The sequence below is a fragment of the Triturus cristatus genome, chromosome 1_1, assembly GCF_964204655.1.
Source record: "Triturus cristatus chromosome 1_1, aTriCri1.1, whole genome shotgun sequence".
Classification (NCBI taxonomy): Eukaryota; Metazoa; Chordata; class Amphibia; order Caudata; family Salamandridae; genus Triturus; species Triturus cristatus.
This window is the reverse complement of record NC_140579.1, coordinates 1,173,427,541-1,173,499,629: the sequence shown is the minus strand read 5'-3', so window position 1 is coordinate 1,173,499,629 and position 72,089 is coordinate 1,173,427,541.

Below are 72,089 nucleotides of genomic sequence, written 5' to 3'. Positions count from 1 at the left end.
ATTTAACCGCGAGGTTCATAATGCACTTAAGAGTATATGGTATGACGATATCTGGAAACAGTAGAAGGAAGTTGTTCCGACCACTGCAGACAGGCTCAGCTCATGCTAGAGCACCATCTCACATGGAACCAAGCACTCTGCCTTCAGGATTGTTAAGGCCTGCCATAGGAGTGACTTATAGGTTACCAGGTGTCCCATTTAAGGTTAGGTATAGGTATACTACACCTAAGTAAGAGGTGATTACACCAACTTACCCCAGCTGAGTGATCAGCCAGTTGTGTCAGATTGTTAGGCCAAGCCTGGGGTGGCATAATACATGCTTCAGCCCCTGGCAGGCCTTGGGTACACCAATGCCCTGGGTACCTAGTGTACACTGGTACAGGGGCTGACAGGGTGATCCACTTCCAATTGGTTATGCACCTAGGGTGCATAGTTTTAATTTAGTAGAGAGAACAGCAGGCTGGGGGTCTGATTGGCAGGCCCACAGCCTCAATATGTCAAAAACCAGTGAAGCAAAAAGCAAAAATTTGGGGTGACCATAGGATAGCAGACCCTACTCTCCTACAGTTATGGTGGCCAAACCACTTTCTGACTCGCAAATGGAACTGTATACATTTCAAAATAAATTGGGTGTTCGCACATTTTATGATTTTGTGAACTGATCATTTTGTGAATGTAAAATTATTGCTAGATGGAACTCAAGTGTGTCTCAAATTCTACATGAAACTGGATCAGTCCTAGCAGCCATTGTAGTCAAGCTGCATATGATCAGGGCATCTCGATCTCTCATCTGCTTTTGATACAGTCATGTGGTTTGGGTCTCCTGGCTTGCAGCATTGGGGCTGCAAAATGTTGCTTCCTTTTTGAAAGACTACACCTAAGTAGTAGTGCTATCTGGTTTCGATCAGTGGATTCTTGTGTCTCTCCGAGGGAGTGTCAGTGTGTCAACCTCCCCGATTCTTTCTAACCTTTATTTTTTACCTTTGTGAGAGATGGACAGATCCTTTGAGTTCAGACAATGCTGATCATACCCAGTCTAGCATCAGATTTGATTCCCACTGTGAGAGCACTTAAGGGAGCCATCCATAGTTCGATCTCCTAATCTTTGGTCTTTTTTGTTACGAGCTCAGCTCACTGCCCTATTCTCAAAGTAAAGGATTTGCAGTTTACCATAGATTATGACCACTGGCTGGATGCATAAATTCAAGCGGCCATATTGGAATGCTTTGATCAGTTATGCCTACTCCACAAAATCCCCACTTTCTTCCTCTGGATTTCCAAGTTCCCCAAACTGGAACACAAGCAAGCAACGACACTGGTCCTGGGTTGCTTGTGTTCTGGTTCAGGTAGGACCTGGCTTGGCAGTTCGGGCTGGGCGGTTCCCATGAGGAGCAGGGTCAAGACTGATTTGCATATGGATGGGTCCAAACTGCGGTGGCATGGTGAGTAAAAGAACGATGGGTTGGAGTTCTACCCCGAGCCATTGTCATTGGTTAGACTTCTTGCAAGCAGCCTCCCATCACCTTTTGCGTGTAAATGACAAAGCTTCCCATTTTGAAGAACACCGCACACCAGTGTCTTGGGAAAAGGTTGAGAACCGGGCCCCAAATCCATGGCTGCCGTTCGTTTCCCAGGGATAATGGCATTGATGGTGTCAAATGCTACCAATAGATTTATAAGAATCTTCTGATTGCTCAGGTTAACGAAACTAGCAGAGGGACAAGACATTCTTTGGGCTAGCATAGTAGTGCTGAGGATGGTCCCATTGACTCACTAACAGGATCGAAATGTCAACTTTTCCATTATTGATTGTACTTGTCCAGAAAGATTTAGGTAAAGCAACTTCACTTTGAGAGGAGGTGCACAATTGGTATAACCATGCTTGTAATATATGTACTATGGGTGTATAGATGCCATTCGTTTTGTTCTTCATACGGGTAGTCTATTCATCACTTGTTTTTTCGAAAATGTGTGTTTCTTGGGAAAAGTGTTTGGAATTCGAGAAAATCATGCAATAAATGTATGTGTTTTCTAGATGTTATGCCCCCTTAGTTTATTTTGAGTTTGAAAGGTAAGAAAACAAGTTACTTACCTACAGTTATCCAGTATTGGTATCTTTCATAGATTCACATGCCTGAATTACTCCCCGTCGCCGAGGCGGGAGTCCCACGGTAAAATACAAAAGTAGTGCCATAAGTAAATAACAGTGGTAGTCTAAAAGAAAAAGCATAAGGCCTAAATCTTAGTAGCCTATCTACATCATTATAGTAAAAAGAACCAAAAGACAGCTCCAACCAATCAGCTACCCACACCCTCTAGAACACTCTCAGCAGAGGCCGTTCTCCTCAGATTTTCTTAGCACAAGTGGGAAATAAGTATCCCAGAACATAGAAAACTGACTCGCCAGGGAGGAGGGTGGTTGCATGTGAATCTATGAAAGATAACAATACTGGATAACTGTATTTACAGGTAAGTAACTTGTTTTCTTATCCAGTTTTGGGGTATCTTTCATAGATTCACATGCTTGAATCAGAGTAGCAAGCAGTTTCCCAAATGTACTGTCGTTTGTGGATGGTGGGAGACAAGTGTTCATAAACTCCCAAACTGTATCCACAATAGTTGAAAATTTTTAAAATAACCAAGCCTTTAACAATTCAAAAGGTATGTTAAAAGTCATTAGCAAAATAACACATGAATACATAAATATTAATAAGCTGATTATCTACTGGCGGTCGCCAGTAGATAGTTATAGTTAGGACCGTGTTTCCATAGGAAATCCGCAGCATTCTATTTGGAATAACTTTGGCGCCGGTTGACGAATCCTCGCAAAATTGTCAAAATAGGTGGGGCGCTCCGCTCCGCTCCTACCCTGAAAGTCTCGGGGTAATTCGTCAAGCGGGGGCTGAGAAAAAAGGGGGGTCCCAAAACGCGTTTTCCCCATGCATTTTTCCTTAGGACCTTTAGTCGAAGGTACAGCCCGAACGGCTGAACAGAACTACTTGAAATTTGGCAGAGAGGTAGTCCTCAGGTCAGGGAAGTGCCTTTTGCAGGTCTGGTGTCAATCTGTTCAGTAGTTCCTGAGAAAATCAAAAGTAAAATCATATATATATGTGGGCGGAGCCTAACCACACATCTCATCCTGAGATCTGATTGGCTGTCAGTACTTCATCAAAGAAGTGTTGGCAGCCATCTTGGGACCAATATACATGATAGCACCTCATTAAAAAGCATTGCAGTTAATAGAAGGTTTTAAGACTTTAGTTACATTATAAATCATTTGTTGATGGTACCATACTCATTTTAGGAATTGTGGTATGTTCTAAGGTGATTTTACCATGTGAAAAAGCCTTCTGCTAGGATATCATGATTGAGAGATAAATATTTTCTCATGCTTTTCCCACAGAGGTTTGGAAGGTGATCTATAAGCTAAACTGAGAGCTTATTTTCTGTAAATTCACATTATCTTTCTCAGTCATGTGAGAATGAAGTCTGACATTCTCAGTAAAACATGTACATCCAACAAGGGCAGAGACTGTCAGTTGATTCCTTTGTGTTCTACTGCAGCTTCCCAGAGTGTTCCAAAGAACAACTAGAGCGCTAACAGTCCTACTTATGATAAACGTATGGCACACCTGAAGCCATCTTGCTTGGATTAAAGAGTTAACTCTTAAAACATTTAATTTAAAAAGGAACAAAATGAGGGGGTTCATTTTTCCATAAAAAGTATGATTAGTGCTGCAGAAAGAAAAATTAGGGCACATTTTGAGTGACTTCTCAAATCCTCTTCTATTTCATTAAAAAATTCTGACATACAAACTGAAACATGCACTTTCAATACCAGCAGCAGTTTTCCCTGGTGAGCAGTAGCTTTACTACAGTGATCTAATGAGCAAAAAGAGTGCTAACATTCTGAATTTATGGCAAATGTGTGACACATCTGAATGCCTTCTTGATGGAATCAAAGTAAAAAACTGAAAGTATTTCCTACTGAGGAGACTGCAGTAAATGAGGAAATTAGGAAACTTCATAACAAATAAGTCTCCCAAGATGGCCACTAGAGACAAAAGAGCCCAAATGTAGCCCAAAAATCACCCAGATGTAGCCCAAGTATAGCCCAATGACAGAATGTCCCAGAGTGTTCTTAAAAACAACTAGAGCGCTAACAGTCTTACTTATGACAAAAGTATGGCACACCTGAAGCCATCTTGATTGGAATAAACTGGTAACACTTAAAACATTTAATTTAAAAAGGAACACAATGAGGGGGTTCATTTTGCCATAGAAATTATGATTAATGCTGAAGAAAGAAAATGAGGGCACATTTTGAGTGACTTCTCAAATCCTCTTATATTTCATTAAAGAATTCTGACATGCAGACTGAAACATGCACTTTCAATACCAGCAGCAGACTTCCCTGGTGAGCAGTAGCTTTACTACAGTGATCTAATGAGCAACTAGAGTGCTAACATTCTGAATTTATGGCAAATGTGTGACACATCTGAATGCCTTCTTCATTGAATCAAAGTAAAAAACTGACAGTATGCCTACTGAGGAGACTGCAGTAAATGAGGAAATTAGGAAATTTCATAACAAGTCTCCCAAGATGGCCACCAGAGACAAAAGAGCCCAAATGTAGCACAAATATCACCGAGATGTAGCCCAAGTATAGCCCAATGACAGAAATCCCAGAGTGTTTTAAAGAACAACTAGAGCGCTAACAATATCACTTATGACAAAGGTATGGCACACCTGAAGCCACCTTGATTGGAATAAAGTGGTAACATTTAAAACATTTAATTTGCAAAGGAACAAAATGAGGGGGTTCATTTTGCCATAGAAATTATGATTAGTGCTGCAGAAAGAAAACTTAGGGCACATTTTGTCTTCTCAAATCCTCTTCTATTTCATTAAAAAGTTCTGACATGCAGACTGAAACATGCACTTTGAATACCAGCAGCAGACTTCCCTGGTGAGCAGTAGCTTTGCTACAGTGATCTAATGAGGAACTAGAGTGCTACCATTCAGAACTTATGGCAAATGTGTCACATCTGAATGCCTTCTTGATGGAACCAAAGTAAACAAGCATTGAAAATGCAATAGGTCTCGCCCTCGTTTAAGTTAAAGCAATTCTGTTTGTATTTAGGTGGCTTTCTAGCCTTGCCTTTATTAGTGTTTTTCAAAATTTCATGTACATAACATGCATATATGTATATGTATGCATGCATATATATTTGTATTTATATAGATATGCAGATTATATATATGTTTATATATGTATGTATATATTATCTACTCGCCAGTAGATAGTTATAGTTAGGACCGTGTTTCCATAGGAAATCTGAAAATTCTATTTTGAATAACTTTGGCGCCGGTTGACGAATCCTCGCGAATGCTTCAAAATAGGTGGGGCGCTCCGCTCCGCTCCTACCCTGAAAGTCTCGGGGTGATTTGTCAAGCGGGGGCCGAGAAAAAAGGGGGGTCCCAAAACGCGTTTTTCCCATGCATTTTTCCATAGGGACCTTTAGTCCAAGATACAGCCCGAACGGCAGAACAGAATTACTTGAAATTTGGCAAAGAGAAAGTCCTCAGATCAGGGATGTGCCTTTTGAATATCTGGAGTCAATCTGTTCAGTAGTTCCTGAGAAAATTGCAGTTAAATGTACATATATATCTATAAGCGCGCACCGTGCGCGTACGGTAAGCATACCGTACGCACACGCTGACGTGCGCGACCGTAATTCTGATTGGTGGTTACATGACAGTAAACATTCCAGTCGGTCGAAATCAGGAAGTGTCGGCCGCCATTTTGTCTCTCGCACTCTGAGGCAGTGAAAAACAAAGGTGGAGAATGTGAAAAGGGGGCAGGGTGGACAGTTCATGACCCCCTAGCCTTTGTCAGGGGGTCACTGAAGGACCCCCAAGGATGAAAAAAACATTTTTTATTTTTTCGAAAAAACACGGGGTGCGCGCACTGTGCGCACACGGTACGCACAACACATCGTGGGTGCTCGGTGCACGTAGCACACCATGCGCCCACAGCGCGCGCACGGTGCGCGCACAGTGAAGAACCTGAAAAGAAAAAATATTAATAAATACATAACTTAGCATTTAAAAAAACGTACAAATTCACTTAAAAAACCATAGGTTTCACACACGTTATAGTTAGGAATTAGCATTTAAAAAACCTTGCAAATTCACTTAAAAAACCATAGGTTTCACACATGTTATAGTTAGCTGGACATTTCCCTCGTAAAAAACCAATGAAATTCCCCGTTATAGTTAGTGCAGATAACTATAACTCGCGCGACCGCCACTCTATCACAAGGATGATGTCATCAGTGATGCCACTGATCATGTCATGAGTGATGTAATATGTGACGTCATGAGCAGTGGATTGCGGGCGCGCGAGTTATAGTTATCTGCACTAACTATAACGGGGGAATTTCATTGGTTTTTTACGAGGGAAATGTCCAGCTAACTATAACATGTGTGAAACCTATGGTTTTTTAAGTGAATATATATATATATATATATATATATATATATATATATATATATATATATATATATATTACCTACTGGCGGTCGCCAGTAGGTAGTTATAGTTAGGACCCTGTTTCCATAGGAAAATCGCAACATTCTATTTTGAATAACTTTGGCGCCGGTCGATGAATCCTCGCGAAATTTTCAAAACTAATGGGGCGCTACGCTCCGCTCCTACCCTGAAAGTCTTGGGGGGATTCGTCAAGCGGGGGCTGAGAAAAAAGGGGGTCCCAAAACGCATTTTCCCCATGCATTTTTCCATAGGACCTTTAGACACAGCTACAGCCCGAACGGCTGAACAGAATTACTTGAAATTTGCACGGCACTAACTGCGTAAAGTGGGCGCGCGGTGCGCGAAGCGCACCGTGCGCGCACGGAACGAACTGCGTAAAGTGGGCACGCACGCCACGAACGGCGTAAGGTAACTTAGCCTTTAAAAAAACGTACAAATTCACTGAAAAAACCATAGGTTTCACACACGTTATAGTTAGGAATTAGCATTTAAAAAACCTTGCAAATTCACTGAAAAAACTATAGGTTTCACACAAGTTATAGTTAGCGGACATTTTACTGATAAAAAACCATTGAAATTCCCCCGTTATAGTTAGTGCAGGCAACTATAACTCACGCGACCGCAATCCTCTGCTGATGACATATGTGTCTTTATGAAAAAAAAATATTTGTAATATATCTATAGCTAAAAATTTATGGAAGAAGACATGGGTAAATAAGTGTCTAAATACAGTATTAGCATCAGCAGAGGATTGCGGTCGCGTGAGTTATAGTTGCCTGCACTAACTATAACGGGGGAATTTCAATGGTTTTTTATCAGTAAAATGTCCGCTAACTATAACTTGTGTGAAACCTATGGTTTTTTCAGTGATATATACATATATATACATATATATAGATGTATATATATATACATATATATATATATGTATATATATATTCACTGAAAAAACCATAGGTTTCACACACGTTATAGTTAGGAATTAGCATTTAAAAAACCTTGCAAATTCACTTAAAAAACCATAGGTTTCACACAAGTTATAGTTAGCTGTACATTTCACTCGTAAAAAACCAATGAAATTCCACGTTATAGTTAGATCAGGTAACTATAACTTGCGCACCCGCAATGCACTGCTGATGACGTCACATATTACATCACTTATGACATGGTCAGTGACATCACTCATGACATCAATGATGACATCTGAAATGACACATTGTGCATTGCGGTCGCGCAAGTTATAGTTACCTGATCTAACTATAAAGTGGAATTTCATTGGTTTTTTACGAGTGAAATGTACAGCTAACTATAACTTGTGTGAAACCTATGTTTTTTTAAGTGACTTTGCAAGGTTTTTTAAATGCTAATTCCTAACTATAACGTGTGTGAAACCTATGGTTTTTTCAGTGAATATATATATATATATATATATATATATATATATATATTTTCACTGAAAAAACCATAGGTTTCAGGGGTGTTATAGTTAGCTGGACTTTTCACTTGTACAAAACCATTGAAATTCCCCCGTTATAGTTACTTCAGCTAACTATAACTCGCGCGCCCGCAATGCACTGCTGAGGACGTCACATATTACATCACTCATGACATGGTCAGTGACATCACTCATGACATCACTGATGACATCTCAAATGACATCACTGATGACATCACTGATGACATCATCCAGTGAATGTCTGTTCTTCTGAAACTTAAATATGTTTTATATATGTATATCTCAAGGTCGATGGAAGAATAAATGGGTATATAAGTGTCTAAATGGATCATTTGTTTTTGAAAAATTGATTGTGTAACTGACTGATTAAGTGTATCATAGTGAATACATGGCTTAGTGAGTAATGTTTAAATATGTAAATATCTGTATCAGTCTCTCACTTTGTGTATAAGTGGCTGCATGGGTTGGTGAGTAGCTACATGGGTGTCTATATATGTTATTAGTTGGTTTTTTGAGTATCAGTCTGAGTGTCTGCATGGTTCGGTGGGGGGTATTACGTAGTGCATAGGTGCATGAATGAGTGACTCACTGTTTGCATGTGTTGAAGACAGCATGTGTGCAGGACTGTATGGGTGGATGAGTGTGTGTATGGGTGTGTTAGTGAGTGAATGACTGCCTCAATAGTGTCTTTATGAGTAACTACATATGTTTTAAACTAGTATATGTGACTATTGGTGTATATAAGTGAGTATATGTAAGAGTGAGAGATTGAAAGAGTTCCTGTATGAATAAGTATGTGTTTCTATAAGTGATTGTTTAAAAGACTAAGTATGTGTAAGTTTCCGTAGAAGTAAGTGTGGTGGTGTGTGTATAACTGTATATGCAAGTAAATGTATGTTTGATTCTTTATTAGCATGAGTGACTATGTGTGTGAGTAACTCTATGGATGAGTGGCATTGTGTAACAGGATGTATAGGTGTATGAGTACATATGATGAGTGAGTACATGTATGAGTGACTGTATAGGACTGTTGGTGAATGAGTGGATGTGTATGTGGATCTTAGAATTACTGAAGAGGTTGTTGTAACTGGTATTGGTATGTCCATTGTTTTGAAAATGTTAGTCTCTATTTTTGAATGTGTGTATCAAAGTTTATATTAGGGTGAGAGGAGGTCTGCCACTCTATCACAAGGATGATGTCATCAGTGATGTCATCAATGATGTCATTTGAGATGTCATCAGTGATGTCATGAGTGATGTCACTGACCATGTCATGAGTGATGTAATATGTGACGTCATCAGCAGTGCATTGCGGGCGCGCGAGTTATAGTTAGCTGAACTAACTATAACGGGGGAATTTCAATGGTTTTGTACAAGTGAAAAGTCCAGCTAACTATAACACCCCTGAAACCTATGGTTTTTTCAGTGAATTTCTGAGGTTTTTTAAATGCTAATTCCTAACTATAACGTGCCTGAAACCTATGTTTTTTTCTGTGAATTTCAAAGGTTTTTTAAATGCTAATTTCTAACTATGCCTATGGAGATAGGACATGTGAAGAAAGAAGAAAAAATGCACAGAAAGAAAAAAAGAAGTGCAGAAAGAAGCAACAGAAGTCCTCAAAGACGAAGAAAAGTGCAGGAAGAAGGATGACGTGCAGAAAGAACAAAAAGAAGAGCAGAAAGAATCCTTGTTGCAAAATCATCCTGTACCCTCAACTTTTTCAGACGGATACTGGTGGTAACTGATTCTGACTAACCAGTCCTAGAGCCAGTGCTATGTTAAAAGACACTTAGAATACAGTGAAAAGACCTACATACACTAGGGAACATTATGCGTTGGGGTCCCCCTGTGATTAGCATGACCTCCTCTGTAAGCCCCTAGTATATAATAGGGCAGGGGGATTAAAACTACCTCTTAAAACAGGCCACAGGGTGTTTTTAAACACGTTAACTCAGGCCCCGTCCCCTCCCTTCACCACTGTGTAAACACGCCCTGTGTCCGTTTTTAGTTGGGAGATTAAGTTCATTTGAATCCTGAGGGTCCCTAGGGTCCAACTAGCCCACTAGGTACCTCCAGTAAGTGCCACAGAGCTGCGTTGCAGAGAGGTGTAAAAAGTAGCACGGCCTGGACCACCGCTCTGCAATGCAGCTCAGTGGCACTTACTGGAAGCACTTGGTGGGCTAGTTAGCCCCCAGGGGCCCTCAGTATTGAAGGGAGATTATATCCCCAATTTAAAACGTGTCATAGTGCGTGTTTGCACACGTCACCTCAGGCCCCGTCCCCTCCCTTCACCACTGTGTAAACGCGCCCTGTGGCTGTTCTAAGTTGAGAGATTAAGTCCCCTTGAATCCTAAGGATCCCTAGGGTCAAACTAGACCACTAGGTACCTCCAGTAAGCGCCACAGAGCTGCGTTGCAGAGAGGTGTAAAAAGGGGTTTGGCCTCAGAACACCTGTCTGCAGCGCAGCTCCCTGGCGCATACTGGAGATGCCTGTTGGGCTAGTTGTCCCTCAGGGACCCTCAGTATTGAAGAGGAATTATTTCCCCAACTTACAACTCGCCAGGGGGCGCGTTTGCAGAGTGCTGCAAGGAGGGGGCGTGGCCTCCGGCACGATGCCAGTCTTTTATTTATTTTAATTTTTTAAGAAGGGGGGCTGTGTGGTTCCCCTTCTTATTCTAATTTATTGGCCCTGATGACCCCATCCCCCAGGGCCTGTCTCCTAATTAGATTTTTTTGACCCCAATCCCCAGGGCCGGCCACTGTTTTTTATTATTTTTAAAAAATATATATTTATAGACACACCTAGGACATGCTGGACAACCCGTACGTACCTATCACCATTTGAGTGATATTCATTAAAAGGCGACTATGCATACAATGAATCCACGTGGAATGTATTTACACCACTAGTAAAGCTCTGACATGTCTGATGCCCTACCGTGCCTAATCCCGGTAGACACCCTTGTCGTTTATTTATACAAACATGGGTAGCTATTGACGGGCACATTTAATACACATGCACACCAAGCCATTCAAAGGGGATTCGACAAAAATTCGACCAAAACTATGTAAGAAACCCCCCTCACGGTTAATAAAACACACATCCACTGCCGGATGTGTAATACTTTTTATTTTACTCTCTGGAAAGGGGACGAACATCACTTGAGAGTCACAGCGCGCTCCTGGCAGAGCCCAATGCTGTGTTACACCCACCATTGCCTGCCGAGTGCCACACAACTCTGTGTTGTATTCCACCAGCTAGTGCATATGCTATGACACTCTCTAGCCCATGTGCACTGTAACACCACCCCGTGAATATGTCATGCCACACTTGTCTTCGCACGGGTTATATTGACCCATCTAACGTGCCTTCCTCGATGCCTATGTTATAACGCAAAGTGCTATGCCATACATATTACAATCTGGGATCCATATCTTTGTCACCGTGCATATGCAACGTTACACTCCCCAGCACATATTTTATATTACAACTTTAGAGACTAGTTAAGTTACACAACACTGCCCTGTGCATATTACACTCCAAGGCGCACATCGCATAGCACGCGCTAGTGCCTGTGCTATCTCGCGCTCTCCAATGAATCTGTCATTGCGCACAATGTATTGCATATTATATTTCACGCCCGGTTCATCTTATATCACACTTTTTGGTGCATAGTTTATACCATACACTATATCTAGTTTTCATTTTCAATCGTGCTCTCAGGACTATGTTCTATATAACACTGTGTTCACCTACCCTTTTAACGGGCATTACATTTTGCGATAGGGGGTGGAGGGTCAGGGGGTGTTTCTGCCAAGTGAGCCCGGAGTCACAGTCACAAACGTCCTCTTCTTCCTGAATAAAAGTGAGATTATGCTGCATACTTGTTCATATTTTAAGTAGTTCGCACAGACACACGTTTTAAAAACAATAAAGTTCCTAATACCCGCCTTCTCTGAACAGTTAGCTTGCTGCCCCATCCCCCTCCTCCCTATCCTCTGTTGTGTGAATCCATGGAGTAGCTTCCTCCCTCCTGCCATGCATGGTCTGATGTGCTGCCACTGCCCTCAATAAGTATGATGTACCAGTCCCCTCCTCCTGCCCTCCATTGCCCAATTATATGCCCCATCATTGACCTCCTGCTTAAACTCTGTGCTTAGCTTGCTGCCCCTATTCTCCTTCCCCCTGCCCTCCGATGTCTTTGTGCATGCCCCTGCTCCATCCTTTTTGCCCACCATGTTCCATGGACCTGCCACTCCTATCTACTCTGAGTGTTCTGTTGAGCTGCCACTCCCCTCCCACCTGCCTAGCATTGTCAGATGACTGTAATCTGTCCCTGCCACCTCCACCCTGCCTGTCAACATGCCATGCCCCTATCCTCTTCCTCCTGTCCTACATGGTCCATTGTACTGCCACACCCTTCTGCCCTCCCTGGTCTGTTGTGCTGCAACTGCTCCTCCTGCCTGCCCCATGCGGTCTGTTGTGAGGCCCCTTCCCCTGAACTTTCTTGTCTGTGCACAGGTCCTGACCCTCCCTTCTATCCTCCATCGTCCTTTGTGCATGCCCCTGCACCCTCCGTCTTGCCCATCATAGCCATTGTGCTGCCACTAACCCTCCCACTTGCCATGCATGGTCTTCTGTGCTGCCATGGCCCCTCCCACCTTCCCTGTGTGGTCAGTTAGCTGCCCCTGACCCCCTCCCACCTTCCCTCCATGGTCTGTGTGTATGCCATCACAGTCTCACTGTTGCTCTTCATGGTGTGTCTTGCTTCTAGTGCCCATCCTGCCTGACCTCCATGGCTATCTTGCTGCTCCTGCCCTGCCCCCTTGCCCCCAGCCCTCTGTTTACATGTGCAGACCCCTACTCCCTCCCTCCTGGCTTGTCTGTTCCATTGTAATGTCCCTGATCCGTCCCTCCTGCCCTTTATGGTCTGTTATGCTGCAGCTTTCTCTCCTGTCTGTCCATTATGGTCACCTAGCTACCATTGCCTCTTGCCCCTCTGTTCTCTGTTGTCCATGTGCATGGTCCTGTCCCCTCCCTCTTGCTTTCTATGGATTGTTGTGCTGCACTCCCGTCCCGCATGCCCTGTGTGGTGTATTGTGCTGCTGCAAACCCTGATGCCTGCCCTGCAGGGTCAGTTTGGTGCACCTCTCCATGTCCCTCCTGTCCTCTGTTATCCAAGTCCATGTCCCTACCCCATTTCCTTCCATGATCCAATGTACCATACTTGCGAACATTTTGAACTTGGTAAGAGGGAGATTTTGAAAAAAAACTGGGGTATTGATTTTCCCCTTTGAGTTACATTGAAAAAGAGGAGATTGTAGACAGGAGACAGATCACATAAAGCCCATTTGAGCTTAAAAACATTGGACGTTTCCTGGCTGAATCGGGTCTGTTGGCATGTATGGTTGTACTACCATTGCCTCTTCCTTCTGCCCACAATGCTCTATTACATTGCCACAGCCTCTCTTGCAAGTCCTGTATTGTTGGTTTGTTGCCCCTGCCCCCCTTTCCACTGCCCTCCATAGTCTGTTGTGCTGCCACGGCCCTTCCTGCCTGCTCAGTGTGGTTAAATTGTTGCCTTTGCACCCTCCTACCTGCCTTCAATTTTCAGAGTCCGTGCCCCTGGCCTCTGCTTCTCAACAGTATCCTAATGAACAACTAGATTGCTAACATTCTATATTTATTACAAAAGTGTGGAACGCCTGACGTCATCTTGATGTAATCAAAACTGTAATACCTAGAGCATTTCCTTTAGAATTTACATATATGAGAGGGTCTTATTGGCATCAAAATTATGGTTAGTGCTCTAAAAGACTAAAATAAGGACATACTTTCTGAGTTTTCAAATAGCGACAAAGCACTTTTAAATTATTTGTTATCTTTATGTTTTTTTATCCAGTTGACCACTTGATTAAATGTTGCACTTAGGGGAGAGGATGTGGTGTTACTTCCAGAACTGCAGACTTTGCAACTGGGGAACCAGGTTGGAGTTTCTGCTTCAGCTCGACATTCTGTGATTCTGGTCAAATCACTTAGTCTCCCCATGTCTAAAACACAAAATAATAAGTGTTTTGCACACTTCTGTCATTGGGCTATATTTGGGCTACATCTGGGTGATTTTGGGCTACATTTGGGCTCTTTTGTCTCCGGTGGCCATCTTGGGAGATTTATTTGTTATGAAGTTTCCTAATTTCCTCATGTACTGCAGTCTCCTCAGTAGGAAATGCTTTCAGTTTTTTACTTTGATTCCATCATGAAGGTATTCAGATATGTCACACATTTGCCATAAATTCTGAAAGTTAGCACTCTAGTTGCTCAGTAGATCACTGTAGTAAAACTACTGTTCACCATGGAAGTCTGCTCCTGGTATTAAAAGTGCTTGTTTCAGTCTGCATGTCAGAATTTTTTAATGAAATAGAAGAGGATTTGAGAAGTCACTCAAAATGTGCCCTCATTTTCTTTCTGCAGCATTAATCATAATTTCTATGGCAAAATGAACCCCCTCATTGTGTTCCTTTTTAAATTAAATGTTTTAAGTGTTACCAGTTTATTCCAATCAAGATGGCTTCAGGTGTGTCATACTTTTGTCATAATGAAGACAGTAAGCGCTCTAGTTGTTTTTAAGAACACTCTGGGACATTCTGTCATTGGGCTATACTTGGGCTACATCTGGGTGATATTTGGGCTACATTTGGGCTCTTTTGTCTCTGGTGGCCATCTTGGGAGACTTATTTGTTATGAAGTTTCCTAATTTCCTCATTTACTGCAGTCTCCTGAGTAGGAAATACTTTCAGCTTTTTACTTTGATTCCATCAAGAAGGCATTCAGATGTGTCACACATTTGCCATAAATTCAGAATGTTAGCACTCTTTTTGCTCATTAGATCACTGTAGTAAAGCTACTGCTCACCAGGGAAAACTGCTGCTGGTATTGAAAGTGCATGTTTCAGTCTGCATGTCAGAATTTTTTTATGAAATAAAAGAGGATTTCAGAAGTCAAAATGTGCCCTAGTTTTTCTTTCTGCAACACTAATCATACTTGTTATGGAAAAATGAACCCCCTCATTTTGTTCCTTTTTAAATTAAATGTTTTAAGAGTTACCACTTTAATCCAAGCAAGATGGCTTCAGGTGTGCCATACGTTTATCATAAGTAGGACTGTTAGCGCTCTAGTTGTTCTTTGGAACACTCTGGGAAGCTGCAGTAGAACACAAAGGAATCAACTGACAGTCTCTGCCCTTGTTGGATGTACATGTTTTACTGAGAATCTCAGACTTCATTCTCACATGACTGAGAAAGATAATGTGAATTTACAGAAAATAAGCTCTCAGTTTAGCTTATAGATCACCTTCCAAACCTCTGTGGGAAAAGCATGAGAAAATATTTTTCTCTCAATCATGATATCCCCGCAGAAGGCTTTTTCACATGGTGAAATCACCTTAGAACATACCACAATTCCTAAAATGAGTATGGTACCATCAACAAATGATTTATAATGTAACTAAAGTCTTAAAACCTTCTATTAACTGCAATGCTTTTTAATGAGGTGCTATCATGTATATTGGTCCCAAGATGGCTGCCAACACTTCTTGGATAAAGTGCTGACAGCCAATCAGATCTCAGGATGAGATGTGTGGTTAGGCTCCGCCCACATATATATATGATTTTACTTTTGATTTTCTCAGAAACTACTGAACAGATTGACACCAGACCTGCAAAAGGCACTTTCCTGAGCTGAGGACTACCTCTCTGCCAAATTTCAAGTAATTCTGTTCAGCCGTTCGGGCTGTACCTTGGACTAAAGATCCCTATGGAAAATTGCATGGGGAAAACTCGTTTTGGGACCCCCTTTTTTTCTCAGCCCCCGCTTGACGAATCCCCCCGAGACTTTCAGGGTAGGAGCGGAGCGGAGCGCCCCACCTATTTTGAAAATTTTGCAAGGATTCGTCAACCGGCGCCAAAGTTATTCCAAATAGAATGTTGCGGATTTCCTATGGAAACACGGTCCTAACTATAACTATCTACTGGCGACCGCCAGTAGATAATATATATGTATATATGGTTGTATAATATGCTTGTAAAATAACAGAAACGATGAACCTTAGTGAACTTCATTTTGGAGAGAAAAAAATGTTAAAAGAAAAAGAATATATAAAGAGAAAGCTCTCGTCACATACACTATAACTATTCAAATTCACAGGAAATGTTCTTGCTTGAAAGTTCTGAAATCTTCAGGACTGGTTTGTCAGGCACCAGTTCATGATTTCCATTTGGTAGTTCCTCAGCCCTTTTTCATCTGTTGAAGCAGCCTTCCCCTGGTTGGAATACAAGCTGCAGTTTTGAAGGGTAAAACGAGCAGGGATTGGTGATGGCCCCTGAGTGAATAGGCCTAATATGCCCAAGTTTCCCCCGCTCACATTTTTCAGTAGTTTTATCATTCCTGTCATAGGCATGTGCTTTCAAGTAATAAGCTATGTTGTAGCCTCTTTCACAACATAAACCAAGAATGGTGGGTGCTTATCTCCCTTAGACAGAGCCCTCCCAGTTTCCTAAATCCACTCAAAGTCCTGTGACTCCTAAAAAGCATTGGTGACATTCCTACTGCCAAACCTCCATATGTCTTGGCCTTTATGGGGAATTAGACAGGAGTGCTACAAGAGTGACCTTGAAGAGCTGGAGAGTACCACCCCTCCCAGTCTTGGCCCTTGTTTAGATTCCTTTTGTCTTGCCAGCTACTGGCCTCTGGCAGTCATAGGCATGACGTAGGGAAAACTAGCAGGTGACAAAGATGTAAATGCCCTTTGTTATCCACTGTTGTGCACTTAGACAGATTACAATTCATATTACCAATTGGATTACCTTGAGGGATATATTACTAGAATATTGGGAGTAAAATATTGCTCTACACAACTATTGTGGAAAAAATATTGACTACCAAAATATTGTGAATGAAAGTCTATAAAAGTACATGTATGTTTACTATACTTAGCTCCATATTCATGTAGTTTGCTGATATGTATGATATCTATATCGTTGCAAGAAATGCATTAAGGATATTTCAATGAAGATGTAGGTACTGTCAATATTAGAGTAATTCAAACACATTCCAAATAAAGGATGAAATAGCTAAACTAGTAAATTCAAAACTTTAAATTAATTTACCAAAAGCAAGCAAGTGTATAAAACTGGAAGGGAGGGGACAATTAATGCATATTGCAGATGTTTGTTGTATTTAATATGATTGTGTTTTATTAACGATGTAGAGAATAGTAATCAATGCACACATTTACATGTGTACATCTATATGGATACTATTGGTTTAGAAAAGATTTTGATATGACCTTTTAAAGTGTGTTTTCTTGAATTATGATAACAAGGTGCATTAGGCCTCGAAGCTGTCTTGTTCAAATGGATATCTCAGTGTGCTCAATCACTGTTTAATATTTCTGCTGTACATATTCAAGCAAGTCATGTTCCGCAATGTCTCATTTTCTCAAGGTTTCATCTGCCTGTTCACAGTATTGCATTCATTCACAATAGTTTACTGTTGATTTGTAACTACATTGTTCTGACATCTCCAAATGACTTTAGCATAGAGGGGGTTGAATCAATAATAATGTAGTGCGATACCTCTTTAATGAAATGTTCTGATTTGTTGAGAATATGCTTGAGTTCATGCCATGGTGAATCTCCACTTTCCATTATGTTCAGTGAGAAGATTTCCCACATTCCCCAAATTTGGGGGTGAGACAGGACTCCTATGAGACCTTTCCAATGATACTAGGGATGCTGTCTGGTTTCTTACTGATTTTGCTGCTTACCTGGAACTTAATATATGATTTTGCTCATTATTCTGTATTCCCTATTACTGAGAGCCTTCATGGCACCAAGGTGTGCATCTGTACTTTACAATTTCTGCTTTGTGCCGTTACATTTTTGTAATAGATACTTTTCATTTTCTAATTCTGCCCTACAACTCACTTATTGACTTGAGTCTATTCTTTCTCATTTAACTGTATTTTTGATGTGCCGGTTTGCACCTTATCTTGGGACGCATTGCCTAATGAAATTGTGGATTAACACTGTCCTAGATCCACCCTACCATGTGCATGCTATTGAGGTGACTTTTGGGGTGTAAGATTTTAGGGGTAACCCGCACCCACACTATCTTTGAAGGAAACCCTGAAAATGGCAGGTAATTCCCGCAAAAATCTAAATAGTTTCATAAAAGTTTGTTGTTCAGTACCTTCATCGTCTGTATAAGATGGGACCAAGAGTTAAAGGTTGCTGGTTGCTGCGGCACCATCAATTCTTAAGATGGCACTAGATAGTTTTCAGGGTGCATGGCCTTTTCAAAGTGAGCTATTATAGATCTGTCACAATTTATTTGGGACTCTGGAGTATACCTCATATGCAGGCCGGCTCTAGGGCAGTTTCACAGGTGTCACTGCACCGGGTGCTGCCTTCAGGGGGCACCGTGTTTGAAAGTTTATTTGGGTTTAAAAACACCTGCTGCTGCGTTACTTGCCTCCAGCAATTTCAAGGCAACAATAAAAATGTCAGGATAACTCCGGTGATCAATGTTCTTCCTGGAGAGAGATGGAGTTTTGTCTAGTTGATTATAAAATAGCACAGAGGATTAATATGCCTGCTGCAAAGTATGTGTACCATGCAGATCACAAAGTGCATATCATGTAAATAGGTCAGTGGGTTACCACTTTTCTAAAAGACATCCTTTTGTTACTTGCAGTTCATAAGTTAAAATACTAATATAGCACAGTGAATTATTAGCTATCATGAAAGAACTGCATGCACACTGCAAACGATAGACTAGAACATAGATTAGTGTTGTAAAAATGGTTCATTTGGGTAGAAATCTATTCTTATTATTAAAGAGAACTCCCAACTATGGTTTTCCGTTTTCAATTCTGAGTTTGTGCTTCTCCAGACCAAGCACTCTTAAACTATACTGCCTACCAGTATGAATGGCATATCACTCCTACATCTTATAGCCCTCTGGCTTATGTAACATTTCCTATAAGCTGATTTGAGTGATTGTCTCTGTGTAATGTGTGTGTGATGCAAAGTGTTTGGACACTCTACACTGCTTTGAGTGGGGCTATATAACTAATTAAATGCCTCTGAAAGTGGTTATGGAGACTGAGTGGCACTTTTAAAAGGTGGTGGTGAGGGAATCCCTGATGGAGGGGGTCACCACCTCCACCATGGATGGGGGGGTGACAGCAAACATTGCTGCACCGGGCGCCACCAGCACTAAAACCGGCCCTGCTCAGATGGCATCAACTGCACAATTATTATTCATGGGTTATGATCACTCACATGGTACCCCAGGCCAGGGTACCCAACAAGTTACAGCTCACACCACCTTTTTTGTACTGACGCGAAGACCGCGCCTACACTGAGAGTAAAGAGGATTGTGATGAATAAAAGGCAATGGAATATCACACCTATTATATTCCAGTTCAGTAATGAATTGCTGCTCAGTTCTGAAATACTTGCTGTTGTTCTTACCTAACTCATTGGTGCTCATAATGTCGCCATCAAAAGTATGTAAGGTTGCATCGACCCTGCAGAACCTGCAAAGTAATCATATTTTTATGCAACAGGCCCTTAACCCAGTGGTTCCCAAACTTTTTTGACCTGTGGCTCCCTTGACCTAATTGGCAGTTGGCCGTGGCTCCCCATCATGTCACTTTTTTTTTTACTGGTGGAAGAATGTAAGCACGAGCTCTGGAGTACTTCCAGTTTTCTCCCTGAAATTAATTGGGATGAAGCCGATGAAGTAGATTTAAAAATGTGTCTTTTTCTCTCCTACAAAAGCCCTTTCCCTTCTTCTAGCTGTGGTTCTCTGTTCCACTCAAAGATGCCCATAAGAAAGTGGGGGCATGGAAACCATGAAAGAAAAATAATGATGCAAATTAAAATTGCAAACAAGTTTAAAACAAAATACATAGAGACGTGATATTACATTTATTTCTATGTGCCACATACAAAGCCCAGGCGCATCAGAGCACTTCACATAACTTGGGAAATAAAAACATACAAGAGAGAGCAAGAAGTAATAATACATAAGGCAGAATCAAATCCAGAATGTGTAAGAATACAAATAAACACTGTTATGACAAATTATATACAACTCAACTCATATAGACGACAAAGAAGAATGTAACAGTGTTTCTCTCAGGGGAGATAAAACCATTACAAACCAGAAGGTGGGGCTGGGCGTGTCGATCGGAGGAGCGCTTCCTAATCTAGTTACTGTTCCCTGGTGGACATTCTGGCTACTAGAGCTGCTCTATTCAAATAAATCGAAAATCAGACTTGGTTTTCTGTGAGGTGGGTGGGCAGGGTGTGGCATGCTGTGCAGCAACGCATTGAGAAGGGTGACTCCTGTGCATGGTACAGATATACTTTTAATGAGCTGATTTCATTGAGGTCTGTGGATTGTGATGGGAGGGCGGAAAGAGAGGTGAAGGGGAAGAGGAAATAGTGAGAGAGAAGTGTGCGTGAGAGAGATGGGGACGAACAAGGGGGTACAGAAGGAGTGCACACATGTTCATAGCTACTGTACAAATCACAGATCTGTGAATCTTTCAAATCAGTGTGAGATTTTTTTAATGGGTGTGACACATTACTTTAGGATTGTGTGCAGTGTATGCTTGATTTGTGCATGTATCATTAAGAGATAAAAGGATATTAAATTGAAATGCAAATACAATCCAACAGAACTATGGTTATAATAGTCCCAATGGAATTGTCTATGATAAGACCACGATGAATTAAGTGAGACACCATGGACATATCAACAGCAAGAACATGCCGGTCTGTTGATTAAATGCGCGACAAATAAGCCTTGACATCTATCTTCAGCTTTAGATAACTAAGAGATAAGGGTTTAGTGCGTACTTAAAGTGGATAATTTAAACTGGTAGAAATAATATCTAATACACTGATCCCCATCACTCATAGAGACCACCCGGGAGACGATAAAACAGAGACTCGCCCCGAGACAAAACAAGGATACGCGAAAATCGCACCATTGTAACCACTGAGAGGATTCGCGCTTTCAGACAAGATAAGGTGAGCTCTTTGTGAGATAAAGAGTTTAGTTATCAATGAAATGGAATGACTTAAATGGATAGATAAAATCCAATACACTGTTTCTTATCATTCGAACAGACTATCCGGGAGACGATAAAATACAGATCTGCCCCGGTATAAAACAAGGACACGCGATATACGGATTTATATCCTCTGGGAGTATTCGCACCTTCAGACAAGATAAGGTGAGACTTATGTTATGAAATCACCCCCCACATCATCAGGAGATGTTATAATAGTGCTCCTCATCTAATTTGATGATACTTATACAATATATATGTCTTGTAGGGACCGTGATTATATCCGGATAATAACATATACATGGATTCAAGGCTATCGTGCCAAAATGTATAGCGACAAATAGTAAGTAGCTGTCATAAGCCTTCAGCCATCTACGAAGGACTCTAGAGGTACTCCCTCAGGGAGAAGACACCTTTGACAGCACACTTTTGTATCGGTGAGTGTCATCAGTACAACAATATATAAAACCGCTGAATAGCGCGGATTGAAAATCAATGTGCTGAATGAGGAGTGAATGGTTTATGAAAGAAGAGAGATATGTTTTTGCAAAAAATAGATTTTTTCTTGTTGATGATTTAGAAAATCCCGCCAAATTGTATGAAGCATCTTTGTTGTTAGTATATGTGGGACATGTCGCCGTTTTTCAGAATAATTTTTAATATGAGAATGTGAATTAGACATCTATAAGGGGCTCCACGTTACCCTGAAGAATGTGTATTATTTGAATTTGTCATGTCTTGATCTCATGGTTGACAATTATGTTTCTCCAATAGGCATATTGGATATCAGACTTGAATATAAACACATAAGGAGAAAATATTTTAAGTCCTGAAGAAGGTGGCTCTATGTGAAGTTAATGCCATCGAAACGCGTCGACGCTTGTGTTTTGTGTGTGTTAAATTGGGTAGAATTAGGGAAAGTCAGGGATTAGTGACTCATGCCTAACACTGTCTTCCTCAAATCCAAATTGACATTTGTATGACACATTGTTTGTCTATTTGTGTTCTCCTTTTTTTAAGAATATGTAATTTTTATAATTGAAAAAAACACCGTGTGTAATTTTATCATTCTTAAATTGTGTATGCCTTGATGTTTACTACATAAAATACTTTTTTTATGAACTAGTATTGACAAATAAAAAATCTTTTTATATTTGACACTATCTTTTGGTTCACGACTGGTGCTTCATACAAACTTGGAGGAGAGTGGGTTATGGAAGTGTGTACATGAGTCAGTGTGTTGATCGATATAACTGTAATTGCTGAGTAATAGCCAAAAGGTACACTTTTTTTATACTCATGTTGAGACCACGACTAGTGTGTGATGTGAGCTTGTCTAGTGTGTACCTGTGGAGGGCTTGCCTCATCGGTGCAGCAGATCATGGATCAAGCAGCCGTCCCAGTGCCCTGTACTGCTTCGGCAAATACCTGGTAAAGGTGCTTGTGCAATGTGATGCTTAGAGAGCATTACTCAGGGTAAAAAACCCTTAGAGCCTTCTCTTTAAGACCCATGGGATGGTCTGAGCCATAGGCAACGCACAACCAAAAACCTCGCACAGCTAGAGTGAAGCACAGGCCAATAGCAAGACTGGATTAGAAACCAACAGGCTTCAAGGCCTCCAAAAATGGTCTACGACGGATATACCATGAAGGATGAGTGGATGGGTGTTTTTGTTATTTTATGTGACAGAGGTTTGTACAGTGCTGAATTTTCATTGTTGTGGCATACTGCAGGAATATGGCAACAAACTGCAGATTGGAAGTGCACTGAGATGTGGCCATGACTCCTGGGTATGACAACAGCTTCACTCACTATCTCTGACTTAAACTAGAAAGAATTGCACAAAACTAGTTTGCTAGTGCTAGCTAGTCTGTTATACAGGGATAGTTAGTAGTGGCCACCATATGCTGCCTCCTAAGCACCCTATCGATCAAAAAATGCCGGCCAATGTGCGGATGTACAACTAGCATGCCGTGAAGCATGAAGGCGTGGCAAAGGCAAGCCAAACTGCGCCCGTTCGTGCCTGGACATGACAAACTCGTGACCCCCCCCCCCCCCAAGCAGTCCCTGTACTTATGCTGGCTGCTGTTTCTGCACTTTGTTCATGACGTACTCGTACTCTACTCCTGTGAAGAAACAGTGCGCTGGAATTTACAAGCCCTGGCCTAGTAGTGTGGAAACATACATTATTCAAAACCTGTTTCCATACACTAGGCCAGGGCTTGTAAATTCCGGTGCAGTGTTTCTTTCACAGGTGTAGAGTACGAGTACGTCACGAACAGCAGCCAGCATAAATAAAGGGGCTGCTTGGGGGTCGTGAGTTTGTCATGTCCCCCCTCTTTGCAGTAAGGAAGCAAGGAGTATTACAACCAACCTGTGTAAATTGTGAAGAAGAGGGTCCTAAGAGGCGCAGCACAACACGGGCAGCAATAACGCTCGAGGCTCGACAGACTGCTGTGCGCGGGTAAGCAGAGAATACGTGAAAGCATGTTGTAAGCACGTATGGCGGCCCTGCGCGCTTGGGCCAAACCATAATTCGGGATTACACAGGTGGCATTTGTAACTCCCCCGTGTGTTGCGCTGCATCTGGGTAATTTAAATAAGTTTGCTGCCTTCAAGCTGACCTGTGACAGGAAAGACGCATCATTTGTTAATTCACATATTCACACAACTACAATGATTATATTAGAGAAGCTTCCTCAGCACACGTTATCTTTTCCACATCATGCGCGGCGCCCCTGGCTACTCTTAACGGCGCACCGGGAACCCCTGCCTTAACCTAATGAACTTTCTTAGTGGAAGCTTATGCATTCCCTTTTGTTACCGGCGATTTATGTTCCTTATTTCTCGTGGGAGAGTTACCATCCCTTTCACATTTAGCAAAGGAGCTCTTCAACAGGGGCAGATTCTCGCTGTTATTCTGACCCCTTTCTTACCCCCGCCAATGTATTTTCCTACCCTTTAACCTGGTGATCTAGTTCTCGAACCCTTCCTTATTTCTTCCCTTATGCTGTGGCTGGTGATTCCTCCGCCACCCCATGCTGTTGTATTTTCTAAAGCCCTCCCTACCTATACCTCATGCGCCCATGGCTCTTTCATTTTACGTTTTCCTCCTTTGCATGTTGTAGGAAAGTGTGTTTCTGTTGCAGTAACCCCCCCACTGTTTGCCAGACTACTGATGCACTTTGACTTGATGCGCCCTGGGTCCCTGCCAATCAGGTTCCCAGGGCCAGTGTTCTTTCCCAAAAACTAACCCAATTGGCATCTCTAGCCACAGGTCAGCCCTGCTAAATGGTACCACAGGTACCCAGGGCACTGTGACCAGGGAAGACCTCTAAGGGCTGCAGCACTTATTGTGCCACCCTTAGAGGTCATGTACCTTTTCACACACACACTGCCTTTGCAGGTTGCGTGTTTTGGTGCAGAACAAAGTGAAGAGTCGACATGGCACACTTCCCTGTGTGCCATGCCTACAACCCACTGCCCTGGCATAGATCAGTCACCCCTCTAGCTGGGTGCCCTATGCCAGTGGTGAGGGTACAGGTGCATGAGTCCTATACCCCTACAGTGTCAAAGTCCATTCTTAGACATTGTAAGTGCAGTGCTGCCATTAAGAGTATATGGTGCTGGGAGCTTGTCATTACGAACGCCACAGCACCATAATGGCTACACTGAAAACTGAGAAGTTTGGTATCAAACTTCTCAGCACATTAAACCCACACTGATGCCATTGTGTGATTTAATGAAAAATGCACACAGAGGGCATCTTTGAGATGCCCCCTGAAAAACGACCAGCCTCTGGTTGTTTCCCTGATTGGTACACCAGTCTGCCACCACGAGACATGTTTCTGGACCCCTGGGGTGGGAGCCTTCGCTCCCTGAGCCCAGAAACAAAGCCTGTCCTGGGCTGAGGTGTTCACACCTCCCCCCAGCCAGGAAGAGCCATCTGTGGCAGGGGAGTTTCAAAGGCCTGGCAGCCTTTGTAATGCAACCCCCAGCCTCTTATGCTATCAGGAGCAGACCCCCTTCCTGTCTCCCCTCTCTTTCGGTGGGAAGACATGTGGGAAAAACTAGCCAGCCCAGGAGGTGTGCCCACCTCTGCCAACTCTACCCCTCAGGTGGGAGAGGCGAGGTGAAGCCCACTCTCCAGTGCTCGCCATCTTGCCCTCCCCAATCAGGACTAGAGATTGTGCTCACTCCCCCACGTTGGGTGAGCACACCAAGGGTGTAGTCACCCTAAGGTCAGTAGCCCATTGGCTACTGACCTCAAGACCCCTAAAACTCCCCCTAAATACAGTATTTAGGGGGCAGCCCTGAACCAAGAACTCAGATCCAGACAAGAAACAAGAAAGAAGATAAGAAGAAGGACTGAAGAGCCGTGCAGAGCTGACAAGAGGAAGACGCCCACTGACTTGGCCCCAGCCCTACCGGCCTGTCTCCCCCTGGAACCTGCTCCTGCAAAATCCTGGTGTGTCCTGCCGCTAGCAAACCCAAGAAACCCAGAGGACCTGCCTGCTTTCACTTCTAAAGACTGCATCTCCCGTGAACACCGGATTTGTTCAAACTGCAGCTTCTGGCACCAGCCAGAGACTGCGAATGCAGCCCACTCTGCACCCGCCGAACCCGGCCCGAGCTTGAGTGGAAAAACACCACGAGAAGGTCATCCAGGCGATCCTGACCCGAGATCTGGCGACCCCTGACCTGCCTCAAGCCTCGAGCCATCGCCTGCAGCCTAAATCCAGAAGGCCCCCCCCCACGGCCTTGTGTGCCCAAACCGACGGTGCCTAACCAACCCTTATCTTCCCAACTTACCTCTCCAAGTGGTGGTCGCACCCAGAAGTCCTTCGTCTCCCTGCCTGCAGTGCTTTTGCAAACCGGAGGTTCTCCATAGAAAACAACAGGGCGCCCGACGTTGAAACAGCACCCTGCACCCGGCTGCCCCAGTGCCGCTGAGGGTGCACCTTTTGTGCTACTTTGTTTCCCCATTTGCCCTGACCTTAACCCTAGGAGCTTTGCTCCCACAACCCAGTGGCCTGCTTGCCAGCAGCCACCAACCGGAGGCCCCTATCCCCCATTGGATAACATTGGGCCTCAACACTCTACACCCGGCCGTCCTAGTGCCGCTGAGGGTGCAATAACAGTGCATCACTGACCCTGGGGGAACCCTGAGTCTAACCCCAGAACCTTAACTCCCACAGTCGATTACTTACCTGTAAACCGATAACCTGTTTTTCCTCCATAGGTTAAAATTGACAATTTTCTTCCAAAAAGTTTCTGTGTGGAATTTTGAAATCTAAAAATATTCTTTAAAAAATGCACAGATAACCAAAACTTATTTACTTACCTGTTTACAGGAAATGTCCCAGTGCTGAATCCAGGTATCCAGCACTGAGTAAGAAATGTAACGTACAAAGTAACTTACCTGTGATTTACTGAAAAAGCCTATTCATTTTAATGCAGTTTTTCTTCCAAAAAATAAATGTGTGGAGTTTTGAAATCTAAAAATATTTTTAAAAAATCATGTGAATATCCAAAACGTAATTACTTACCTGTTTACAGGGAATGTCCCAGTGCTGAATCTAGGTATCCAGCAGCACTGAGTTAGAAAAGTAACGTCAAAAGTAACTTGCCTGCAATTTACTGAAAAAGCCTATTCATTCCAATGTACTGTATTTGCTAAGTTTTGCAACCTACTGCATTCCCTGTAAATCAAACAAAGTACAATTTCTATTGCATTTTCAAACTGTTCTATATCCAGTAACTTATTACTGAAAAGTATTTAATGCTTACCTGCTCCAGGCTTGCTTGGTTCTAAAAATAAAACAACAGTATATTTTTTTATACAAAAACAATTGGCCTAGAGTTCAGTTATCGAGTGTGTGAATTCCTTTGCTGACTGAGTGTGCACATCGAATGCTTAACACTGTCCTCTGATACTGCCTTCCTGCTCGACCACCCTACCACAATGAAAGACTAAGGTTCTATCTAACTTAAACCTCTGCCTACCTCTGGGGTCACTTGGACTCTATACACACTACACCTCATTTTTGTGTAGTATATATAGAGCCAGTTTCTTACACATGTGAATTGGTATCCTTATTAAAGCCCAAGCTTTACTGATAAAGAGCTGCACATTCACTAGGAACAGGAAATATTCCTTCGAGGACCACCAATCAGAGGGCAGGACACAAATAGACTCCAGGAAATGCCACAAGGATATCAACAGAGAAGCTCATCCTGCTGCACAGAAGCAAGCTGGCGATGTCACAGTGAGAGCCATTAAAACCAGCCCTGGCAAGGGGCAGTATGTTGGACCTTTGTGTACGGAAAGCGCACAGGCTCATAATATCGACATACGCCCCGACATAGATAATAACTTGATTTGCATATTCATGCCTAATATCGACTTTTCAACAGGTTTCATTATTGTAATGTACAAACAGACACCCACGTGCCCAGACCTAGAGGCACATGAAAGAGCCTAAACCTGTGCTTTCTTTACTAATGGAAACCCTGCCTTTGCTTCAGAAATAAAGAACTGCATTTGAAAGGTGACACGCACATTTCTGTGCCACAGAGTGAAAACATGAGCTCTTGAAATTCACAGACTTCAGCCAGACACTTTAATTTAGCAATTTATGTAACCCATGTGCAAGTAATTCATAGTTTGATTTAAATGTGTTTAGTTAGATGTTGTTCTCACTATGAAAATGTTACTCTAACTTGTGAAAACTGATGAATGTGCATAGTAGAAAATAACTTGCATTTGAATTAGCACAACATTTTATAATGTAGAAAAGAGAACCAGCTGGTGATTCTGCTTGGTCTGTTAGTTTCTCTGGACCTTAAAGATAAGCAAAGGAATGTTTTTCTCTCCGTGCAAGAGAACAGTGGCATGATTTACAGCTGTGACCTTGGTCTGAGCTTTATCTCTGTAGTTGCTGGAAATGTTGAACAAAGCCTCATTTAATTATTTGCTTTAGTGAGAACCGAAAATCACGTATTTCAAAAGTGCATTACCAAGTTTAATGTTTCTTGCTTAGTTAAAAAAGGTTATTTTGCAGTTCATGTTATATGTGTAGTTAGAAATAAAATGTCTCTTTTAAAAGGAAGGTTAGGAGATGAAATTGTATTAAATAAGATGCAGAATGTACCGTGGGAAGGATTTTTGCCTGTCTGAGAGATGACGTATGAAATCTGCAGATGGGTGGAGGCATCCTTTTGGAGAATGCTGGATTACAGTTGGAGGAAGAGAAAGTCACGCCACATGCTTTGTAACATTATTATTTGATAAACGCGTTCGTAGTTAGGAGTTGGAGAGAGCAGAGGGGGAGAGAGGAGAGAGAAGAAGAGGAGACAGGACGCCTTCCAGAACTCCGACAGGAAGACTTTCAGAGCCCTTTGAGAGAGACAGACAGACAGAGATTTAGAGACTCAAAGCTGCAGAAGAGTTTCAGACTCCAAAGCAGAAATGAAGGAGAGGGCAGAAGTGATTTATAGATGCAGTGAAGGAGAGGGCAGATCTTTGATGGAGAGCAGAACGTAGGCAGACGTAGGCAGATTAGATGTAGGTTTAGTTCCATTCTGATTTTTGCTTTGGCTCATTGGCTTTGCCAAGGCTTATTTGCTCTATTCTTTGTTTCTCTTCATGGGAGATTCTGCAATTATTAATTATTTATTGGCTTATGCTAACTCACTCTTGCTTCTGGAACTTTTCAGGAGTTCTGACTGACATCTTTTGAGCCCCATTGTCTTAGAATAGGGATTATTTCCTTTATGGAACGCGCTGTTTGCAAATTATGATGCTTTGTGCTAACCTAATTTTTCTGTTATCATTTCTGTAACCTGATTGATACCTGACTATTGAATGAAGAGTCAGAGATTCTTAAATTTCGATTGGAAAATAAATCTCTTTAAAACTGATCATAACTCTCATTATTGGCTAAAATGTTTATATGCATTTTATGAATTCTTCATGTTTATGTAGAAGCTCCCTGGTCATAAACGGTGGCAAAGATCCATTGACCTTTAGCGGCAATCGGGGTAACGGTAATCAGAGGTAATCGTGTCACATTTCCTAGATTTTCCAAAGCGAGATTACCATGGGATGACCGCTGCAACAGGATGGTAGCAGAGGTAAGGTTAAACACCTTGACCAGAAGGAGCAGAGTTTCGTTAATGCCCTGGAAGGAGCTACAAAAAAATTGCCCAAGTTAGAATAAGGCCCAAGCCCCAAAAAGTCCTGATTTCTGATTCCAATGCCCAGAACTTGAAGATTGGCAAAGCGGTATTAGAAGGCGGTCCAAGAAGGCGGTTACTGAAGAAGGTGTGATTATTAATAGGGAGCAGCGCATTTGCGGTATTTTCTGATTGCGGTAACTTTTGATTGCGGTAATTGCATATTGCGGTAATTGCGTTTGATTAGATCATGGCATGCGGTAATGGCATATGTGGTAATTGCATTGGATTAGATTGTGGTATGCGTTAATTTCAGTTGTGGTAATCCCGGTTGCGATAATGGCGGTTGTGGTAACTGCAAGGAGTGTGTTAGATTGCGGTTTTGCTTTGATGGTGTGATGTCTTGCGGAGTTGGAGTGAGTGCTGCGTGATTGTGAGATCAGGCTGCGAGCGCGCGCAGCTCGGGAAAATCTTAGGCTCGACGAATAGCTTAAGTGATTGTGGTGTAGAAGACACCCAAGGTAGATTTTGTTGACCATTGAAAGGGGATCGTAAGACGTCATCGATTACCCAGACCGAGATAGGGGGAGCGAATGTGTGAGTGCGTGAGCAGCCGACGCTGGTTGTGGGTTGTTGTATGTGGAACATTGAGTGATTAAAACCTATCAGTTGAGGCGATTGTCCGGTCGTTTCGCGGACAGACAGTTGCCAGTTGAGATCAACAATTTCAAGAGACTGTTGGAGGCAGTCAGAGAAGTGATTGTCCGGTCTTTTCGTGGACAGATAATTACTTCAGAGTGTGAATGGGACGAATGCAAGGGTGAGACGTGAATTGTGAAAGAGGTGAACCGCTGCGAGCGGAGTAAAAGTGACATCAGAGTGTGCCCGCTGTGATAGGTTCATTGTGTGATTACCGTATTGAGATTGGTTGAAAATCTTCAAAATTTTAAACTGCAACAGGATTGGAGGGAAAAATTTTACGTTAACGGAATTGAATAAAAATATTGGATTCAAAATTATTGCAGGAATGAAATTGTTTAAAGGTTTTAAGACACTTTTGAGAGGTAAATTGACAAATTCGATTTGGGTCTGTGACGAGACCCCACCTGATGGAACGCCTGCACATTTTATGTTACCGAATTTGGGATTGTTTTCATGTTTGTGGATTCATAATGGTGCGAGGTTACTGAGAAAGAGGGTCCTTTGAGTTTTCCAAAACATGGTACTTTTGAACTGCAAATTATTGACAGATTAAGAGAAATGTTATCTGAAATAAAGTCACCATCTAGAGCCGCACAATTTGAAGCCTTAAGCTTGTGGGAAAAGACAGCAAGAGACATGGAAAGAGAGGACAAAAGGGTAAAGAATCAGATACAGGAGGAGTAAATTATAGATGACAAAAAGCCTCAAACCAATAGTGATTTAGGAGATGGAATATTGGATGCATTATTAACTGAGTGTCCTCCACCTAATGTGGTCCCCAGTACAAATTCTGATAGTAGTGTACCAGCAAGTACAACAGTGGCTACTGCTTCTGTGGAACCAAAGGAAATGCAGATTGAGGGAACTCTACAGACGTTCCAGATTGCCCCACCACCTGTTGATTCGATACCGATAGTGATACCTCCAGGCGTTAATGCTCCAATTGTGACTGATTCGGTACAAAAATTATAAACTGTAGCTGCACAAACAATGCGTAGACAAATTTTGACTCTCCAAATTAATATGGTCCCAACTCAAGAAGCTCAAAGAACTGTAGAAGGAGTAATTACATCAGGGTTTATCTCGACATCTTAGAATTCACAGATTACAGAACAGAAACTGTCCCAGACAGTTCAAGCATTGAAAGATAGAGAAAATATTGTCTTTACAACAACAATAGCAAAGGGAGAAACAAAGTTAATTAAAGATGGGATTTTTCGACCAACGTTTGAGGAAGCAGCAGGGATTGAAAGGACAGAGAACATGGTAGAACAATTTGACCCAGAACCTTAAAAAGAGAGACCACACAATGTTTCAAATTTAAAAATTGAACTTGAAGAAATTCTCAGGGTAGGTTTAGATCTTGGGAATTTGAACCAGTATCAGGAAAAATACTTAATTTACCTGAGTAAGGAAATTACAAAATGTGCAGAAACTATACGTGACAGACTGACTGATTTGGCCCGAAAAGATGAAATTGATGTTTCAGGAAGTTTTCAATTTCAGAAAAGCTTCAGGGTACAGGTGGATGATGAAGCAATAGAGACAACACGTTCTTCACAAATGCGATTACACATTGCAGAATGGGTGAAATACATTTGTGAATGGAAGGGTTTTGAGAAATTAGTGGGCAAGGAAACATTAAAACGAAAAAGAAACCGCCAGACCTAGCATGGAAATGGGAGAAGAAAAAGAAACCACCAGACCTAGTTGAGGAAAACAATGAACAGGGTGAGGGAGAAACTTCAGCTTATCCATTGAGAGAAATAGTGGGAGAAGTGCATGTTCATGTACCTCGGGACAAAGGTGAACTTGCAGCATTTGTGAACAAATTTCCAAAACTGAGAGACAAACCTGTGTGTACCACACAAGTCGATGGGATTCTTGAAATCTCAAATGTATTGTGGATTGATTTCAAAATGTTTTTTGACACTCCAGAGCTAATTGAACTGTGGTCTGAATGTAAAGCTGTTGTGCAAGGGCCAAGTGAGGAGACAATGAGAGAGTCGTCCACTAATGCACCATCTTCTGTTGTTATGGAGAAAAATGAAGCAGTGATTACTTTTCTGACCAAAAGATCTTAATTGGGTACAGATCAAGAGAAACTCACAAGAACTAAAAGATTTGGTTAATGAATTTTGTGAAAGAGTGTGTCAGGATTTTCAACAGCACAGCAAGAGAGAGTGTACTGATGTTGTGACATGAGATTCTTTGTGTCTCAATTTGTTATTGGATTAATGATCTTTGGTCAGATCAGTGTGTACATTCAGCAAAGTGTGGGTGGTTGGCAAAGAAAGTTGATAGATGGGATTGCGAAGGATGAAGGTGAGATACAAGGTGTGGTTCCACAAGCAGGAGTACAAGGTGCTGAAGGAGGATTTGGTGTTTTACAGGACAGAGATAGAGGAGTTTTGGTTGGTCCAAATTCGAGTATGGATGTCGCAATGTTGAAGAAAGTGACCTTTTGCCATCTTTGTAACAGATTTGAGCATTGGAAGAGGAAGTGTAGACTTAAACCTGATGCAGTAAATGGAAATGCACAAATAGAGGGAGGAATGCAGATGCCAGTTCAGCAAAAGCAAATGTCAATTCAGAAACAGGTACCAATGAGACAAGTTCTCCAAGCCCAGATTGTCTTACAAAATATGGGAAGCCCTCAGATTAACTTAAATCAGTTGTCCAGAGCAAATTTTAATTTTTTTCAGAACCAAAATCAGAACACGTTTCAACAGTCGGCTGTATTTGAAATCGACAATTTTGGTCCTAACATTTCTGAGATCATTAGATCCATTGTAAGAACAGTGGAAGGTCCAGGCCTACCTTATTTAGGGAAAAAGTCCAAAGTTGTAGGAGTTCTAAACAGACAGATTGCAAACTCGATTTTAGAGCAAGTTTTAGCAAAATTAGGTTCATTTGAGGAACGTTACCAAATTGTTCTTTGTGACTCAAGTAATGTAGGCCTGCTAGGAAAACATTTGTGGTGCAGGTTAAACTGCACAATTTACTGTACACCGGATGATATTGAATATCAGACTCCTGATGAGGATGTATTGTTTAAAATGGTCCAACAAGAGACAGCTGAAGGATTGGTTGCAGAACTGACAGTTGAAAAATTACCCTCTGATTTGGAAGAAACAATGAGCCCAGTAGTATGAAAGTTCACAACAAAAGATGTCGAATTAATAAAAAGTGCAGAACCAGTCTTAGTCAAATTAGAATCAGATGCCATGCATACAGCAACACCATCATACAATTCGACACAAGAGACAGTTGCAGGAATTTCACCCGTCATTGAAGATAAACTGAGCGAGGGACTTTTGGAGGAATTGATTGGAAGTTCATGTAACTGTCTAATCACAGGTTTACAGAAACCCAATGAGAAGTACAGAATAGTGCAGAAGATTAGTAGCATAGTTGTTCTGTGTTGTCCTGTGGAACCGAATCCAGCCAATATACCTTTTCAAACTGCATGTACTAAAGAATGGCTTACCGTTATTGATATCTGTCAGGTTTATAATGAGGATAGTCAGGAGTACTGCCAGAAAGGAGATCAATATATGGGACACATAATTGAAAAAGGAGCTAGAAAGGTGTCACCAGAGAGAGTGGAAGCAATTCACCAGATGAATCCACCTCGAATTCAGAAAGAAGTCAAAATGCTGTTGGGAATGGTTGGCTACTGTAGACAGTCGACACCAAACCTTTCCCTAGTGGCTAAGCCTTTACTGAGGCTGACACACAAGGATGTGTCTGATCCGCTTCCATTGGACAACGATTGCACAAAAGCATGCCTAGAGTCGAAAGAGAAAATGTGTTGTGCCCCGGCACTAGGGATGCATGTTTATTTAAAAGAATATACACCAATTTGCAGTGAGAGGGAGGGATGCGCTCTCTCAGTGCCTGTTCAAAAACATGAAGATGTTCAACAGTCTGTGACGTTTTTCCCAATGACCTTTGACCCCATCGTCACAGAAATGCCCAGCTGCCTTAACTTAGTAGCTGTGGTTGATGTCAGTCACAAAAAGAGTGAGAAATTAATGATGGAATGTCCAATAACTCAAATGGGTTCTCGTTTTGTGGAATTGTTACTGAAAAACTTTGAGATTGAAACATGTCGAAATTCAAATGTATTGAGTCTACTGCTAGTAAAGGAAAATGTTTGTGATGAAGATGAACATGAATGCCTAGGTGTCATGAATCAATGCATGACGCCAAGGTTAGGCGCTAATGATGGACCCCTGATTGAGCCCGATCATGTCTATTTTTTAATGGCCAATGTTTGCAAGAATTTACCTTAGCACAAGATACAAAATTGAATGTCCTTACCATAGAATGCAGTCTAACTGCTCAAATGGGAGTAACAATTGTCATGGGAAAGATAGATGCAAATTTGGTTGCCCAATATAGTGTCCTGCTAGCTTACACATTTAAGGGAAATTTCACATGTGAATCTGAAAAGGACACTGTCTATCCAATGTTGATGTCAATATCGAACACTTATGAAGAGTTGCAGGGTGTACAAGAAACTGTTTCAGAGGAAGAACAACAAGGATGGATCAGAACAGATTTTGAGAAAAACGCAAATGATATCCAAGTATCAGCTGATGGGAGATCAATGTTGCCAGACAGTTTGTCGTTGCCAATGACACGATACATGCATGAACATACACACTTAGAGAGGAATTCAATGAAATGTCTCTTTAGAAAATATAGATACCAGCAAATGTTTAGGAAGCTCGCAGAAGAAGAGTGTCATCGAGATGTGACATGTCAACCAATGAATGCAGGGAAAAGAACACACGCTACATTGAGTCATTATAGGGAGATCAGAAGGTCCCTTCAAAAGAATGCAAAAGGACACGGTCATCAAAATGCCTGATTCCTACACAACCAGAAGAGATGACAACCACATGGTAGCAAACATGTTATTGCAAAAATCGATCCCCAGGTATAAATTGCAAGTTTCTCTGAAATCAGTTCAAAAGACCCACTCTATCAATGAGGTCCAGAAAATGATATGTGCAGAACTACAGACTGAACAAGTATTGCATTGTAGCTATCGACCTGAAGTTTCAAGCATAATCGAGCAACAGAAAGACATCATAGAGTCTCGCTTTGCAAAAGACTGTGTCTCAACATCACTGGAGTGGCTTAATGATATACCAGTAAAAGCACTTGTGACAAATGCAGATGAGAAGATGAGCCATTGCTGTGAACGATTGGCTGATATGGCGCATACAGTTTCTCACCAAGTTGCAGTGGTTACACGAGATCTGCATAGTGAACGGTGCGACACCCTCGATTGGAGAGATGATGACATTCATAAGACTTGGTTGAAACCAAAATGGAAAAGACTGTTCCAAATGATCCTGGTCACAACTATTGCTGTGAAGAGTGATGGCCTTCTGAACTGGGTGCATGTCTTCCATGCTCGTAGGGTCCTGTGTCCCCTTGATGAAACAGCTCCTCTTCCAGAAGAGATGCCAGCGGTGGTCGAAAGGCCACGGAAGAAGGTCAGTCAAGCTGTAGGAGAACACACTGAGTTTGAAGCAGCACTAAAGCAAACCGAGGAGGGACTCGAAAAGCAAGAAATGGAAAATGGCTTGGATAAAATGGGTGTCGAAGTGGTGAAAGAGCCAGGTCCGGCCTCTGATGAAAGAACTAGTGCTGTGGGCCAACGAGTGGGAGTAAAAGAAAGCTGGCTAAAGGGGTACACGAAAAGTCTGCAGTTGTCCCCTGGAAAAACATTTGCACTCATAGCTGAAACGTCTGAACCAGAACAAAGTAAAGGCGATGGTGGAAGGCTTGGATTGAGAAAGTCCAAAAGATCAATGGTACTCTGTCGGAGATATCCAGCACCTGAATGGTCATGTTGCATGAACAAAGCACTGAACGTCAAAATGGATGAACTGTGTGATGCAGGATTTGAACTGTATAAGCCACCCTGATTTCAAGCTTGAGACAAAAAGAGAACTGAGCAAAGCTGAAACAATGACTGAGAACTGTCAAAAGCTGAAAAGAAAACAAGTATTAGAAAGAACTGTTCTGTGAAAACTAACTGTTCTAAGAAGCTACTTACAGAACTCTGCCTTGAACCTTTGAGCCTGGCTATATATGATCTGATTGATCTCACGTGTTGAATGAACTTGGTGTGATGATTACAAATCCTCAGAAGTGTGATGATTTAAAATCATCAGAGGGAGGATTGAAAGAGCCTAAACCTGTGCTTTCTTAACTAATGGAAACCCTGCCTTTGCTTCAGAAATAAAGAACTGCATTGGAAAGGTGACACGCACATTTCTGTGCCACAGAGTGAAAACATGAGCTCTTGAAATTCACAGACTTCTGCCAGACACTTTAATTTAGCAATTTATGTAACCCATGTGCAAGTAATTCATAGTTTGATTTAAATGTGTTTAGTTAGATGTTGTTCTCACTATGAAAATGTGACTCTAACTTGTGAAAACTGTTAAATGTGCATTAGTAGAAAATAACTTGCATTTAAATTAGCATGACATTTTATAATGTAGAAAACAGAACCAGATTGTGATTCAGCTTGGTCTGTTAGTTTCTGTCGACCTTAAAGATAAGCAAAGGAATGTTTTTCTCTCCGTGTGAAGAGAACAGTGGCATGATTTACAGCTGTGACCTTGGTCTGAGCTTTATCTCTGTAGTTGCTGGAAATGTTGAACAAAGCCTCATTTAATTCTTTGCTTTAGTGAGAACAGAAAATAACGTATTTCAAAAGTGCATTACCAAGTTTAATGTTTTTTTGCTTAGTTAAAAAAAGGTTCTTTTGCAGTTCATGTTATGTGTGTAGTTAGAAATAAAATGTCTCTTTTAAAAGGAAGGTTAGGAGATGAAATTGTATTAAATAAGATGCAGAATGTACAGTGGGAAGGATCTTTGCCTGTCTGAGAGATGATGTATGAAATCTGCAGATGGGTGGAGGCATCCTTTTGGAGAATGCTAGATTACAGTTGGAGGAAGAGAAAGTCACGCCACATGCTTTGTAAAATTATTATTTGATAAACGTGTTCCTAGTTAGGAGTTGGAGACAGCAGAGGGGGAGAGAGGAGAGAGAAGAAGAGGAGACAGGACGCCTTCCAGAACTCAGGCAAGAAGACTGTCAGAGCCCTTTGAGAGAGACAGACAGAGATTTAGAGACGCAAAGCTGCAGAAGAGTTTCAGACTCCAACTCAGAAATGAAGGAGAGGGCAGAAGTGATGTATAGATGCAGTGAAGGAGAGGGTAGACCTTTGATGGAGAGCAGAACGTAGGCAGACGTAGGCAGATTAGATGTAGGTTTAGTTCCATTCTGATTTTTGCTTTGACTCATTGGCTTTGCCAAGGCTTATTTGCTCTATTCTTTGTTTCCCTTCATGGGAGATTCTGCAATTATTAATTATTGATTGGCTTATGCTAACTCACTCTTGCTTCTGGAACTTTTCAGGAGTTCTGACTGACATCTTTTGAGCCCCATTGTCTTAGAATAGGGATTATTTCCTTTATGGAAGGCGCTGTTTGCAAATTATGATGCTTTGTGCTAACCTAATTTTTCTGTTATCAATTCTGTAACCTGATTGATACCTGATTATTGAATGAAGAGTGAGAGATTCTTAAATTTTGATTGGAAAATAAATCTCTTTAAAACTGATCATAACTCTCATTATTGGCTAAATTTTTTATTTGCATTTTATGAATTGCTCATGTTCATGTAGAAGCTCCCTGGTCATTAACGGTGGCAAAGATCCATTGGCCTTTAGCGGCAATCAGGGTAACGGTAATCAGAGGTAATGGTGTCACATTTCCTAGATTTTCCAAAGCAAGATTACTGTGGGATTACCGCTGCAACACACACATACACAGAAGCACCCTGAAATACTGCTACCCATACACACAGGCCAAGGGGCAGAGGTTATGTTGCATACTCGCATTACGCTTTATGCTTTTTTTTATGCAGAATATTTTAAAGGATAAAAAAAGACTGAGAACGAGGAAGGGATTTTGGGAATTAAATTATCTTCCCCAAAGCGGAGCGGCAGAAGGATGGTGGTTGAGAAAAAACTGAGTAAACAATGGGCATACACAAGACGGGTGTGTAGTTTGATTCACAACTCAAGTGCAGAGCTTTCACATTGAAATGGTTTCCTCTTGCGATTCACTGTACCTACAAACTGACTGACAAATTGCCTAAGAAACTTGAACACTGCGAGCTAGTGGGCACTGAGGTATACACTGATTCTATGTAAAATGCAATAGAAGAGTTTAACAAGTGGTAACACTGCCATGGTAAGGATGATTTCTGCTGATCTGCAGATCATGTGTCTAAAAAATAAAACTGAAGATTACTCCTGGCTGGGGAGCAGTCGGCTCCGGCATGCACAGGGTGTAGATGCTTTAATGTTAAAAAATGCTACTAATTCTTAAATAAAATGTACTAAATAGCATTAAGATTGAACTCAAACAATTAATTATGCAATAATTTACAAATAATTGTTCGTTTGTAAAATAATATAAGGCCTAAAAGAGGTTTGTTAATCAGTCGTTGGGTGTGAGGTCTATTGTGGTCCAGATTAGCAAAGGAAGTGATTCCCCAATATACTGATATCCTTGACCGTTTCTCCACAACGGTGGGTTAACAAGGACTTACTATTAAATTAATTCATGTTGGTGAGGCAGCGCCTCTTTACCTTCCTTCCACGTTTCATGTAATTTACTTCCCTAGGCTCATCTGCTTTGTCAGGATGCTCTTTTTCTGTAGAATTCCCATGCAGCATATTAACCTTGTGAACCTGGTCACCTGGAGATGTCTGAGAGCTCAGGCTGGGACTGTATGTTTATACCGTGCCTCGACCGAGCGCTCTGGATTTAAGGCTCAAATCAGTTCGATGTTCTCACAGTGTCTGTCAGTGGTGTTCAAAATACATGCCCATTCAATCATTGCCCCCTCTGCAGAGTGCAAATCGCAATTGAGACATGTGCCACTTTTAATCGTGAGTAACTGTGAAAGTGTGTAGGAGGTATGAAGTTGTGAAATATTAACAGTGTGAAAGTAAAAGAAAAAGGAGTTGTCTTCTCCCATCTTTTTCCTCGTTCTGCTTTGCTTGCTCTCTTTCTTGATGTTCTCTCTGTTGCTCCGATGTTCCTTCCTTGCTATCTATCCTTTGTTCACTCTCGTTATCTTTTATCATATTTTGCATTTGTTCTTCTGTTGGAAGGAAAAAGGATATATGTAGTATCCTGCATTCATATTGTAAGGTGTTTTACTACCCCTGCTCAGCCAGTGCCTGTGCTCTGACTCATTAGAATGTTGGAGTCTGATGATGCCTCGGAATGTTGGGACTCAGAGAGGTGAAGTAACAGTTGTCCATGGGCTGAGCAGCTGACAGGCAGCTCCTGGTGGGGCTCTGATATACAACATACCTACTTGATGTTTTGGACTTTACTACCTGTTAACCACTTGAATAAAACGTCTTGAAATACACCATCCTGAGTGGACCTTCATCACTACAGAGTGCTTACAGGTGAGTGTGCGTGGATTTGAAGCGAAGGAGACGCAGGGAGGTACATGCAGAAGAAGAGTAAAAAGGGGGGATGTGGAAGAGGAACTGGAGGAGACAAGAAATAAGCTGAAGGAAGAGTTCAGAAAAATGTGGGAAGATAAAGGGTGGAAAGTATCCTATAGCAGCTGCAGAAGAAAGTTGCATGAAGGGGAGAACAGGAGTGACTGACACTTTGAAGATCGCTACCCATCCCACAGACCTCTGTAATGTTTAACTGACAATATCATATTTTCATAATTGAAATACTTTCAATTCTAATTTGTCATTATGATATCAAAGTTATTAATGTATCTGCTGATACTAAGAAGCATTGGTAAAGCTAATAGGTCTAGCTTGTTTTAAGCACATCTCCGCACACAATATCTTCATTGTGTGATGTGTCTGGATGCAATAACAGAACACTCACAGAGAGATCCTCAAATACTAGTCACATTTTAAGACACACCCTTAATTGCATACGCCACACCTCTTGGAAAAGATTCATAGTCACGCTTCTTTGGACATACCCTTTGAGGGAGTCCACCAATCCCATCTTTTTTTCACCCCAACAAACTATGGTTGCCATAGGAATACCTCAATTAATTTAAGAATGGAGCAGTTTCTATAATAAAGCTGTGCATTTTTTTATGTCGAATCTTTTGAGATTTCAATTTCTAACTATTGAAAATTTCAGTATTTTTGTTGTTGAGTGGCGAGTTAATGGTGTCTTGGAACACAAAGTCATCATCTCTAAGCTATGCCTACAAATATTTATAATCAAAAAGACTATTTTTTTTTTTAGGTGTGGCCTGCAAGAGATATTGTATACAACAAGGGGCTTAAAGTCTGCCCATTGCTTAGCATTCAATGTTTTTTTTGTCACTCTTTTTTGCTGTCTTCTAATTGGCCAGCTTGCCCTGGCTTTAATTCATTTTCTTTCAGCTGGAACATGAACCAAGTACTGATTGGTTCTGCTTGATTGCTATCCTTCCACTGAATATGCTATGACTGAGGAACAACTTTTATTTTTTCATTTTCCCTGTTGTCCTTGTTTAACCTCTTGCTATTTGTAGCTATGCGTTACTGCGGCACAAGCACTTCAAAGAAGCCCTTTTCTCTGACAAGAGATGTTATCTGCTGTTATTCTGACAACATGACAACAGGTGTCATCTGCTTCCAAATGCATTTATATTAGGATATGGAAATGGGCGCAATTGCTTTCTTTATATGACCAGATTTATTTGCCAAATTACTTTTGCATGCATGAGGAGGTTAACTGATCTGCACAGAATCACAGGGGCTTGGTGCTGAAGCCTAACAAGCTTTGGCAAAGTCAATTATTCTTGCTTTTGGGAATATTGGCTCTGCCATTCCCTTTTGTTCATGCTGTGGAACAAATTCATTGCAGACTCTGGCAATGATTTGTAGCCATGCTGTACAGCAATGTGGCTATTTTGCATCTTGGCTAAAAATAATAATAAAAAAAGAACTATGATTCATCCAGCGATGATGCACTTAAAAAAAGGCATTAGCCCTGGCTGCGTCATAGCGCTTTTATAAAATTAGTTTTAACCACACTGCAAAGCATCCGCACTGCTGTACAGCACGGCAAACAAACATTCTCAAAGCAAATTACTTTCTTAGGTGAGACCCTTTCGCTTTGCTAATGCTCGTTTTATTTTTTAATCAGTCTACAGTTTGTTTTTCAGTATAACATGGCATAAGCATCTTCAGTATTTGCTTTCGCTTATTGTGATATATTTAAGAAGGAGAAAGTCTCATACAGTGACCTCAAACAGTTGAGCATTAAACTGTGGGCTGGGTCAATTATCATATACATATTTTACTATATCATCATTTGGTTAATCTTCCTATATCTGGTCCATGGTATTCAGGTGACTATGGTACTTATAGACTTAGCAATATACAATGTTCCTTTATAAAGGGGTTCTTACCAATCATGCATCAGGAAGTAATTTACCTTCACCTCCTCACCTATGCCTCCACTTGCCAAAGCCTCACCTACTTTCTCAAAAGAGGAGCGATCATCCCACCTCCCACCAGCAGAATCACCTGCCCTCCCTGCGTAATCTAGCTAAACTAGCTATTATCTCTTTCTCCACCAGGAACCCTTTCTTGGTGATTGTCATCTGCTTTGTTTCTGAGAATGTCCAATTGTTGCTGATCAAGTCAGCTAGCAGGAAGGGAGGTAAATTAACAAAGGATACAGCACTGTAACCTTGCGGAGAGATAGGATTATAATCAAAACACTAAGGAAGGGGTCTCAAATACCTTTTCTCCAAAATGAGACAGGAAAAAGAACACGGTCTGACATCTCAGAGGCGAACTGTAATAATAAAAGAAAAGAACAAAGCGTTTAAATCACCAAGAAAAAAAGGAAGATCTACAGTAAGAAGGAGAATGAGGTAGGAAAAGCATGAAGACTGAGAGGGTGAAAGACTTAAGAAATATCACCTATATGAACTACTAAAATAACATAAGACATGATGTTCGAAGAAGTGATGTATCCTAGAAATGAGTAAGAATAGAAGATTCTAAAGAATATACTCTCAGAGAAAACATAAGATAGCTATAAGGTAAGTGGAACAAGGAATGTCATCTTTGTGAAAAACAGATAGCACTGAAGCTCTTAAGAAGTAGGACTTATTGTCCTAAACAAATTAATAATAATACTTTCATTCCAATCAGTTAATCTAAGGTTTCTTGCTACCCATATTTAAAAACTATTTCAGGATTGTCAGGGATGGATTGTTGCAATTTAACTTTTTGGAAGGCATATTTCAGGTAGCTTGTTAAGACTGTTGGATAATGTTTGTGCTTGAGATCAAGCAATTTGGTGTTGGGGGATGGGAAAAAGTAAATATACTGTAGGCCCCCCCTTCCCAACTTGTATGAGTGAATGTACAAATGGGGAGGTATATGACTGCAGAAAAAGCACAAGCAGCTGAGCACAAGGCAAGTAATTTGTTTGGAGGCCTATTTGAAGTTTACGTTACATCTCCTCTAATAAAAAGGATGATGCAAGCAATGGTGATGAATAACAGGAGATGCAGAAGTTGAATGAGAGTTTAGGAGTGTGGAATTTGGAATTTCCAGACTGTCGAGGAGTTAAGAGCGGACTTCTGAAGAAAGATGATTGGCACTCTTGGGCGGTAACTGGACAAAGGGTCCGGCAGAGCACCACCCTTGACGAACGTTTGACTACAGGGCGTCTCTCCCATTTACTCATCAGTTTTAGCATGATCACAAATAAACTCGATTAACGGATGTGACTTACTTAGGGTGACCCTCGCTCTGTTATCTACTGGTTCCAGGGATACCTAATTCTGGGTACAGAGGGAAATAAGTTACTGGGATCAGAAAGGTCCTGGGGAATGCCGGTGTGACCCAACACTGTGGGCACTTGATACACGGCGGAAACATATCGACACATTGGCAGTAAGGAAGGGTGAAGGTACTTCTAATTCTTTCCTACCACCACCATCCTTCATATTTTTAGCTCCAGCCAGTGGGTCTAGGAATAAATTGTTGAGCGGAGACACCACCGTACTAGTTATAACGTTCACTGCCCTTTTTCTTCGGTGATCCCAGAAATATATCTATATATTACTCTTTTCATGTTTGTATTGTCTTCCCCTCTCTTTGCTCCACCCCAGGCGTTGGTCTGCACAGGGTTGTATTGAAGCAAGCGCTATGATGAAGAATATCACAATATGGTAGTGAGGGCAGTATTTTTTCACTGAGCATGTGCCACCTTCTTAAAACCACTCGCTACTCCTCCACGTGTGTTACAGTTGTAAGTGGGAAGGCAGGAGTAGTGAGATTTTGCCTTTCCCCCCTTCCATTTGTGTGATAAACTCCTGGGTGCTTCCCAAATGGTGGAACTGAAGAGAGAAGCCATGATCCCGTGAGGGAGGGACCATATGTCAAGGACTGGATGCTGAGAAGGTCTGAGGCATCTCTTCCACACCAGAGAAGAATGAGAGATTACTGCCCTTGCACGTTTTCCCACACAAATCAATCCACTACGCACCAGTGTGAAGACTTTACTTTAGTTAGTCCTATCTTTGAGACCTAATTAGACTTCATACAGGGATAGCTCATATATATTGGAGGAGACACCTCAGCCATCGTATGGCAGCATGTTTCATCACAGGTGCCTTCCCTCACTGGTGTAGGAGAGTAGGATCTGCACTTATTTTGCCCCCACTTTTTTTCTGATGTATACACTGGTTTCTGGCTATAGTCAGGCTGGGTCCCTGCCAATCAGGGCCCTAGTCTCTCTGTTCTCTCTAAACGACGTGGAGTGCATATTAGATGCACTAGTGATTGGTTACTGTGGTGCCACATGAGACCCTAGTATATGGTACCTTAGGTACCAAGGGCATAGGTACTTTACAGGCCTACCAGTGGCTGAAGCATGTATTATGCCACCCCTGGGAAGCAGACTAAATCTGACACCTCAGGCCTGCTACTGAAGCCTGGGTGAGGTAGTGTTAGCACTCCTCACAGAGGTATAGGTTCCTATATCTCACCATACACACACATATAAACCTATCAGCCACCCCTATGGAAGGCCCTATCAATCCTGAGGGCAGGATGCTTGGTTTACAATGTGAGGGGGTGCCTCTGCCTGAGCAGGGCCCCTCTGCAGCTGGCAGGGTCTATTCCCTGTGGCTGTTTGTGGATGCGGTTAAACCATATACTCTTAAATGCATTATAACCTCCCGGATAATGCTAACTTTGGAATGACTGCATCAAAACATGTTGTGTTTGGTGTCAAACATCTTGGAATCATACCCCCACACCAGTACCTGGTGTGGGAGTATGATCCCACGCTTCTAGAGGGGATGACATGTACCTACTGTGGTAACACAGTAGAAATCTGAAAGAGCCCTGGCATCACAAAATGGATGCCACCAGCACAGACACTGGGCTGCCCTCCTGCTGCTGACCGAAACTCACAGTGGAGGAAGCCCAACAATAGGCATCCCGTCACAGGGAGGTTTCACCACCTTCCAGACAGGATTTAGTGTATTGGAGCTGGGTGGGTGCACTCTTAGAGTGCTTTGAAGTCCTGCACTGGGGGAGCAGTAGGCTCCTCTGTGCATATGCCAGCTCAAACGGTTCAGGGGAAGTGGGTGTAACCACCCACCCCCCTGACCCTCCTAGAGGAGTGGTCATAGAGCTAGTCCCTCCCTTTCTTTTACTATAAGATAGGTACACCTTGCCATTGCAAGTTAGATAACCCTGGACGACGCTGTACAAGAAGAATCCTGGCCCTTCGACGTTCCACTACCTTTGGAAGACAGAAGAATCTCCCTTGGAGTCAAGGAGTGACTCCCCTGCTTGGCAGGCACCAAAACTTGAAACAAAGGTCGCAAACTTTCCCGCTCCCGCCGGAGTCCGAAGTCCCTGCAGCCCCAGAAGCAGATTTCCTGACCTCTCGTTGGCCATTTTGAGTCCCCAACAAAGCTGTGGTGTCTGGACCCCACGAGTGATGAGGAACTGCAATACCTAGGAACCGTGCACTATTGTCGAGTGCAACCCCTTCACGACGTTTAACGAACTTGTGCTTTGGACCATTTGTGGCCCAAGCCTCCACCAGGTTTTGCAGCAAAAATCAGAGGCCTACCCCATTCCAAGTGACCGTGGGCTCCTGTGAAGCATTTCCTCAAGAGGCGTCTTTGCGATCCCTTGCCCGTTGGCTTGTGGGTCCCCCAAAGACTTTCTTATCAACTAAAAGGGCTCCCCTGAGTGCTCCAGGCCTGCCCTCACTCACCGTTGCTGGGTGAGTCCCTCAGATCTTGCTGGTCTGCACCATCGACTTTCTTCACTCCACACAAGACTTGCTGTTGCCAAGGCTTGTTGGCTCCAATCTGATTTCCAACACTGCAGTCAGCTGCAGACTTTGTGGGACACCCAGAATCCAGCTGCTGGTCATTGTCAATCTCTCCTGGACCTCGTGAGCAAAGAGTCAAAACACCATCGATGACCTGAAATCACCCGACATCCGTGGGCATCCATCTTCCTGGCCCCGGGTCACTGGCAAGTGACTGTGAACACTGTCCCTTCAATTTTCAGGTCTTCTACATCCCACCGGACACTTCTTCAGTCGCCGCAAGCAGCAAATCTTCTTTGGTCTCCATAGAAAACAGCGATGTGACCCGACACTATAAGACACCTATGCACCTGGCTTCCCTGGGTGAGGTAACCCGTGCACTCCAGTGCACTAGTGTGTGTTGGCCCTCAAATTACTTACCCTGTAAGTGGCTTGCTTGTAGACTTCCTCGAAGTACCCTAAAACTTTAAAAATCAAACCGCGACTTGCTCCATTGTAATCAATAGGGAACCCGCGGCTGTGTTCTCACACTGCATGCGTCTCCCATGGGTCTGTTACTTACCTGCTATCACTGCAGTCATGAAGCCCCAGCGATTCTACAGGCCCTAGGCCTTGTCATTCTGCAAGTTGACTTTCCTAAACCTCTTTTTTAGTATATGGTCTGGTACGCCCCTAGGGCCCCAGCCATATTTGTGCTCAACTTATTGTGAAACGTTGATATTTGAATGTGTTCCTGGCTTTTAATCTCATAAAGAGATTAGTAGAGTGTGTCTAGAAATAAATACATATATATTTGATATATATACCTGTGTGGTGTCATTTCATTTGGTAATTCAAGAGATTATAAGGTAAAACAAGCTGCTTTACATTCTTCTGAGACTTAGCTTGAAGACTGCTCTCCACAGCTACCACTAGGATAGCTTTCTTTAAAAGGATGCCTTAAACCTATCTACCATAAGAGTCGAATTGGACTGGTGCGAGGTGGCCACTATAACTAGTGACCAGCATATGCCAGGCCAACTTCTCACAACTGGGTAGGTATATTTGAACCTGAATGGGCTCAACAGGAGAAGACTAACTCTGGGAGCTTAATATAGGATAGTACTCTGGACAAATGCAGGATTCCAGCTAAAAATGGCTGGGGGTGAAACCTGGATATACGTTCATTCAATGGTTACCTTTGCCATGATAACAAAAAAAATTCTGGGTGTATTATAAAAACATAATGGTTTTCCCATGCTCTCAACTTCTCTTGCCTACATGTTACAACCAAAATTACTTTGCCCTATGGGTCATTCGGCTTTCTTCAGGGCTAGCAATTCCCTGCCAGTATACAGCTTGTGCTAAAGGAGTGTGTCTAATAAGGAGGCACCAGGCTCTCCCACCTGTCACTGTAGTGGTCTAGAACCCTAATTGGTTCTTGAGCTAACTCTCTCAGATTAAGCGAAAGGGGTCATTTCCCTGAAGTCACACATTCATCAAGGGTAAATGCATCTACATATTCCTCCTGCTGCCACGCGGCTGATGGCAGCATTTAACTCTTGATGAATATGTGACTAGATGGAAATGCCCCCTTTTGCTTAAGCCGGTAAGCTGTTAACATTCTCTGCATCTTAAGTATGAATGTAACACCATTTTAGGTCAGGGGACCCAAAAGCTGGACAGACTCGAGGCTCTCAGTGTCATGCAGTTCTTCCTTGCAAGGTCCACCAAGATGCAGAGTTCCTAGAGGGTTTTTCAGACCCAGAACTACCCAATTGATAAATGGATCTGAACGAAACTTGATATGGCAAAATTTAGCTAGATGAACCAAACATTTGTAGATTTATTTAGTGCGTCTATCACCCATGAGGGTATCAAGCCGCTATCCATGGTCACAGGAAGATTAAGTGATTTGCCAACCGATTGCAGATTCATCAAACAGTAAGTAGACCAAAAAAAAATAATTCTGTGGTGACAGCAGATGATGTGATATATACCTTGATTTTAGTCTGATTGTGGTTTGATTGTATGTCTTCATTTATTGTTGCTTTATATTCTGGTTAATGCAAATGAAAAACTGATTCGAGTCACCCTCACTGCAATTGACTTATTGTGGAATTTGTTTTTATCCACTCTGCTTTGTCTGGTTCAGTGGCTGTGCAACGTCACTTTTGTGATGTATTCAGAATTAAATGCACTGCAATGTCACCATCTGGGACTTCAACAGGAAGACAAATAGCATCTGTTATCACCACGTCAGCTACAGCTATGACTGTGGAGAACTGATGCCAATGGGCATGTTCGATTATGGAAGACACAGAGTGTGCAGGAAAAATGTTCAAGACCACTAGGAGACCTACCATCACAAGAAGGATCTTTACTCAACAGAGAGTGATGCAATCTCTAGCAGATAATACTGATGCTAGATTTCAACAGCTGAGCTCTTCCTTTGCTCTTCCTTAGATTGTTAAGAATATACAAGCTCCAGCCACAACAGAGCAGTGCGCCCTTCCTCATTAACAGTTCACATACTTGGGGGCATATTCTCAGGAGCTAATGCTGAGTTAACGGCACTTTATCACAGCCAAAGTCGCGATAAATTTATCACCCCATTCACAAGCCGGTGCTAACAGACCATAGCACCAGTTTACCTGCAACAGCAGCCGCTAAAAACATCGCCACAGATGATCCCGGCAACTATCGCTAATGAGATGCAGAGTAGGCATTCCTGTGTCAAAAGCCGCGACAGCCAGATCATTGAAAAGACCACAATCTATGCGATAAGGCGTGTTATCTGCAGGAAATTAACACCTGCTCTGACCTGGTGTAAAGACAGACAACAGCCTGCACCACAAAAGGGAGCCCAGCCCACAGCCACACCTGAAGACCAACAGTTGCCATGGAGCCACTGAACATGCGGGCCGGACACCCAAGAGGGCCCCAACACCCACCGCCACCACCCCCATGACGACCCCCTACCGCCCCAGACACCCACTGCCCCCCCACCCCAGACCAACACTGAGGCAGCGCAGACACAGACCCAACACCAGAAAATGTCATTGCCCACTACATGCTCAAAGTGACAACCCTCCTCCGCATCCTGACCACCATTGCCCCCAGGCTGACAGTACCAACACAGCAGACAACCAACATCCCACCTCAGACAAAGCTGCTGGCCGTGCTGCACGTGTTGGCCTCTGGTACCCTCCAACCAACATCTATCTGCGTGAGACGGAGGAGTCACACAGCCAGGCCAATCAAAGTTCATCACAACAGTCATGGATGAGGCCATCAGCTTGGTATACCACTATCTATACTTCCCACACACTGCACAGGAACAGCCGGAGACCAAGCAAGGCATGTACGCCACAGATGGCTTCCCGCACGTGTCAGGGGGCAATTGACTGCACACATGTCCTACTAATGGGCCCTGGCAACACCGCACACAATAAGCGCTACAGGAAGCACACGTATCCCACCAATGTGCAGGCAATAGTGGACCACCGGGGAATCTCCGCCAACGCCGCCGCAAACCACCCAGGCAGTGTGCATTATTCATATACCTTCTGACAGTCCATCATCAACCTGCGCCATCAGGATGGCACCTATGGAAATGCACTGCTCGTTGGCCAATACCAAATACACACACCACACACCTCAACTCCACAATCATGCAACACACAAAACAGGAAATGCACACGTCACAAGCTCACATACAACATGCACACCCACCAGACATGACAGCACAACTCACTGTGGGAACCTGGCCCAGACATGTACATTAGCCATCAACGGCATGGCACCTCGGCCACACAATAGCAGAATGTCAGAAGAGGTGGGGACCAGGCATGTGCAAAGGAGGCAAGTGACGATGAATGAGGCCGTACAAAATGCCAAGTGTGGCGTGGATGTGCAGACCACACACATATACATGCCAACACACACCGCTGGTGTTTGGAGTGTATTGTACAGTGGACGCAACCATTTCACCCCAGCCAGTGGGGAATATCGCAGAAATGTAGCTTGTTACGTCCCCCCCCGTAAGCGGAGTGGGCTGGCCCGGCGTACGCCAGGCCAGCATAGGGGTGTGTATAAAAGGCACGTAACTCTGGGTGTCTTCCTCTTCTGTAATGCCCAATGTCTCTGCCAGGGCGGCGCCTCTCACCCCACCACGAGGCCGACGCCGTGAGCGGTGTTGCCAGCGATCCTGTGCACCTGCTGCACCCCGGGAAGCTGGTCCCCAAAACAGTCTTGCCTGCCCCTGCGCACCCAGGCATCAATGCCCACCTGCCGACACCGGCGTGTGTCGAAGAGGATCCACCACGTACCGGTGCAATCTCCAAGCCCGAGGCCTGAGACCTTGGCAGCCACCTCAGACCATCACTGCCTCCACAACACAGGCCCGCAGTACTCCTTTCTCGTTGATGTACTCCACCGGCATGCACAGCGGACAAGTAGGTCACACATTTGGAACTGAGTCTTGATTATACCATGGCAGAGCACATTAATTATGGCTGAGTGTATGTCAGTATACACCCTTCGATGTGGTGCCACCAGGTCTTAGTCGTACATCACAACCGCAAGATTCTGTGGGCCCACGCAGACTACTGCTCTCAGCCTACGCTGCGCTCGAGTAGGTCACAGAATTGGACAGCGATTATTCAAAGGCAGAGTACATATCAGTGCACGCAAGGAGACGCGTAAGAGGATGACGCGTTGCAGTCCGGAGGGAATAGGATCATCGTCACAGAGGTGATCGAACACTACCAACAACTGCCCTGGTGTCACTAACTCTGTGCATCGCGAGCCTACGACACGTGGCTGTCTGTGGCCCACTGCTGACCACTGCCTCCGGCCTACACTGCGGTCAAGTAGGTCACTCATTTGGGACCGAGTCTTGCTTTCGCAATGTCGGAGTGCATATCATTGTACCAGCATCATCACAGACTGCATCCCCTCCCAGCCCCGGGGCCACTAAGTTTGTTCCCCGAAAGCCATTGACACTTTCTGGTTTAACTTTGGTGGCAGCTGAGTCTATGGACTGGTGGGTCATCATCGTCATGTAGCTGATACCTAAATGGTGGTGAAAACAAGGCTGCAGCATTCCACTCCTCCATTTGCTGCTTCCGGGCGGCTACTGCCCTCTGCATCATGCCCTGGAGGACACCCTCCACTGTCCCACGCAGCCCTCCGCCACATTCACCTCGGACATCAATGTGGACCCGCTGAGTTTGTGTGGCCCTACCTCAGTGCACCGCAAGTCACCGTCCCGTGGCGGGGTGCCTGTGCCAGCCAGTGTGCATCCGGGGCCACTAACTCTGTGCTGGTCAGGTCCGGGACCCCTTCTTCTGAGATATTGGAAGGCCTCTGAGGTGATAGCCTTGGGGTCATCAACACCATGTGTCTGTGGCCCTGCGCTGACTGCTGCCTCTGGCCTACACTGCAGTCCAGTAGGGTCACAGAATCTTGATTTGGCAATGGCGGAGTTCATATCAGTGTACCGGCATCATCGCAGACTGCATCCCCTGTCAGCCCCGGTGCCACTAAGTCTGTTCCCCAACATTCATGGACACTCTCTGGTCGTAAATTGGTGGCGTCTGAGTCTATGGACTAGGGGGTAGTTTTCATCTTCATGCAGCTGATACCGAATTGGTGGTGGCAACGAGGCTGTTGCTTTCCACTCCTCCATTTGCTGCTTCCGGATAGCTTCTGCCCTCTGCATCATGCCCTGGAGGACACCTTCCACTGTCCCCCGCAACCCTCCGCCACATTCACCTTCGACATCGACGAGGACACGCTCAGTTTGCGTGGCCCTACCTCAGTGGACCGCAAGTCACCCTCCCTTGGTGGTGCATCCGGGGCCACTAACTCTCTGCAGCTCAAGTCAGAGACCCTGTCTGAATGAATATTGGATGACCTCTGTGACACTGGTCTTGGGGTCATCTACGCCATGTGCATGCGGCCCTGCGCTGTCCGCTGCCTCCGGTCTCAACTGCGGACCACCAGGGCTCACACATCAAATCGAGTCCTGACCGACCCAGACGTTGAATCACCGCAGGAGGCACACACCACCATCGCCAGTGCCAACTCCAACCACCATCTGCCAGAGTCGAAACAGTGGTACTGGCAGACTAACGGATTTGTCAAACGTAGCATCTCCTAAAATAGGGAACGTCCCCCTGAGCACAACATTAAACCCGTGAGGGGTCAATGTTTGTAAAATCAGTACACTGTCCTTTTGTTTGAAATAAGAGATAGTCAAAAGACTATGTGTTGATTGTTAATCCACTGATATTTATTATTGATATCATAAGGAATTTTTCAATGGGTATCCGGAAAATAAATCCATGATTTTTAGGTGAACCTTGCCCAATGCATTTCGGTCCATTACAGACCTTCATCAGGGGTCATATATCTATAAAAAGATATAAAGCAATAAATCAGGAGGAAACCAAAGAAAACACGACGTGTATAGATGGTTACACTAAAGTGGAAGCAATGAGAGAACCTAAAAGTGATATGGAACGTGAAAACGATCCAAACATTGGAGATACTAATCCATATCGAGAGCGAGTGAAAGTGGTGTGATTTCAAAACAAAATGAGATGCTTCATACTCATGGACGGACTGTGCAGTTAACATGAAACCAAGTGATAATACAACGTGTACGTAGATATCCAAAAGAAATAGTGCCCCGTGACAGGATAAAAACAGCATAAGTGAAATGGGTGAACGAGGAAATAAGGATCCCGTAAATCGAGGTGCGCGTAAGAAACTGACCGAGCGAATGTTGGTCATAAAAGTAAAACGTGTGCCATTAATAGAACATAAAGTAAAAAGCGAAGGAAATGTAGTGGTATTTCAAAGTACTCACAATTAACAGCATGCGCTAGGTTTGCTACCAAGTTCACCGTGTTGTGAAACAAGGACGAGAAACTCCTCCGTCTTTTTAAAAAAAACGTGACATCAAGAGTGAAAAGAGGACAAGTAGAAGTGAGCACGGTGGGTGCCATATTGAGTGAGGTTGGAACATATGAGATAGGCGAGACGAATGAAGCAGATGGGCACGAGAGCAAGTCAAAAAATTAGAGAGACAGAACATAACTTGACAGAAAAAATAAAATGTCAAAAAACAGAATTGTTGAAAAAAAATTAAAAATAGTCAGGGAACGTGCAGAGAAGAAATAATACATAGTAAAATGTGCATTAAAAACGTTCAAAAAAGTAAACCCAAAAATAAAAACAGGATGAAATAGAATGTTGGTTAGAAGAAGAAGCTCTCGAAACATAGTGCAAAGAGAAATGAGGGTTACAGATAATATAGAAATTCCATTTGATTGTGGAGTCCATGAGGCTTCATGGAATTCAGGAACTTAATCCAGTGATTTTTCCTTTGGAGTAAGAAATTATGAACGTCTCTTCCTTCAGTTTCTTCAACAGTCTCCAAGACCATGAATTTCAATTGGCTGATGTTATGTTGGTGTTCAGCGAAATGTGTGGCTATCACAGATTTTGTGTTCTTTGCTCAAATGTTGCTTTTATGTTCCAATATTCTAGTCTTGATTCTTCTCATGGAGTTGCTCAGACCTGTCGTGGATGCCATCATCTGCCTGATCCCCTGCTGAGCACTCCAGGTGCGACTGACTCAGTTTACCGCAACCTATGGACCATTACTGCTTGAGTTTTATGCTGTGGAGAGGTTGCGCAGCAATGTCACCTCAGGCAGTGTGGGAGACCTGGGACGTTGATGAGTAAGTTGATGCAGGTCTAACACACTCCACTGTATCTGCATCAGGAATGACCCGAAGGAACACAATCCTAGACATTTTCTTTACATGAGTGCGCTCATCTCTAGTGCCCCAACCTTAGTCACTGCAACTCATGTACACTTCTGTTTGTATGTTGCCAGCACCAAGCACTCCGTGCGGGCTGGCTTATACTCACCCCACACACATCCAGCACAGGCGTCACTGTACATGTGGCCCTGCCAATAAAGGGGCCGGGCGCACGTGCCCATAGCTATTTCAACATAATATCTGCGTGTGTCCCTGTGGTCTTGTATGCATGAGGGCCCTGGGCCCTATGACATTACATTGTGCTGTGTACAGCGGACGCAGACATGTCACCGCAGGCAGCGGGTTGGAGCTTGGACATGTAGCTTTGTCATCACCCACTCAATTTGTGAGGGGAGTGGACTGTGCCGTCGTATGCAGAGCCAACGTGGGTGTGTAACTGTTATGTGCGTGCCCCTGGGCGTGGTTCTGTACTGGGAATGTGCATCTGCATGTGTCTCTATGGCAGTGTGGGTCTCCTTTGTGGGGTGTAGGTGGTCCCTGAAGGGTAATAGACACCCATGTATGTGATATAGTTCACCTTCCATGAGTTTGGACCACATCCGCACCTGTTCGGCCACCTCCTTTTTGGCGTTCCATTTGTGGGTCGGTGAAGTGTTGTGAGCCAGCCGTGCTTGCGAGTGCTTCATGCTGTGTGGTCTGTTGCAGGGGCTGGGTTCTCCTCTAAGTCCCTGGTCCTGGTGGTGGGTTGCGTGGGATGCCCATGAGCTGTTGTAGGGCGTAGGTGTCGAAGGTGTGGTGGTCCTCTCCGGCATCACTGATGTGTGGTCTTCTGTGCTCTGCTGGAGGTGTTGTGTGTCCCTCTGCAATGTGAAGGGGAGATGCATGTTGACATTGTGTTGACATGTATGTTGGCGCATTGTTCTTGTTTACATGCAGACTGTATGACAATGTACATTGTGACTGTTTTGGAGGTGCAGGATTTAAAAGCGGGACAGTGTACATTCTGACTACATGACGGATGTGAGGTTGTACGCGTACATTTCCATTTCACAATTTCCAGCTCTGTCAGATGTAGTAGCCCTGTTTCTGCGCGTGTGCGGAACCAGTTGTGTCCTCTGTTCTGCAGTGTCGGGTTTGCACATTGTACCACATTGTTGTCAATGTGGATATGTTGTTATTGCTATGTGTGTGTGCTGCAGAGTGCCACGGGATGAGGAACATGATCCTGGGTCATTGTGGGTGTGCAGTGTGCTATACTTAATTGTGCATGTGTGCCGTTGTGCCCATCTCCCCCCGTCACCCCAGTCCCTGGTCATTACTCACCCTGTTGTTGTTGTGTCAGGTCCTCTCGAGCTGTGTCCATACTCCCACCTCCTTGCACCGTCTCCACACTGATGACTGCCTCAATTTCAACCAGCTCCTCCTGTGGCGCAGGACTCCCAACTCCTGTCGCTGTTGCTGCCTTCCTGTTGGCAGCGGCTTTGTGCCTGGTTTAGGGTTTCACATCATGCCAGCACCTCTTGGCCTCCTCCATTGGCCTCTTCTACACTCCGGCTGCATTCAAGGTAGTCTGATTGTGGGTCAGTTACTGGTAGTGTTCTGTCACCTCCGTGACGCTGATCTTGTTTTCCTGCGGACTGCACCCAGTCTTCCTCTCCCTCTTCTCCTTGGCCTTCCCCAAGCCCGTTGTTCCTTGCTGGTGGTTTGTTGGGGTTGTGGGGTTGGCACTGGCCTCTGCACTTGGTCAGGGTGCATCCATGTTGCTACGCACTTTGGATTGTTTCTGGTGTGTTGTTACTGTAGCTTTTATAGTGCATTTTCCCACCAGACGCGTGGGGTTTGCAGGCCTGCTGCTAGTTTTCGCTGATTTTTGTGTCGCGATTGGCCTCATCGCAGTTTTTTTTGCATTTGTGTTTTGCATTTTTGCGGCGTGGCGTTGATTTTAATGTGGCCATTTGACGCGTTATCTTGTGACTATCGCATGGTACCCCTGTGTTGTGAATTCTTGGTTAATATGGCGTAAATTTCCCGCCATATACTGCGATATTGAAGGTTGCGTTAAGTTACTTTTGCGATGGTTATCACACGTTCTTGAGAATATCCCCCTTAGACCTTCGGCAAAGAAAAGCTGACCCTCAGATTACACAGAGCTCATAGTCACAACTTTGACTTACATGAATTACATCCAACTTCAATGCCTGGATCACTGCCAGCACAGATACCCTGGCTCCTCTCAAAGCGAACAAAGCCACAGCAATCAGATCACAAGCAAGCTGGTACATTTAAGAGTTCAGGCTCACCAAACAGCTCTGCAAGCAACTTGAACGCATATGGAGACAAAGAACACCACCAAGCGCATCTGCAAATCCACCCTCAGAGGCTACCATTGACAAATCAGAGCCAATAAATGCTCTGCACTCACCAGGAAATCTTTGCCATAGTGAAAGACTTCACCTTTCTGGCAGCAAGCTTCCCCGGCATATGCCCCTTTCAGGACCTCGGCACCTAGCTGTCCCTATTCGTCAGAAACAAGATCACTAGCATCTACGAAAACTTTGAGGCCCAATCTGGCCCTTCCACTCTCACAGCCCTTCTGCCCATCTCTACCAAACCTGAAGGACCACACTGGGCCACCTGGGCCACCATCACCACTTAAACTACAAGGACCATGCAGTCCATACACTCCAGAGAACCCTCAGACCTCTGCCCTCATCATTTCTTCATTAAAGGACTGGACCCAATAAGCACAGCCCTAACCCCGATTTTGATTGACTCAGTAATAACATCCACCTACCCGGATGCCTGGAAACACATAACAGCACGTTCCCTCCTCAAGAAGACAGCAGACCCACACAATCTAGTCAATTACCGGCCTATATCCTAGCTACTCCCCCAGGTACAAGTCATGGAATAGATGATAAACAAATGCATAGCCACACTCCTGATTGACAACCACCTCCTCAACACCACACCATAAGGATTGAGGGCCAACCACAACCCAAAGACCACCCTCATCGCTGCCATGGATGACATCAGGATGATTATAGTCAGAAGGGACACCTCTGTCCTTATCCTACTGCATCTTTCTGCAGCCTTCAACACCTTCCCCCACCCTATCCTTATCCAATGACTGCACAAAGCTGGCATTCAAGTCCCTTCACATTGCTGGATTTGCTCTTTCCCAAAAGGCTACACCCAGTCGGTCAGCCTGGCCCCTTTCGCTTCCAATGCAGCAACCTTAGTTCTATAAGGATCCTCACTCAGCTCCACTCTGTTCAGTGCCTACATGACACCACTTGCCAGCATCATGCACAACCACAGAATCAACATATCCTATCCTGATGACACCCAGCTCATACTTTCCCTCTATGGCAAGTCTCCAAACACCTGGACCATTTTCTCCGCCTGCATGACCAAAGGCACCAGATGGATGATGGATGAAAAACTTCCTCAAGCTTAACACGGATAAGATGGAAGTAGTGATCTTCAACAAAGACACCTTGCTCTGGGACCCCACCTGGTGTCCTGCCTAACTCAGACCCAAACCCTTACCGGCTACCCACACAAATAACCATCGACAACCAAATCACCATGACCGGCCACGTGAATGAAGTCTCCATCTCCAGCTTCCAAGCAATCAAGGTGCTCAAGAATATATTCAAGTGGCTCCCCACCAACACTGGCAGAACAGACACCCAAGCCCTTATCACCAGTAATCTGCACTATGGCAACACACTCTATGCTGGAATAAAAGCTCAGTTGACCAGAAGACTGCGGCCCATTAAAACTCTGCAGCCAAGCTCACCCTCAACTTCCCATCCCGCACTCACAACAACAAAGAGCTCCACTGTCTCCCAATCCACAAATGAGCACTCTTCAAACTCCTCATGCACACTTACAAAGCCTTACTCAACATTGACCCAGAGTACTTCAAAAACCACCTAAACTTCCACAAACCTACAGACACCTCCACTCAGCTGAACTCCTACATGGCACACCCACATACACGCAGAACCAAATCCGGTGATCGTGCCCTCTCATACCTTGCTGGGAAAGCCTGGAATTACCTGTTTCTGCACATCAGAGCCTCCACCTCAGTTCTTGAATTCAGAAAGAAACTGAAGGCCTGGATCTTCACCTAGCCCCGACCCTCAAAAACCCCATACAGCTCCTGCGTCAGCGCCGGGATACCTTCCTGAGTAGTGCTCTATAAAAATACACATAACCTAACGTAATATTCATAATCACATTTTATTGAGCACAGTTCATTGCATCCAAAAATGCACTTTCCGTTTCCTGGTCAATTGTCTAGTGACTATTTTCATCCAATTAAGAAGAAAATAATGTAAAATGTACTGATATTTCTCAAATGCCACCCTTCTACACCACACGATTTATACACTGTTTTCATCCTACAGACATGTTCATATGTTTATGATAAACTCTACTTTTTTTAAAGAATTTTGTGGCTCTCCTTATTAAATATCATATATTTTTTTAACCTGCTTTCATCCCAGAAATACCTCCTCAGATGTTCAGAGTAGTTTCTGAGCATTTTTGTTTATTTCTTAATTTGCCTCTTAATTTGCCTCTTTTACATCTTTGTTTCACACACTCCACTGAATTGGTAAACTATATATATATATATATATATATATATATATATATATATATATATATATATATATATCCACATCAATGGGGTCAGGACGCCAGATCACACAGCAGCGGGTGCAGGCTACGGGCAGGACCCAGGGCCAAAATTCAATTTTGCACAAAGTTCAGTCGCACACATCAATCCTTGATTTCTCTGATGTTTATTTATGAAAACAGAGCCAGTCTGTCAACCGACGCGTTTCGGCTTTGCAGCCTTTGTCACGGTAGGGAAACATTACTTTCGTCATCTGTTTTATAGTCCCACTAATTAGCAAACAACCCCATTGGCTTCTGGGAGTTGTAGTTTTTTCAATGTTCCAATGACAGTTACAACAATATCATTATTTTGGGCTGTCTACATTTTAAATTAATGGCATTTGCTTATATGTTCACATTGATTAGTGTCTTTTGATCAGTTTGAGAGTTCAAGTCTTTGTATAGTACATATACATGTTTATTACGGTTAAGTAACTCCCTCTCACTCGTGATCCGTAGGTATTAGATTAGTATCTCGTCGCTCATTGCCATTCGTGGGGACAATTACTTGTACTGATTCATATTTTTATTTTGGTTCATAGTTGTCTCAGTTTCTGCTTCACAAATGAATGTACATCTCCTCATCGTTGTTCAATCCTTTAGGGATCTTTGTACGTAGTCGTATTATGTATTTTGACTCCAACTGGCGCAATTTCTTTTTTCTATCTCCTGCTCTCAAATTTGATGGTATTGTGTCCAGTCCAAAATATTCCATCTTCCTCCAATCACTATTTTGACACTTGGTGAGATGTTTTGCTGTTGCATAATTAGTATCTTTATTCTTTACCGCTCTGATGTGTTCTAGTATTCTTTTTTTGAGCATGCATGTGGTGCTCCCAATGTACTTTTTGCCGCATGCACATTGTATTACATATACAACATATTGTGTTGTGCAGGTGATTCTTTGTTTTATTGTTATTTTTCTGCCTTCAGGATCATAGATCTCTTTTTTGTTTGTGGCAATTTTGCATGCTTTGCAATTTGAACATTTTTTGAACCCCATCTGTTGTTGTGTTAGCCATGTTTCTTTTGCCGATGTTGTGAAATGGCTTCGCACAATTTGGTCTTTAATCGAACTTGCTTTTCTGTAAGTGACTTTGGGTTTCATCCCGATGAAATGATCGGGAGGAAACTGCCAGTTGTCAAATAAATGGGTTTGCTAACTGTCTTTCGTGGAGTGCGTCCTCATTGCAGGGCATCTAATGGAAATATATATATATATATATTATACCAGTCCTGAATTCTTGGCATATAAAGACAGGCGCTGACACCGTGGGACGATGCATCAAAGGAATGTTTATTTTGAAAGGACACCCAGACCCGTTTCGACGGGTAAAACCGCCTTGTTCACTACATCTGGTCCCTCTATAGTGTTTACTTATATTTACAAATGTGGGCCACAAACCACCATGGTTGTCACAGCAACTCTCATCATAGACATAAAGGAAATATCAGGTATGTCTAAACAACGTTTCAAAAATTATATATACAATAGTTAAATAAGATACGCTTTGCATACAGTCTGTATAGAAAAACACCAATACATTTTAGCACTATTAGATATACCGTGTCAATTTGAATCCATGTGGAATGGGGAAATATTACACCAGTGTGTAAGTGTTCCACAATGTGCATACAAAAATAATTTTGTACTTGGGTATAACAGAGCAGGTTAACAAATATAAAACCAAATGAAAATTCTAGTATGTCAACTGGATTGGCGTTCACATTTTAAAGCCCAAGTGGGCAGATACGGCTTGTCATAAAGAAACAAAAACTTGAAGGGGTGTGTGCCCAAAAGAATGAGATTAAAAAATGTCATAATAAAGGAGAAAGATCCACATGTTTTTGGATCGGAATTCAGGAGTGAGATAAGCACACAGCTAGTAGACAAATGCAAGATTTTTCAGAGATGTACATTTAACGCTTCGTCAGCATTCATCCCATTAGGGATCTTGCTATCCAGAAGGATGATATATCTGGATTCAAGTCTCCTCAGATTCAGTTGTCTGTTCCCTCCCCTTACGTTTTTAACAGTGCTGTCAATTACAAAATAGGAAATTTAGTCTATTCTGCCTTCATGATGTGAATTAATATGTCTCGCTACCGGGTATGTCTGGTCATCGTTGGTGATGGCCCTTAGATGTTGCAGTATCCGGACATGTACTGGATGTATCGTGCTGCCTACATACATCTTATTACAGGTACAGCGAAGGACATATACTGCGAAATCCGTTTTGCAGGAATAACTTCCCCGGATTTCAAAAGGAGTTTTTCTAAGGGGAAGTGGAATGGTTCTTGTGTTCACACCATGTTTACAGGCCTTGCATTTGGAGCATTTCTGAAAGCCCCTCTGTGATTTAAGCCAGGTAGCCCCTTTAACAAGTGCAGGTGCGTTGGTTACCAATTCTTGTCGCATGCTCTTCGCCCTTCTGAATGTCAACTGAGGGAATTTTGCGCACATAGGTCCTATTGTAGGATCACTACGCACTAACGGCCAGTGTCTATATATGATCTTTCTTAGGTTCATGTGATAGGTGTTGTAACCAGTAATAAGTCTAGGTCCTCATGCAGGGCATCTAATGGAAATATATATATATATATATATATATATATATATATATATATATATATATATATATATATATATATTCACTGAAAAACTATAGGTTTCAGGGACGTTATAGTTAGGAATTAGCATTTAAAAAACCATTGAAATTCACTGAAAAAACCATAGGTGTCAGGCCTGTTATAGTTAGAAATTAGCATTTAAAAAAACCTTAGAAATTCACTGAAAAAAACATAGGTTTCAGGGACGTTATAGTTAGTTGGACATTTCACTAGTACAAAACCATAGAAATTCCCCCATTATAGTTAATTGAACTAACTATAACTCATGCCCCCGCCATGCACTGCTGATGAAGTCACATATTACATCATTCATGACATGGTCAGTGACATCACTGATGACATCACTGATGACATCTCAAATGACATCACTGATGACATCATACATGGGAAAATCTGATGCACCTCCTCATCCCCTAATATTATCCTTGAAACACCCACTCTAAAATACACACTACCAATTTTGAAACCATCACTACACCAATACCAGTTACTACATACGCACTCACTGATTCCTAGGTCTACACACACATCTACTCATTCACCCATACAGTCACTCATACATGCAGTCAGTCATCAATACAACACTAACATATTCACTTATACACTTATACAGACGCTAACACACCACAACTCATCCATGGAGTTACTCTCTCACCTCGTCAGTCATGCACAGAATCAATCATACTTGTATTTATTCACCCATACAGTTATACACATGCTACCTCACTTATTCATACAGATACTAATGCATACTTACTCTCTTATAGAATCACTGATACAAGTACACACTCATCCATACAACCACTCTCACAATCACCCACTCTCACATATAGCTACTTATATACACCAGCACTCGCATATACTGCATTTTACATATGATGTTACTTGCACATATACCACTGAGACATCCAATCTCTCACCAACACACCTATACACACACTCACCCATCCATGCAGCTGTTTCCACATGCACTCTTGAACCCATACACCCAGTGAATCAACCACTTACACATCTATGCACAGAGTCACGCACCTCCCACCCACCAACACACACACTCAGTCTGCTATACAAATACTCAGGCAATCAATTAATAACCCATACAGACACTCATGTAGCTACTGACCAACACATGCAACATCTTACACAACAACAGACATACTGATACAGACATTCAGACAGTTTAGTCACTAACCCATGCATTCAGTAAGACACATTTAATCACTCATACAGTCAGTCATGCACCTGCTAAATCCTCCATCCACACACCTATACACCCGCTCATTCTTCAATATACCTTGGCATATATATATAAAACATATTTAAACTTTACAGAAACACACAGTCACTGGATGATATCATCAGTGATGTCATTTGAGATGTCATCAGTGATGTCATCAGTGATGTCACTGACCATGTCAGGAATGATGTAATATGTGTCATCATCAGCAGTGCATGGCAGGGGCGCGAATTATAGTTAGTTCAACTAACTATACTGGGGGAATTTCTATGGTTTTGTACGAGTGAAATGTCCAACTAACTATAACGTCCCTGAAACCTATGTTTTTTTCCAGTGAATTTCTAAAGTTTTTTAAATGATCATTTCTAACTATAACGGGCCTGAAACCTATGTTTCACTGAAAAAACCATAGGTTTCAGGCATGTTATAGTTAGGAATTAGCATTTACAAAACCTTAGAAATTCACTGAAAAAAACATAGGTTTCAGGGGCGTTCTAGTTAGCTGGACATTTCACTCGTACAAAACCATTGAAATTCCCCTGTTATAGTTAGTTCAGCTAACTATAACTCACGCGCCCGCAATGCACTGCTGATGACATCACATATTACATCACTCATAACATGGTCAGTGACATCACTCATGACATCACTGATGACATCTCAAATGACATCACTGATGACATCACTGATGGCATCATCCAGTGATTGTGCATTTTTCAGAAAATTAAATATGTTTTATATATGTATATCTCAAGGTCGATAGAAGAATAAATGGATATATAAGTGTCTAAATGGATGATTTCTTTTTGCAAAATTGATTGTATAACGGACTGATTAACTGTATCTCAGTGAATGCATGGGTTAATGAGTAATGTTTAAATATGTAAATATCTGTATCAGTCTCTCACTTTGTGTATAAGTTACTGCATGGGTTGGTGAGTAGCTACATGAGTGTCTATATGGGTTATTACTTGGTTTTACGAGTATCAGTATGAGTGTCTGAGTGTCTGTATGGTTTAGTGGAGGGTATTACTTAGTGTATAGATGCATGAATAAGTGTGTTATTGTTTGTATGTGTTGAAGACAGTATGTGTGCAGGACTGCATGGGTGGATGAGTGTGTGTGGGTGTGTTAGTGAGTGAATGACCGTCTCAATAGTGTCTTTATAAGTAACTACATATATTTTAAACTAGTATATGTGAGTATTGGTGTATATAAGTGAGTATATGTGAGAGTGAGAGATAGGATGAGTTCCTGTATGAATATGTATGTGTTTGTATAAGTGATTGTGTAAAAGAGTAAGTATGTGTAAGTTTCTGTAGAAGTAAGTGTGCTGGTCTGTGTATAACTGTATATGCAAGTAAATGGATGTTTGATTCTTTATTAGCATGAGTGACTATGTGTGTGAGTAACTCTATGGATGAGTGGCGGTGTGTAACAGGATGTATAGGTGCATGGGTACATATGTTAAGTGAGTACATGTATGAGTGACTGTATAGGACTGTTGGTGAATGAGTGCATGTGTATGTAGATCTTGGAATTACTGAATAGGTTGTAACTGGCATTGGTATATCCATTGTTTTGAAAATGTTAGTTTCTATTTTTGAGTGTGTGTATCAAAGGTTATATTAGGGTGAGAGGAGGTCTGCCACTCTATCACGTGGATGATGTCATCAGTGATATCATGAGTGATGTCACTGACCATGTCATGAGTGATGTAATATGTGACGTCATCAGCAGTGCATTGCAGGCGCGCAAGTTATAGTTAGCTGAACTAATTATAACGGGGGAATTTCAATGGTTTTGTACGAGTGAAATGTCCAGCTAACTATAACGCCCCTGAAACCTATTGTTTTTTCAGTGAATTTCTAAGGTTTTTTAAATGCTAATTTCTAACTTTGCCTACAGAGGTAGGACATGTGAAGAAAGAAGTAAAAACGCACAGAAAGAAAAAAAAGAAATGCAGAAAGAAGCAACAGAAGTACTCAAAGAAGAAGAAAAGTGCAGGAAGGATCAAGACATGTGTACAAAGAACCAACAGAGGAGCAGAAAGAGGGCTTGTTACAAAATCATCCTGTGCCCACAACTTTTTCATACGGGTACTGGTGCTAACTGACTCTGACTAACCAGGCCTAGAGCCAGTGGTATGCTAAAAGACACTTAGAATACAGTGAAAACACCTACATACACTAGGGAACACTATGCGTTCCCTAGCGATCCCTGTGATTAGCATGACCTCCTCTGTAATCCCCAAGTACATAATAGGGCAGAGAGATTAAAACTACCTCTTAAAACGCACCACGGGGTGCGTTTGCACACTGATGAAGGGAGGGGGAGAGCCTGAGGTCACGTGTGCAAACATGCCCTGTGGGGCTTTTAAGTTTGGGTATAAAGTCCCCTTGAATAATGAGGGTCCCTGGGGTCCAACTAGCCCACTACGTACCTCCAGTAAGCGCCACAGAGCTGCGTTACAGAGAGATGTAAAAAGGGGCACGGCCTAGACCACCTCTCTTCAACGCAGCGCAGTGGCGCTTACTGGAAGCACCTGGTGGGCTAGTTGGCCCCCAGGGTCCCTCAGGATTGAAGGGGAATTATTTCCCCAACTTAAAACGCGCCACAGGGCGTGTATGCACACATCACCTCAGGCCCCGTCCCCTCCCTTCACCACTGTGTAAACGCGCCCTGTGGCCGTTCTAAGTTGAGAGATTAAGTCCCCTTGAATCCTAAGGGTCCCTAGGATCAAACTAGCCCACTAGGTACCTCCAGTAAGCGCCACAGAGCTACTTGCAGAGAGGTGTAAAAAGGGGCGTGGCCTCTGAACACCTGTCTGCAAAGCAGCTCCCTGGCGCATACTGGAGATACCTGTTGGGCTAGTTGGCCCTCAGGGACCCTCAGTATTGAAAGACAATTAATTCCCCAACTTACAACTCGCCACGGGGGCGTGTTTGCACCCATGTCCCCATGTTTGCACAATGGTAAAGGAAGGGGGCATGGCCTGAGGTGACATGTCTGCAAACACGCCCTGTGGTGCGTTTTAAGTTGGAGAATTAATTCCTCCTCAATCTTGAGGGTCCCTGGGGGCCAACTAGCCCACCAGGTACCTCCAGTATGCGCAAGAGAGCTGCATTGCAGAGAGGTGTTCAGAGGCCACGCCCCTTTTTACAACACTCTGCAACGCAGCTCCGTGGCGCTTACTGGAGGTACCTGGTGGGCTAGTTGGCCCACAGGGACCCTCAGGATTGAAGAGGAATTAATTCCTCAACTTAAAATGCGCCAAAGGACGTGTTTGCACCCATGTCACCTCAGGCCCCACTCCCTCCCTTCACCACTGTGCAAACGCGCCCCGTGGCGCGTTTTAAGTTGGGGGATTAACTCCCCTTGAATCCTGAGGGTCCCTGGGGTGCAACTAGCCCACCAGCTACCTCCATTAAGCGCCACAGAGCTGCGTTGCAAAGAGGTGTAAAAAGGGGCGTGGTCTCAGAACACCTCTCTGCAACGCAGCCCCCTGGCGCATAATGGAGGTTCCTGGTGGGCTAGTTGGCCCCCAGGGACCCCCAGTATTCAAGGGGAATGCATTTCCTATCTGCAAATGCCGCAGGGGGCGCGTTTGCAGAGTACTGCAAGGAGGGGGCAAGGCCTCCGGCGCGATGCCGGTCTTTTATTTATTGTGGCCCCCCCTTCTTTTTCTAATTTATTGGCCCTGGGGACCTCATCCCCCAGGGCCTGCCCCGTAATTATTATTATTATTTTATTTAATTTTTTTCATTTGGAAGTGGGCCGTGTGGATCCCCTCCCGAGGCCTTAATCGGCCCCGTGGACCCCATCCCCCAGGGCATGGCCTTTTTAATTTTTTTTTATTCTTTTGGTGGGGGGCTGCGTTGCCCCCCTCCTCAGGCCACTTATGGCTCTGGGGACCCCATCCCCCGGGGCCAGCCTTGTTTTTTTATTTTTTATTATAAAAAATTTGGGGAGGGGGACGCGTGGCCCCCCTCCCGGGCCACTTGTAGCCCCGGGGACCCCATCCCCCGGGACTGGCCCTCTCCGCTGGGGACCGTGGGGGGTCCCCAATCCCCCCACGGTCCCGCTGGCTCCACGCGTCCTGCGGGAGCCGGCATTGCTATTCCACATGGGGAGCTGCTAAGATGCAGCTCCCCATGTGGAAAAGCAATCGTCTTTGGTTTTTAGAAGAGAGAGCAGGTTTCCTGCTCTCTCTTCCAAAAACCAAAGCAGTTTGCTATGGCAGGGCGGGAGCCGCGAGGCTCCCGCCCTGCCATAGCAAACTACAGTGTCCCGGGGGTGGGCACCCCGGGACACTGCAGGAGCTGGCCCTGGGGGGTCCCCAGGGCCCCCCTCACAACAGGGGTGGTGGTCCCTGGGGCTTGGGGGTCCTTAATGGACCCCCAAATTTAAAGACTTAGGGCCAGATGTAGGTAAATGTGAAATACCGATTTCTTAATAGCGAATTTTAACTGTTCGGTATTAAGAAATCGGTATTTCCTATGTAGGTAAAGATTCGGTAAAAAATACCGAATCCTTAATATTCCTTATTACCGAATCGGTAATTGAGATCCGGTAATAAGGAATAGCTACCCATTCATTTCTATGGGCTTGGAGGCCCATAGGAATGAATGTGAAGACATTCACTATTAGCGATTCGGTATTACCAAATCGTTAATAGCGGTAGGTATTTCAAGGGTGCCAGGGTGCCCATAGGACACCCTGTTGCACCACTGAAATGTGCATGTGTGCTCATGTGGCGCACATACATGCCCTAAGGGCATGAATGTGTGCCACATGGCACATTAAAAAAGCAAAAAAGTGCTTTTTGTAAGGAAATCGCTACTTAACACCAACTTGAAGTTGGTGGTAAATAGCAATTCCTTAAGGCTGAGGTGCACTGTTTTCAGTGCTTCCTACATTGCATTTAAGGAATCGGTATTACCGATTCCTTAAATGCAAGAGCAATCAGGAATCGGTATTTACCGATTCCGTATTTACCGATTCCTTACCTACATCGCACATGGCTAAGTACCGGTCAGTAACGCTGAGAATTTCACTGTTACTGACTGGTATTTAGCCACCTACATCTGGCCCTTAGTGCCCCGGGGAGGCAGGGCATGTGGGGGGGGATCAAGCACCCCCACACAGGTTTTTTTTTTCTTTTTAAAACCCAGTGGTGGCGGTCCCCGGGGCAGCAGGGGGTTCGTGTGCCCCCGCTACACAATTATTTCATTAAAGCCCCGGGGGTGGCGGTCCCCAGGGCTTTGGGGGGCTTGGATGCCCCCCACATTAAAATGTAAAGCCCCAGGGGGTGGCGGTCCCCGGGGCTGAAGGGGGGCTTTACCCCCAGGACTTGGCCCCCCCGGGGGCTAAATAGCAATGAAGCGCGGGAGGCTGCGCTTCGGTTTCTTTTTCGTGGCCGGATCTGCGAATCCTCCGTGGATTTTGTCGGTTTTAAAAATATATATCTATTTTTGGGCCCTGGGGGTCCTTGTGGGACCCCCTAAGCAGGGTTAGGGGGTCAGGGTGTTTCTACCCTGCCCCCTTTTCACGTTTTGCGCATTTTCTTTCACTGATTTCTTGTGCCTCAGTTCTACCAAGGCACAAGATGGCTGCCAACACTTCCTGGTTTGGAGTGTTGACAGCCAATTACCATAAAGCTCGTGCTCGGGAGGGTCCGCGGATCCTCCGCGGCCATAGATATATATATGTTTTTACTTTTCATTTTCTCAGCAACTACTGAACGGATTTACACCATTTAGAAAAAGGGTTCTTTCTGAACCTAGGGCTACCGTTTTGCCAAATTTGGGGTAATTCCGTTCAGCAGTTCGTGGCTAAAGTTTCCTATGGTAAAATACATGGGGAAAACACGATTTGTGACCCCCTTTTTTCTCGGCTCCCGCTTTCCGAATCACCCCAAAACTTTCAAGATAGGAGCGGACCGGAGCGCCAGACGAGTTTTTATAATTTCGCGAAGATTCGTCAACTGGCGTCGGGAATAGAATGTTGCGAATTTCCTATGGAAAATAGGTCCTAACTATAACTATCTACTGGCGACCGCCAGTAGATTTTATATATATATAAATTCACTGAAAAAACCATAGGTTTCACACAAGTTATAGTTAGCTGTACAATTCACTCGTAAAAAACCAATGAAATTCCACGTTATAGTTAGTGCAGGCAACTATAACTCACGCGACCGCAATCCTCTGCTAATGACATATGTGTCTTTATGAAAAAAAAATATTTGTAACATATGTATAGCTAAAATTTAATGGAAGAAGACATGGGCAAATAAGTGTCTAAATACAGTATTAGCATCAGCAGAGGATTGCGGTCGCGTGAGTTATAGTTGCCTGCACTAACTATAACGTGGAATTTCATTGGTTTTTTACGAGTGAAATGTACACCTAACTATAACTTGTGTGAAACCTATGGTTTTTTCAGTGAATTTGCAATGTTTTTTAAATGCTAATTCCTAACTATAACGTGTGTGAAACCTATGGTTTTTTCAGTGAATTTGTACGTTTTTTTAAATGCTAAGTTACTTTACGCCGTTCGTGCCGTGCGCGCCTACTTCACGCAGTTCGTTCCGTGCGCGCACGGTGCGCTTCGCGCACCGCGCGCCCACTTAACACAGTTAGTGCCGTGCACGCACGGTGAGCACGCGGTGCGCTGTGCGCACCGTGTGCCCACGTTACGCTGGATGAGCCATGTACGCACGATGCCCTTCGCGCACCATCCGCACACGGAGGACATATTATGCGCTTCGTTGTGAAAGGTTTTCTATTAAATGTTCAGCTGACGAATATGCCATGCACAAAAGGGGCCCTGCGGGCACCTTGTGCACACGGGGGGGGGGGAATATATGGATTTTGTTTTTTTTTTATTTAATTTTTCACCGTACGCGTACGGTAAGCATATTCGGCGTTTTTTTTGGGCTTTGGATGGCCTTCTGGCACACCATAACCAAGGCTAGGTGGTTAGGAGCTGTCTAGCCTGCCCCCTTTTTATGATATCCAACTTTGTTTTTCCTCCCACCCTCATAGTGCGAGAGAGAAAATGGCGGCCGACACTTCCTGGTTTCGACCGATTCGAATGTTTACTAAGATCTAACAGCCAATCAGAATCGCGCTCGCGCACGGCACCGTACGCGTACGGTAAGCTTACGGTGCACGCTCGGAGCGCGCTTACAGATATATGTATTGATTTAAATGCTATTTTCTCAGGAACTACTGAACAGATTTACACCAGACCTACAAAAGGCACTTCCTTTACCTGAGGACTACCTCTCTGCCAAATTACAAGTAATTCTGTTCAGCCGTTCGGGCTGTAGCTGTGTCTAAAGGTCCTATGGAAAAATGCATGGGGAAAACGCGTTTTGGGACCCCCCTTTTTTCTCAGCCCCCGCTTGACGAATCCCCCCGAGACTCTCAGGGTAGGAGCAGAGCGTAGCGCCCCATTAGTTTTGAAAATTTCGCGAGGATTCGTCGACCGGCGCCAAAGTTATTCCAAATAGAATGTTGCGGATTTCCTATGGAAACAGGGTCCTAACTATAACTACCTACTGGCGACCGCCAGTAGGTAATATATATATATATATATATATATATATATATATATATATTCAATGAAAAAACCATAGGTTTCACAAATGTTATAGTTAGCTGGACATTTCGCTCGTAAAAAAACAATGAAATTCCCCCGTTATAGTTAGTTCAGCTAACTATAACTCGCGCACCCGCAATCCACTGCTGATGACGTCACATATTACATCACTCATGACATGGTCAGTGACATCACTCATGACATCACTGATGACATCTAAAATGACATCACTGATGACATCACTGATGACGTCAACAATGTGATAAATTACAACATCTTTTCACACCCTTATAAAACCTTTGATATACCAACTCAAAATTAAAGAGTTCCATTCTCATATCCATAAATAATGCAATACCAATAACTGCATACCCACATATTAACTTTTAGGTCTTCATACACCTCCACACACTCACGTGTAAAGTCACTCATAGTTACAGTCACTCCATAAAAAACTATCATATGAATTTATAAACACACCTATGTAGACAATCACACACTACCAATCATCCATAGAGGTACTCTCACACCTAGTCATTCATAAAAAATAATCACACTGCCATTTACTCACCTATACAGTTATACACAATCAAGTTCCCTTGCTCACAAAAATAGTATCACATTTTTATGCTCCATTAGAATCATTGACAAAAGCACACACTCATCCATACAGTCACTGTCACAATCACACATTCTCACATCTAGCCACTTATATACTCTTACACACATATATACTGCCTTTCACATATGTAGTTAGTCACAAATGTACCACTGAGATATACATTGAATCCCTAACACACCCATACATACACTCGCTCAACCGTACAGTCCATCACAGATGCACTCTTAAAACCATGCACCCATAGAATCACCCACTCACACAGCTATGCACAGAGTCACACACAGCCTACCCACACTAACACTCAGGCACCCATACAGATACTCAGACAACCAATCGATAACCCACATAGACACTCATATAGATATTCACAAAACCATGCAGCCACTTGTACACCAACAGACAGAAACAGACAGACATTCACACACATTAGTCACTAGTCTGCAGTAAGATACATTTAATGACTCACTTATAGAGTCAGTTACGCACCAAAGAAACTCATCCATTTACACACTTGTACACCCACTCATTCTTCAACAGGCCTTTCCATATATATATTAAACATATTAAAATTGTTAAGAAACACAGACTCAATGGATGACGTCATCAGTGATGTCATCAGTGATGTCATTTTAGATGTCATCAGTGATGTCATGAGTATTGTCACTGACCATGTCATGAGTGATGTAATATGTGACGTCATCAGCAGTGGATTGCGGGTGCGCGAGTTATAGTTAGCTGAACTAACTATAACGGGGGAATTTCATTGGTTTTTTACAAGCGAAATGTCCAGCTAACTATAACATTTGTGAAACCTATGGTTTTTTCATTGAATTTGCAAGGTTTTTTAAATGCTAATTCCTAACTATAACGTGTGTGAAACCTATGGTTTTTTCAGTGAATTTGCAAGGTTTTTTAAAAGCTAATTTCTAAATATAACGCTTGTGAAACCTATATTGTTTTGTTTTTTTGCATGGTTTTTTGAATTCTAATTCCTAACTATAATGTGTGTGAAACCTATGTTTTTTTATTGAATTTCTTTTCTTTTTAACATCATTTTTTTCCTTTTTATTTTTTCCTTTAAACACTATTCTACCTATGTATATATTCATGGTTTTAATTCTTTCTTCAATTTATAATGATTCACCTTTTTTAAATAAATGGTTAGATATAGTTGTATAACATAGTTAATATCTTCAACAAACCTTTATCTTTTTTTTTTTTGTTTGTTTTTTTTTTCTACCGTACGCGTACGGTAAGCTTACCGTAAGCGCACGCTTCGCTTTATGTACGGTGAGCGTACGTAATATTTCTACTCTGTTTGCACATGCTTACGCAATTTGCGTAGGCGTCCGTACTTCCTACGCGACGCGTAAGCGCATGCTTTACACGCGCACGCGCGCACGTTACGCGGAGGTGTACGAGCGTGCCTGTAATGCGCATGCGCGCGTGCACGTGTCTTTCGTACACGCATGCGTACTTTTTACGGTAAGCTTAACGTGCGCGTACGGTTGGTCATGTGATCAAGAAACAACACTTTTGATTGGTTTAAACTACTTTCACTTCTAGAATCTTCCTACACCACACCCATTCCCCTCATTACTGCTTGTGATTTCTTAGGAGAAGGAGCTGAATTGTCTTTGGGATACAATGGCAGAGCAGCAGACCTCTTCTGAGAGTGAGCAGGGCAGCAGCATCATCAGGCAGAGAAGGAGGAAACAAAAGAATTCTTTTGTTTCGGAGAATTTTACTTTTCCAGAGGGGCAGAAAAAGGTAAATGCTCCATTAGTCACCTGCTCACTTTGTGACCGTGTCTTATCTAGAGGTAACCCAAGGAAGAAGTATTCCTTTGGTAATCACACTATGACAAGACACATTAGGGATGTACATCCCAGGACTTTTGCTCGACATACTGAAGCAAACCCTTCAGTAAGTCACCCGAGCACACCCGCAGAAGCTCAGCCGAGTACATCTTCAGCAGCTCAGCCGAGCCCTTCCTCTGCGGTGGGAGCATCACCCTCTTCTGCTCCTCTGGAAACGAACCCTCGATTTCCGAGGGTACAAATGAGGTGCACCA